Below are 72,089 nucleotides of genomic sequence, written 5' to 3'. Positions count from 1 at the left end.
TAAGTTTCATCAACATCACATCAAGACCGACCTCATTATTCTCTTAAATGTCAACAAAAGCCTGACATCAGTATGATATTGTAAAGGTTTATTAACAAAAATGCCGCAGACAAAAGCTCTTTAAATCAAAACTCTGTACTTCTGGTATATCATCCCTAGTAGAAATTAATATCGGGATTTAAAGCCTTCAAACAAACCTTCAAAGGGTAAAAACAATATTCACCGGTTTCGTCCCGATACCATGTGAATCTAGCGGCAGTAGAGAGCTCTCAGAAAGAAGTGCACCAGGGAAACATTTACGTTGAATGACACTGTTTGTCAATTACACAAGTATTTTGATTGACATCCTTTTTATGAAACTACTTCATTAGGAATTGAACGAAGATCACATTCTTTCTTTGAGCAACACATGCTCTTTTACATATATGTGAACGATATGACACTAGATATTCTAAATTAATCAGCATTGCTAGACCGACCATGTTTTTTATCTTAAGACCGCTGTGCAATCTCACTCTGTTATCGGTATGCCAAAAATCAGCAAAGTCTCCCTGAGGACACTCCACGTTATCTCAAAGCTATATTTGATTGGCAAGTCTTATCCATCCATTTTTTGAAAATAGGAAGTTGTGGAAATAGTTGTATTGTCAGTTATGTTATAGTCTTGCGTGCGCCATTCAACACATACATTTAACAACTACGCTTAGCAGTAAGCCAAACAATTCATCGGATATCTAAGGAACGCCATATATGGTTAACCAAAAGCGGTCAAAGACTTTTTTTTGACAAAAGAGTAAGTGCTATTTTCAATACGTTCTTTTTAATATTATATAAATTTATCAAAGACAGGTTGTACTTTAAAGTTATATTCTAACGCCCAATAAAATATTCTGAATTATCAAAGAAACAAAGCCTATAAATAAATCGGATATTGGTATTGCGAAAAGATTATATATTTTTATTGTTGACGAATATATTTCTGTAAGTATCTTATATTTTATTGAATGCAATAATAATCCATAAATCAAATTTTAGTGGGTCTGTTAGATCTTCGAATGATCTAAATAATTTGAGATGTATCATGATATTTTAATGTGAATGTAAATCTGAACTGGTCAATATTCCTGATACTGCTAAATTTGCATCCAATGTCTTTCGAATTCGCCGATAACTTGAAGCATATCATTACAGTAGTTTCGCTAATTGTATTTATACGCCAGGTCTTGCACAGTATCTTGGATCAACATTTTGATTACAATAATTATTTTGAACCAATATATATTTTTCAGTTTGTGCAGACACATATTTTACATAATATAAACACCGTGAACGATATTAGCATAAATAATACGATACTTAGGTATTGACACTATGTACCTCGATAACCTTATGTGGCTATGTTATAGCATTATCATGCCACCATACAAACTACACAATATAGACCTATGGCAGGCATATAAATGAGCACAGACAATAAAGCTTTAATAAAATATTGAATGTAATATCCATAATATGACCAGAGATAAGCTATATAACCTTTTTGTCGCGATTGCACACTACATATTGATATTAAATGTCTTTAAGACTGAAATCTTCACGGAGTAAAGGGCAACTTCCCTATAAAGTTCATGTAGTTCGATACCATAATTCAATAAAACGTATGAAAAAACATTATTACCGTTCTTGTCGTTACATTCTGCATCAAGACTAACTGTCCAGCGCCGTTTGAAACCTTTGTTTACATACATTTCAACTAACTGACATTTTAAACATACGAGTGATTTCATTGGTCCAATGCGGAGGTGTGTCTTTACAACTGGAGATTTCATTCATAAAGAATACATGATCACTGTCAACTGGGTCATGCGTGTTGTGTATCGTGTTATTTCTTAAAAGTTGACCCAGCATTTGTAAAAATATTGCAAGACATATACATTTCCAGAAAGGAAATTCATTTCTGCGTTGAATAAGACCAAGATCGTGAAAATCGCTGCAAAATTGATGAAGATATGGCTGTTCAAAGCGATGCACCCCGTTTTGGGCTGATTTTGAGTTGCATACCTTGTTATATATATATTTGATAGTGAAATATTTTTTTTCAGAAAAGTTAATTTTTCGTTATTATATGATTATTTATCATTCAAAATGATGTTTTCACTAATTAATAGCATAGCCACACGCTAACCACCTGTGGTTTTTATCACACGCGAGATTAATTTACACTTTATATAACCACCATCTGATGTAACATTCATAATAACAAAGCTTTATTAAGCATCCGCTTAACCGCATTTTGAAGTGTTTATAGACATATTTGTAACAGCACTGTTTCGATACTTTTTTCTGGTAACATAATGATTTTGATTTCAGAAAAGTGTATACAATTATACCAACATAATCTTATTCTACATCATTCTCCTGAATGCTTTATGTTGGCTTAATAAATTCAAATCAAATGTTATCATATCAGATGTGACACAACATTAACGTTTTAGCGGATTTAAATTATATTACATTGGTGGTGTAGTTTTCTTGTTCACGATACATATGTCCCAATGATGTGCATATGCCCAACAAATAAAAATAAAGTTCATATACTAAGTAAGTTATAACAAATTATGTAAAATCGAACTGGCTAAAAAGATGCACGCTTCTCTCTGTTTATCTCGACCTGCGCCGTATTAGATGCGCCGTATTTTCAGACAATTAATATTAAAGAATCGAATGAAACTAATCTTCTGTAATAAAATTAATATTGTTAATGATAATATATGCTATGTTGCGATGAAAATGACAAAGGTATATCACATTTATATGGAACTGTCGTAGATTTGTTTATTGCGCTTTTCGAATTTAGCCTCACATTATATGCTTAAAGGGGCCGTCAACCAGATTGACGAAAAAAGAAAAGTTCTAAAAATACCGTTTTTTACAATTATTAGTTTATATTGATTAAAATATCACGACTGGCATATTACATTACTTGAAAAAAGTTGTTAAGTTAAACATACAAAAAGATTTCTGTTTAACAATTTTACTTGCTATTACACATTAAACGATTGCTTTTAATATCCTTGTTGCCAATATCTCAGTAATGAACAATAATCATATTCAAGACAAATGTACCACCATCATCATAACAATACGGTGGCATAAAGGGGACATAGGAAATGTTTTATTTAAAGGTCTCTATGAGGTGCGTACGCGTAGGTATGACGTGCGCACGCGATAGGTATGACGTGCGCACGCGATAGGTATGACGTGCACACGCGATAGCTATGACGTGCGCACGCGATAGCTATGAGCCTATGACATGCGCACGCGATAGGTATGACGTGCGCACGCGATAGGTATTTTTGCCGTATTTAAATTTTGTACTAACTCATTTATCGGCTACTTCACTCGCTTGTTCGTTCACTCACTCACTAACTCACCTACTTTCTTACTCAATTACTCACTCACCTACTTACTTACTTTCTTACTTAATTTCTTCTTACTTACATACTTACTTACATACTTACTTACTTACTTACTTACTTACTTATTTTACTTACTTACTTACTTCCGTTCTTACTTACTTACTTTAAACATGGTAAAAATGCCCATTGAATTGTTATACCTGTATAAATGTATTATTATATTAAAACAATTGTACAAAATAGTTTTTAACTATAATTTATATGTTGTTTTTTTATCTGTGTGTCTTTTTTAAAACAAAATTTGCATAAATTATGGAATACAAAGACTTGGCCTTAAACTTAAAACAATTAGACACAAAACCGTAAAGTCCTGGAAGCAAAATAAATCATGCCGTTGACCGAAAGACACGTGTGTACATAACCCAACACCGGAAGATAGAAATGTACACACCATGTGATATGTAGTTATACCTGTTATCTTCTGCTAATAAAGATACAAAGGTAAGAATGCGTGCATTTTGGGGGGATGTAATACTGCATTATAGATAGATTTGTTTTTGATGTCCATAATTTAAAGTTTGTTTGGCGATTTTTACACTTACACCGTTTCTACCTTCGTTTATTTTTAGGGGTATAGTGTTCCTTTTAGTTTATATATTATTGGCGTCCTTAGATTTCAGGTAAGCATGGCCAAGGTTTTACTCATTATTGAAAATACACCTAGAAAAGTATCGCTGTGTGTTGTTTTTATATCCGTTTGTACAATAAATGTTCATTGCGTTAATAAAAATCGGCACCTCATTATTGTTTTGCTTAATTAAGTTAAACCACTATTACGTAAATGTCCACAGTATGAATCTGGAAATGTCCGAGTAACACCGCATGAGTAGAAAGTATAAAAACGCGGGTTTTCTCTCTGAAGAGTTCTGCTCCCGACTTCATCATGCACGCATCGCGTAATAATCATTTTAAGGTAATTAAATAATATTATTAACTTTACATTAGGGACTTAGGGCACATAGATCCTCTTCAAACGTTCTGAGAGGCTTGAAGAAGGATTTCTAACCCTAATATCTCGGGTCGCTAATAGTTAATGATATAAAAATCCCGTACTTATATACACATTTTATTAAACACCAGCAGGTTCCAAACCTACGGTATGAAGTCAATACAGACCCGGAGTCATTTCAACATGACCCAAGGACTTGACACGAGGTCTTATCAAAGTGACCCGGAAACGTGGTATTTAATAGATAGTTTGGGGATAAATAGTTTTAGGCCCTTATGATAATAGGAGTAGACCCGAAGTCATTAGTTTTTATATGTGTCGAACACTTGTAGTTGTATCATGTATGCATACAACACTCAGTACCATTGTTCATCAAGTTAAACCCTTTACTTCTGCTCCCGGTATAACATTGAGGTATTTATATAGTAGACAATCAAATTAAATCACTCTGAAGCGTTCATAAAAAAATGTCAAATACACGAATATAACATGCACTAATAGTCAGAATACCTTATATTACTTTAACTAAAGGTAACATCCATATTACATACTTGATTAAGTTACTAAAAACAACCCAATATTGTATGTGCGTTTGCATCTCAATGCGGCATTGCATTCATCTTTCTTACAGCTGGAACACATACAGATAAAAATTTCGTACATTGATTTGAAATTACAAAAGCACTTAGCGGTACAGTGAAACCTGTCTACACTGAACCCTGTGAAAACCGAACAGCCGTGTCGGACCAAATGTTTTAACTTTATATGTTTATTTTTGTTGATCTTAATAAGAAGAATCCTCCCTTAATCGTATACAAGTACACACAAAAAAAACGATAACCTCGGAAATTGTTACTGTTTGGTCGTGTTCTTTTTTTGCGTTTTATTGAGCTAGCCAATCAATTTTGATTATGATTGTCTTTATTTTTACAATTCAAACAACTGCTTACATGTTAAATGCTATGCACTGTCTCATTAACCAAGAGGCGGTTAAAATTGAGGTGTTATGATGCCAGTGGATTTGTGCGACGAATCTATATAATAAAATAGAGAATACCAGGTTAGTGTGATTGTGTACTTGGATTTATCCGACGAGTTGCATGAAAGGTTTACATGCGATGCTTGCCGAGCCGTTTAAGTTTTACTGAGACGAGTCGGATAAATTCAAGTATACAATGACACTGGCCTGGTATTTTTTTACCCTACAATAGTTTTTATATATGTTTGTTCTTGAAGCAATCAAATTGCTAAGAATAATATCAAAAACAGATTTATTTAACTGAATCTAAATTAGCGTAGTAAAATTTAAAAGAAGTGTGATATTTCCCGTTTAAGTCACTCGTAATAGTCCTTAACAAGACAAAATATCGCTATATTCCTCGATTCAAATGTAATCAGCTTTCCAAAAAAAGTTACACGCTCAAGTAGAGCACAGACGGTTGTGTTCAAACTTAAAATCTTGTTTCACCACTACAGAACCAACAAATGGCTGCAATTGAAAACTTACTAAATGTGTACCCTACGTAAAGAATGATTCCGCATTTATCCACGCCGATATTATTAATTTTACTATATGAACAACTCTTTATATACAAACAGTTTACTTACTGTCATAAAAAAAGTCAAACATATACTGGCTCTTGTTTTACTCACCAAAGGTGTGTTCTAACCATTTTAATGCCGTAAAGTTGTGTTTGCATCCATGACGAGTTAAATTTCTGCCCACAACATAAAATATACATATCTTCATCGCCATCCATCTTTTCTTTGTTAAGCCTTTGGTGTCAGCAGGCAAGTTTTTAGGATAGACATTCTTTGATCGACATAATGACTTATTAATTTAAGGCTCACTAGTTACTTACTTTACCTGGTCGAAATGTTAATTAACTGCGAGTCACTCCGGGTGGGCGATATATTCTGATATTCGTCCCGAATGTAAGAAAATGAACAATTTCCATATATTGCTTTGACTTAAATAACAGGCAGGCATCACGGGCTACTGCAAAGCCGGTGTTATGAGTATCGCAGCAGCGGCGCTCGTCGGGAAGCTGTCGGCGGCCGCCCCTTTCTACGACATCGCGAAGGCGGAGCTCTGCGTTGGCAATACAATAATAATTTCGAGTTCTTCATGTACCCCACGGGTTACGGGTGCAGCAATCCGAACAACAAGGAAAATAACAACAAAGAGTGCGCTGATCTCGCTCTGTCAGGGAAATTGGATTTTATGAATCTGCTCGACGCTAAAGGGTGAAATCGGCGTACTAGTACAGCTATAACTTTTAGTCGTATATATGTCCTTAGCCAAGCAAAGGAACGTCAGATTGTATTGCCTCGTTGTCAAATTAATGTATACCTATAAATAGAAGAATAGCATTCTATACATAAATGGTGACGTCACTTCGTTATTGTCACCTCTATGCTAGGACGCATCACATTCCCCTGATTTGGGGATTTGTACTGCCGCCAAAATAGTTCCGCGTAGGAATGAATATTTTTCTATAATGAGGAAAACAGTGTTATATATGTGTTTAAAATGGAATGTTGTTTAAAGAAATTTTATTTAGTATGTTTAAATGCGATTTTGAATCTCTATTAAGACTGATAGCATTTTTCAGAAGCACGATTACTTGACTTACTTTCGCTTTTACTTTTCACTTGTAAAAGAAGTGCTACCCAAAATTCCTTGCGCGTTAGTACACAGGTCAGTAAGACCGGTGTGTACACAATGAGAAGAATAGTGCAATTTATTAATCTGCTCGACGCAAAAGGGTGAAATCGGTGTACTAGTACAGCTATAACTTTAAGTGGTATATATGTCCTTAGTAAAGCCAAGTAACGTCAGATTGCAATGCCTTGTTGTCAAATAAATGTATGCCTTCAAATAGAAGAATAGTGTAAGAGGTTTGTTGAAGTTGCTTTAGCACGACAGGGCTTCCAAATATGTATTTGGTTTGGTAAAAATGTTACCGAAACATGGTTTGCAAAGATGGGTTTATTTTTAAGACACTGAGACCTGGTTTAGACAGAAAGACAATTTAAATTCATTTTACTGAAAATAATTGGGACTATAACTTAAAATTAGATGAAACTGTGCGCAGTTCAATAAATAACTTAGTTTTATATTATTAGTTTTTACGTGTGTGTAGTGCTGAAATTCGGGACTTGTTTGTGCGTTGTTTATAAGTAGTTTTATAACTTATTTTTGCTATTTGTCGATAATAAGAGATCAGCAAGAATAATGGTATAATGTACATTTAAAGGCTACCTACCTAAGAATTTCTATAACTGTCGTGAACCAGCAAAAGCATTGCATGCATAGCCCGTGACGTCTTCGCACTTAGTAAATTTGGCCGATTAGCTATATATGTTATTTACATGCTAACGTTTGTTTCTTTATTACATACTCTTTGTAAATGGCACTTGTCTAATACCCATATTTACAATATTTTCAATGCACTCGTTTGACCGTCGTTAAAAAATAGCAAGATTTTATGTTCAAAAAAGTTTCACTCTAAAATCGAGGTGTCTGGAAGAAGATGCTATTTTCCAATGCTCAACGTCAAAATTTGCGTTTCAATCAAAGTGATACGTTATAGTTTCTAACAACGGAGGGTTGCAAAGAATATAATATAGGTGGCATATCATGTTTTTTAAGTACGCATGAAAACTCAAATACCTGTAGTTTTTACATAACCGCATTTAAAGGGATCTTTTCACGCTTTGGTAAATTGACAAACTTGAAAAAAGTTGTTTCAGATTCGCAAATTTTCGTTTTAGTTATGATATTTGTGAGGAAACAGTAATACTGAACATTTACCATGGTCTAATAGAGCCATTATATGCATCTTTTGACGATTTTAAAACCTAAAAATTATAAAGCGTTGCAACGCGAAACGATTGAATAATTTGGAGAGTTCTGTTTTTGTCGTTAAATTTTGTGAAACTACGAAGATTGCTTATATAAGGTATAAAATACGTTCAGCATGTGTACTCGGCGGAATAGCTCAGTAGGCTAAAGCGTTTTTACTTCAGGACTCTGGCAGGACTCCAGGGGTCACTGGTTCGAAACATGGTCCGGGCAATGTTCTTTTCCTTTTTTTAATTTTATTCTTGGTTTTTTACTGGAGCTTTTACGATCCAATGTTTACATTTATCGATATAAAGCATTTAATGAATAAGTTAAAAAATGCCAAAATCTGTGAAAAGGCCCCTTTAACAGGTCCGATTTAAATTACACATCATTAATAAACGACCCAAGCTATAGACTGCTGTGCTTTATTAGTTTTTCCTTATGACATATTATTTCATAAGAACTTTTTCATAATTCCTTTTTAAGTAAGGGAATGTAACTTAATCTGCAAGCATGCTACCATTTGAATAATTGCGAGGAAGTTATTGCATGACTTATTTAACAGATGCTGAAAACTTAACGATATAGTCTCCATTAGTATGTATATTTGCAACAATTTGATTGACATAGATTCTTAATTGGTTACTTACGCTAAACACGTTGTTTACTTTACTTCCTATAAAACAAAAAGGCCATGTATGCTAATATGCTGCTCAATAAATCATAAGTCGTCTAAATAGATGGTTAATTAAGTCCAAGTAATCAATTTGTATAATGGTGTTAAAGATGCTACTAACACCTTAAATGGGTTGCTTATTGTATCATATTTCTTAAACATTATCATGGACTTAATATGCCAAATAGGCTCTTTAATAGACTAAATGTGCTAAAACGGATGCATTTACATTATATCATATAATATGATAAATACGCTGCCTCAGTCACAAATAATCCGGTCGCCGGCCGATGTGTCCGATCTCCAGGCATCGGGAAGACTAGACACGTCGGAGCCGTCCGCCGTCCGATGAGTGACACAGTTAAATACCTCAGTCACAAATAGAGATCGATCACCGTCCGATCAGCGGACGAGGTATTTTTCCGATCATCGAGCTGGCCCCGGCCGATCATCGCACGGTAACCGGGTCATTTTTGTAGCATCGGGCGAACGATAACGAAACTCCGTTAACCATTAAAAAAGTCTCGGTATGTTATTTTAAGCAGTGAGCAATTATAAAAAGTAAAAAACAAATCCAATGCATATTAATTTTTTATACAAGCAATCCTTGTTTAAGACATTCAAAGAGGAGTGATATCCAATAACCAACTTATACCTTAAGAAGGAAAGTAATTTGTGTGTATAAAGAAAACGCTAATTATATGCATATCCATGTTTAAGGTTTCATAGGGCATAACAAGTACACTAGATTCTGCAACAGGTTTTAAGATAAATATATAATTGCAAAATATAATCTACGAGTACACGGACTAATGAAATATATCTTACGGAACTGACTTGAAGGAACGGCGGCGTCATGACAAACGATTTAAAGTGATATTATGGACATTTTTCACTGTTGAATTGAGCTGAAAAGAATTAACAGGTCAAAAGAGTAGGTTAAAATGTGGTTACTGACCAATTATCTGCGACTCGTCTTGCTACCAGTTGTTTATAAAAATATATTTTATATTCGATATTCTTACGTGACTCACCCAGTCCTCTAAGCCGAAATGATCCGTGAAATTAAATGTGACTTAGTGTCGTATGAACGAATCTGCACTAAAACTAAATTTAGGTTCGCATCGTACATGCATGATCAGTTGTCAAACGAAAGTACGGTTGATATTCAAATGCATCATTTTTCTCTTTCCGAGATATTGTTTTAGTATGTGATGCTGCATTAACAAATATAAGTGTATATGAAGTGAAAACACCAAAAATAAACAACGGTTGCGATAGACACCTATAGACTGTTAGATGCCCATAATATCATTTTAAGCAGTATGACGAAGTCTAAGTGTATTTATCCTATTGATGTCAAATGTAATGGCATATTGTGTTCGACGTGATCAGAAGTTTTCTGGATTGAACGTCTTACATTATGGTAGACTAGCAAAACACTTTTCGTTACCGGTGGCGGTTTAAAGCGTTAGTTGTGATAACGACATACATAAGGCTGGGCATTTACATATAAAAATAAAGTCGGGAATAACTACTTTAACATGCATATTATTCATGATCCGTTCTACAGTTTGATAAGCACACATCGTTTTTAAATTGTACTATTTGCACAAACTTAGCGCTATTAATACATCAGCTCAAAAAGGAACACTGATAAGGCGTTAGAAAAAAAAATTTATTGGTTTCCACTTTACCGAACGACCCTTATTGGTTTTGCTGAATTTTACTTTTTTTACACCAAGGTACTACCATACGCGTACTTCCATTCTTAGCTACATTCGAGACAAACAAGAGTTTAGTATTCTATTATCACAATGTCATTAACTTCAAAATAAATTTGAACCATAAATATTTTATTTACTACCATCAATTAAAGTCGATACGCTTTAAACTACTCGGCCTTAAAGGCATAAAACACATGCACTAACGTGAATTTCATGATAACCGTCAGGTCCTTGAAGCAAGCTAAGCTTATCGAGTCGTTTACCGATAGACACTAATGTAAATAACCTGAAACCGAAAAGTAGAACTATACACACGCTGTGATAGCTTGTCGCTGTACCTGTGACCTGGTGATTAAAAAGATACCAAGGTAAAAATGCGTGCATTTTTATGATATAAGTATGTGTTAAAGATAAAATTGCCTTGGAGTTGCAAAATTTAAAGCTACAGCTGCATTTGTTGCTTTAATAGTAGTTTTTTCATGTTTCCATACAACACTTGGTGCTATTGTTCATCACGTGAATTTCTATATTTCCGCTACCGGTATAAACATTGTGGTATAAATAACTTTACAAAATTGCAACATGCAGATATATTTCGCGAACACGATTAGATCTTGCAATGGCATTTTGTATTAATATATTAAACGCTTGTGAACCAAATACCGAAAATATACAAATAGAATATTGCACTAATAGCCAGAAATCCTTACTCAGTATATTAAATTACTTTAACTGAAGGTAACATGCAGAATAGATAGTTTAAAGACGAAAACTCAATGATGGTAACATGCATATAGATAGTTTAAAGACGAAAAACTCAATCTTTTAATTGTTCGTGCACCAGAATGCGTGAGTTGTGGTCTTTTTTAGCTAACTCTTAAAGGTCATAATTTAGAACATTTAAAATACAAAAAAATGTATACAGTGAAACCTACCTAAACCGAAACCTGTGATTGGTAAATAGCTAGCGAACACGTGAATGATATACATGTACATCATATTCGTCGGTTGTATTTTATGCTGAACATTATACACAGTAACTTTTTCAATATTGCATAACAGTTTAATAAAATGTTATCAAGAAATTCAATTTGTAAAAGTGATATGTGTCAGTTGCTTCAAACTTTACATGTATTTCTATAAAACTGCTGTATGTATACATGATGTATTCTTTATTTTAACTAAACGATATCATGTCTGAACATTTACGTAAATTATGATATGCTTTATTGGTAACATATACTTTGTATTATGTACAAAACATACATATTAATATGCAAATAGTATATATTACATAATTTAATTTAACCTTCTGTTTATATATAATGAATTTTGCATTTTGCCACAACATTGATCTACCGAACACCTCTTAAAACCGCACAATCGACCGTTTCCCGACTCTTTTGGTTTAGACAGGTTTCAGTGTATTTATATTTTGAGTGGTTAAATTCTGTTTAAGAAAAATGCTTATACAATATGTGAACAGCCGTAGGTATATCTAAAATACTCAGGGACTTAACATAGAATTGTAACAAGTTGCCTTGAAACCCTATCAGTATCGTATTATTCAACATATACTAGTATAATTTCGAGAAAAGCTTGAATACGCTAACAGAAAACTAAAATATTACATCCGTGGACAGGAGCTATTTATTTTGCAAATTTATTTATGAAAGCATGAAGCATGACATTTCAAGCAGGATGAGCGATTGTTTTTTCTAGCGTTTAACCTATTGCCCTTGACTATCCATTGTCCTGACTTGTACAAACAATCGTTTCTCTTATAAAGGTCTTAACAGTCCCCTTTCAACTAAGAATCGGATATGGGGTAATAATGACAGTGGAAGTGTGCGCGAATCTGCATAAAGAAGGGCATTTTTTAACCAGGTTTTCCGAAGGAAAAAACTGGTTATAAGATTGGCGAATGCGGGCGGGCTGGCTGGCTGGCTGGCTGGCTGGCTGGCTGGCGGGCGGGCGGAACAAGCTTGTCCGGGCCATCACTATGTCGTTCATTGTCATATTTTAAAATCATTTGGCACATTTGTTCACCATCATTGGACGGTGTGTCACGCGAAATAATTACGTCGATATCTCCAAGGTCAAGGTCACACTTTGAGTTCAAAGGTCAAAATTGGCAATAAATGAGCTTGTCTGGGCCATAACTATGTCATTCATTGTGAGATTTTACAATTATTTGGCACATTTGTTCACCATCATGGGACGGTGTGTCGCACGAAAGAATCACGTCAATATCTCCAATGTCAAGGTCACCACAACTTAAAATAGATTTATTTTGAAACAAACTTACAAAGGGGGTTAATTTTCTTTGTTCATTTCAAAAGTTCAGTTTGAGTTGTCTCCCTTAATTAGATTTTTTTTCACAATGAAAACCTGGTTTTGTGACAATTTTGTCCTTTGTTACCTATTCAGTTTGTATTCCTTGAGCTTAGTTTCAACGTGCAAATATTTTCCTTACTCTCTGGCAGGGAATGACGTCAGTGACTTTCAAGACTAACAACGCGCTGGGAGACTGTCCGGGGATAATGCACGGGGACCCCGAGAAATCTAAAATGGGCCTCGTGGTGGTGCAGGTGAGTAATAAGGTTTAACGCATACAGGTTGTGTTAAAAAATACGGAATAATATTTCTGGACACAAGTGGTACCAGTCTTAAATGAAACGAAAGGGTGATGCATCGTGTCCCTTGAATTAACAGCATATATGTACCAACTGTCAATATGCGCAAACAAGTAAACACGTAATTGAAAAAAATCATCATCAATGAACAGTTTGTTTTTTATTGTCGCATTTATAGTTAACAAAAATAGAATGTATATGTTCAGTCTATCGTAATAGATTGACACATTAAGCCCTACATCAGTATCGCGCTTCTTTTCATATGAGAAATATTGGGAGAGTTATGTTTAACAAGAATATGATACGTGCTTCGGGAAAGCGTGACTTAATGCATGTGAAAAGTGTCGTCCCAGATTAGCCTGAGCAGTCCACACAGTATATGTGTAATTTCTGGGAGGACACTTTCCGCCTAGACGGGATTTTCGTAAAGAAGAGACTTCCTTTACGAGAAAAATTCCATAAAATCAGAAATTGTCGTCCCTGATAAGCCTCCGTATGCTACAAATGCTAATCTTTAACAACACTTTAAGCACAAACATATTAAGCTCCAGTTTTCCATAGCTCGGTTTCTCTAGTTCGATAATACATGTCTTGTTCATCAGGAATGGTGGGGAATGAACGAACAGATCATCGCGCGCGGCAACGAGCTCGCGAAAATGGGTAATTTCGTCACGATGGTTCCCGACCTGTACCGTGGTAAGGTGGCAACGGATCACGAGGAAGCCGGGCACCTAATGGGTGGTCTTGACTGGGCCGGGGCTGTAGAGGACATCCGGGGCGCCGCGCTGTTCCTTATGGGCAAAGGTTGCAGAAAGGTATCCCTGTTTTCTATGTTAACACAATTCGTACGGTGAAGTAATTTTAGCATTTATTTTTGTCTCGCATAAGCGCATATAACCCAGGATATATAATCCGTTGCCATTACATTATACATGAATTATCTAGAAGCTGCGGATGATAAAAGTAGTGGCTTGTTCTAATGTTGAGTGCAGTACTAAGCGACTAACTTTACCTGTCAAATGTTGTAGTCAAAATGTTTGATAACTGTGAGACACTTTGGGTGGGAAATGGCTTCTGATCGAAGTCCCTAGGGTAAGCAAGTGAAATATTATCATACATTACTATTACTTCAATAACAGGTAGGCGTCACAGGCTACTGCATGGGCGGTGCTTTGAGTATCGCAGCGGCGGCGCTAGTCGGGGAGCTGTCGGCGGCTGCCCCCTTCTACGGCACCCCGAAGGCGGAGCTCTGTGACGTCAAGACAATCAACATCCCGTTACAGGCGCACTTTGGGGAACTGGACAATATCGCCGGCTTTTCCGCCCCGGAAGATGCGCGCGCGTTTGAGGCGGCCATGGCTGGAAAGAACAATTTCGAGTTCTTCATGTACCCAACGGGTCACGGGTTCACCAATCCGAACAACAAGGAAAATTACAACAAAGAGTGCGCCGATCTCGCGCTGTCAAGAACAGTGGATTTTATGAAGAAGCATCTCGGTTCTGCTCGACTCTAAAGGGTGAAATCGGTGAACTAGTACAGCTATAACTTTTAGTCGTAGATATTTCCTTAACCAAGCAAAGGAACGTCAGACTTTATTTTCTTGTTGTCAAATAAATGTAAGCATGTACCTGCAAATAGAAGAACAGTGTAAGAGTTGAGTTGAAGCTCTTTAAGCACGACAGGGCTTCCAAAAACTACATTGTATTTCTTTGGTAAGACTGTTACTTAAACAGGGTTTGCAAGGATAGAATTATTTTTTAAACATTATTCTAGTTTTGACGTGTGTGTTGTGCTGAGAATCGGGACTTATTTTTGTGTTGCTTTTAAGTAGTTGTATAACTTATTTTTGTTGATAAGTAGATCAGGAAGAATCATGGTACAATGTACATTTACGGCTACCTAACTAAGGATTTCTATGAATGTCAAGAGCATTGCATGCAAAGACGGGACGTCAATATATTATGAAAAGCATGGTTTTGTGTGTACGAAATGCAGATAACCCGTTCTCGACTGTCTCTCTCATTTGTTTTTTATAATGCTAGAGATACATGTTATTCAAAATACGTTTACCTTGTGAGAACCAGCGGTTTGTTTTTGAAAGATGTTTTTTCTATAGCAGGATGTTTTACTGTTGGTGCTTTGATGGTCGGTCGGATACTAATAATAAACGTTATAAAAGTATTGTTGTTGTGTTGTTTTTACTAAATTTATTTGCCAATATTTATGAAAATTTCCACTTGCAAGGTTCTCTACCAAATATATGCTCATGGTTCCGCTCAACTGCACACAGGGCATTTTAATCTCTTAGCTTACCTTCTGATCAAACGATTTTATAAACATTTTCCTTAACCCATTTAAGCCTAGTGGACTCTCCCATCCTTCTAAATTGGATCAATTTATTTCCAAATTAAGGGATGACTAGTATATTTACACAAAAATGTATTTCTATATTTAGAATATTTCTTACACTAATTCCTTTAAGCAAACAGCGCAGACCCTGATGAGACGCCGCATCATGCGGCGTCACATCTGGGTCTACGCTGTTTGCCAAGGCCTTTTTTCTAGACGCTAGGCAAAAATGGGTTAAGTTGGTCCTTCAAAATAATTATTTAAAAACGCTTCGCTCCATTTTACAAAATGACAGATTGATCTGAAAAAAAGAATGTGTGGCACACACACAATACAAGACAGTATTTTCTATTTCAGTAATTGTATGCCACCCATCGGTCATTTTCAAAAATGTGTTTGTTTAGTATTTTAAAACATCATGTCGTCATCCCGTTGACATACTGGATATCAATTTTCCACACAAAGTTTTTTTTTAATGTTCACTCTATAATCAAGGTGTCTGGAAGCATATCGTATTTAACTACATTCAACATCAGAATTTGCGTTTGAAGTAATACGTTATCATTTCTAACAACGGATGGTTGCAAAAAATATAATGTAGGTGACATATTGTGTTTCTTAAAGTGATATTATGGGCATCTAACAGTTTATAGGTGTCTATCGCAACCGTTGTTTATTTTTGGTGTTTTCATTTCATATACACTTATATTTGTTAATGCAGCATCAACATACTAAAACAATTTACCGGAAAGAGAAAAATAATGCATTTGAATATCATTCGTACTTTCGTTTGACAACTGATGTACGATTTGAACCTAAATTTAGTCTAAGTGCAGATTCGTCCATACGACACAAAGACACAATTTTGTTTTACGGATCATTTCGGCTTACAGGACTGGGTGGGTCACGTAAAAATATCGAATATAAAATATTTTTTAATACACAAATGGTAGCAAGATGAGTTGCAGATAATTGATAAGTAACCACATTTAAACTAACTCTTTGGACCTGTTAATTCTTTTCAGCTCAAATCAACAGTGAACAATGCCCATCAATGCAATCACTTTAAGTACGCACGGAAACTAAAATACCGGTAATTTATACATAACCGCATTGTACACGTCCGGTTTAAATTGCAATTCATATTTAAACGACACAAGATAAAGAATGCTGTGCTTTATTAATTTTTCCATATGAAGAGTTATTTCGTAAGCACTTTTTCATAATTCGTTTCAAGTGAAGGTATGTCATGGCGACATGTATACATCCAGTCTAAATGGACATACACATCCCGCAGATCCAGGGGCATATAAAAAATCTAAGATCAGAACAAAGGCGAAGCAGATCGGTCTCAGTGATGTGCACCGTCCTGCGGCAGAAATTGTAGAGACGGTCATGAAAGAAATGGTGACAGAAGATGATGTGTGCCTGCCTCGAATGGACAATCTTACAAGAGCCGTCAACTTACACCGCCAGAAGATGGGCCACAAGAACCATGTGACTTGAATTTTGACCTTGACAGGGAATACATAGGTCAGAACTTTATACTCGATGACATCCGTTATGAAGACCAACGACATATAGTATTCGCAACAACGGAACAACTCAGTGTATTAAAACAATCAAGAAAGTGGTTTGTAGATGGGACGTTCAAACTGGTAAAACGTCCCTTCTACCAACTAGTGACTATTCATGCCTTCGTAAGAAAAGGCGAAGATACCAAACAGGTACCACTGGTATATATTCTTATGTCACGAAGAACCAAGCAAGACTACATTCAAGTCCTATCCAGCATTCACCGCCACCTGGATTCCCCTCTTGTTGAGTGGTTCATGGTCGATTTCGAAGCTGCAGCCTGGCAGGCGATCAGAGACGTGTTCCCCGGTTGTGTAATAAAAGGCTGTGTCTTTCACTGGGTACAGCGAATCTATAGGAAAGTAATGAACGAGGGGTTGACGACCGCATACACCAACAAAGGCGACAAGTATCTGTTCTTACGGAAGGTAATGGCACTCCCATACCTACCAGCTGAACACATAGCATCAGCCTTCTACCAACTGCACCAACAGGCAACTGAAGTCGGGGGTCCGGTGTTAAAAGTAATGGACTACGTGGAGAAAACGTGGATCCACGGATCAGTGTGGAAACCAGAAAATTGGAGTGCGTTCCGTGAAGTTATAAGAACTAACAATGACGTGGAGGGGTGGCATCGTCGCATAAACACTAGGGCTGGTAAAGCTGATCTAAGCTTCTACGTACGTGTAATATATAGAGATCAATAACATGTTTTAATATGAAGGTGTATTAATAATGAAATGTATTTTGTGACATTATTTATGAATTTAGACTAATATATTGCCAGAGATTATATTTTATGTGTGACATGTACTATGTACAATTTTGTGAATGATAAATGTGTTTGGCTTTTCATGTGCTACTTTTATGTATTAAGTATTTATATATGTATTTTCATTACAATATAACAGAAATACAATGAAAATTTATGATGCGATTTAGAAAATGTATTATGAGATTATGTGCTGGACTATGTTATTGTTATGTAAAATTAAATAAAAGTATAAAAGTATGAATGTTGTTGTTAATTGGTCTAATTATTTGAGGAATGTGTCACTTGTGAAGAAGGACCCACTTGGTTAGGGATGTTTACTCAAAAAACATGACATTTCACACCTGGCATAGGTGAGGAATTTCGAGCTGTTGAGCACCAGACAGTGTCATTAGTCTTCATTAGAGATACTGTAACCATTGCATAAGGTTGATTTCATTTTAACTTTATCATTTTATTTTTGCTATTGGAAATAAAACAATTTATGAATGTGAACAAAATTTCAATTATAATTTTAATTGAGATTTTTTTTTAAATTTTGTACATGGAATTTAGATTGCTACATTTTTATATTTAACATATAATTTAGCAATATTTTACTTAGTAAGAACTGGGTTACTAAGTTACTGAGTTTTATTTAACTTTTTTTTGGTTCTTAACATTACATTAACATTACATTATGAATTGCAATAACAAAATTGATATAACATATACTTCAGCAATATTTTCCTTAGTAAGAACTGAGTTACTAAGTTAATCAGTTGTATTGAACTTTTTTTCCAAACTGCTAATGGGCAACACAATAGTGTTTTCTATCACTTCGCCGACAATTTGGAATGTGATAGCAATGCTGTAGATCGATCTATTCACACCTATTAAGTAGTTACGTAGAGGCGTAATCAACTATAAATCATTTCGCCGAACCGGTTTAACACCTACTATTTATAATCAATTCGCCGAACTGAGGTTTCGCCGAAACCTCCAGTAACCATTGCATGCACACCGTGCAACTCATTCAACAGATGCTGGAAACTTAAAAAAAAACGATAAATTCTATATTATAATGTATGTTTGTAAAAAAAATGATAACATAGATCAGGGAGAAACGCGACATTTAGTTATCACATTTATCTATTTAGCGCTTTGATGTTTGTATGGGATGGGTTTTACCCAAGGCCGAATCCTCTTCAATAGGAGACCGATAGTTCAACCCGGCGGAAACAATGATGTAGTGTGTCAGAATTTCATCATTTTAGAACAGATTGTTATTTCATCGCTCAAAAAGGTTTCTTACATTTGTTGCACGTTTCTTAACGTTGATAAGCTCGAGATGCCGACCGTCGCAGTAAATACGTCAGAACTGTTCCATATTCTTGGGAAAAAATACAGTAAGTTACAAACTTTCAACATGTTCAACAACCCATCTGGACCGAACTTATTTTCCTGTGAAAGTTTAGAGTCTAAAAAAAGTCTAACCTCAGTACGGTATTGTAAAATGTATAAACATTATCTGTTAAAAAATCTCTTTGATAGACGAACTTAAGTAATACTGAAATAATTACAATAACTGATCTTCGATGGGTCATTGCCAGCTCAGGTGCTACTTTATTGTTACCCAGGTAGCATGTTCATCCGTTGTATCGACCCTCTTATTACTCATAACGGGTTAAGCGGGCTTAAAGTTAATAATTAATACATTGATTTTGTATTTGTTTTGTTGATTATCATGTAAGCTGTCAATTCGAGGTGAAAGACCGAACAAAAATATAAACGGTATCGGTTTACATTAACCAGACTTACCTCCCTCTGCTGCTCCATGTCATTCGAGCGCTTTCTCATTGTATCGCCACTCGTGATTGGTTGCTATTTATTATTGGAAAGGGCAAGAGTTCATGCTACAATTCAGTTCGCAAAGTGAAGTACAACTTCTGAACGTTACAGGGGCAACGAAAAAGTTAAAAGAAGTAACTCGGTTTAGGATATCAAGTAGTTTTTTTAAGTATATATAATCAATTTGTAACAGAAAGCGTATTTAAACATAAAATACGCAATTCAATACACAATTGTAACCAATAACAAATGAACAATTAAACCAACAATTAACTATTTAAGTCAATGTTTTCCAACGGTAAAGGTTAATTTCACAAATCGTCTTGACATTTTGGACAAAAGAATTGACTATTCCGCCTCACGACCCGAACTGAAGTGCAGAATGCAAGATGCACCCAACCATCGCACTTGTCGCACTGGGCCCAATTTACAATCTTCAGACAAGGTTGATTGCGTAGTGTAGGCGGTGTGATCTGGTTGCACATACAGCACGGAATGTCATCGTCCAATTCTTCATCTGAGTCAGACAGATCATGAAATTCATTTCGAATGGGATTTATCCCACTTGTTGATGGCATCTGAATTTCACGAGTTTGTATGGCATTCAAGGTGTCTTGGCTTTCATTATTTTTTTTCAATTTGTTGTCCCGATGTTTTTGATATTGTTTAAGTTCCGAATGAAACACGTCATTTGTTATTTCTTTTCCACCAGATGACGGCTTCTTCACCGTCCCATCCTTTTGTTCATCTTTCTTCATGCGACATGAACATTTACACATCGGACATGCTTTGTTGATAGAACAAAGGTCCTGCGATGTTTTGATGTGTTGTTCCATGAACAGCTTCACTGCTTCTTCTCCGCCTTTTAAAGCCTTCACTTTTCCGATTGGGTCCTTTTCGCGAAAGCTTTCACAAGGGAATAGTTTTTGTTTTGGCACAACATCATTTGCATAGGGGAAAATGCCCGACTTTCGGAAAGCCGACTGTATGTTTGCGGGTGTCATTGACTTTAGGTAGGCTTTACTAGCTAGTGCGCAAAGTTCATACCTAGTAATTTGCTGCCCCATGTTTTTTGTCAAAAACGATGCGCATTCCGCATTGTAGTACGTTTTGAAGGGTCCAAAAACGCCTACATCCAACGGCTGGAGAAGATGGGAGGTATGAGCAGGTAGCACAAACAGAACTACGTTATGGCTCTTGGCCCATTCAATGGTGTCTATCGAAACATGTGAAGCATGTCCGTCGTAAATCAACAATGCATGTTGATTGGGATTGGCGTTCATGTTGCCGACGTGTGGAAGAAAGTGGTTTTGGAGAAATTCCTTAAATATCGTTCCATTTATCCAGCCGGATTCGGACATTGTGCAGTATGCTCCCGCTGATGCGCCGCTCATTAATGCAGGATCGAATCGCTTCCCCTTGAATATGAAGAACGGCGGGAGTGCATTTCCAATGGCATTTGCGCATCCAATTATGGTCGTTGTGGTGGAACGTGGTGAAGTTATGGTCTGTGCTTTGACACCAACGGGAGCAATAATGTTTGGAGGTCTGTGTTCTGGGGTTATGCCGGTTTCGTCCATATTGAAGATTAAGTGTGGTTTGTCTAGGAGATTGTACGTTGTCAATGTGTTGAGTAGATTTTTAAAGTAGATGTCAACAGCTTGCGGCGTTGCTGACTTGGCCCGTGTACTCTCCAGCCTCTTAGCAGAAAGCGAAGCGATTTGGTGTTCCCATCTGTGAAGAAATCCGTAAAGCCAATTGTTGCTCATTGGTTTGTTGTTCTTTTTTCTTCCAAACGAGAAGACCAGGTCGCCTGCCAGTGTTTTTAGCCTCTCATTGGTGAGTCCGTACCCAAGCTGCGCTAGTGTTTCCACGTAATCAACAAGTACCCGCTCCTCATCGAGACTCAAAATAGGGGCCCCGCCAACTACTGCTTTATCGTGATTCACATGGCCAGACACCCTATCTCTAAGCGTTGTACGGGGAACACCAAACATTCTGGCTGTCGTTTTAACTTTAACGCCTTTCTCGTGGACTGCTTTATACGCGAGGTTCAATGACTCGATATCATATTGACGCCTCTTTATTTTATTCATTAAAAACCTATTGGGCTTTTCCTGAAAGGAAAATTTTATCTTTAAAATGTGTATTTTGTATTCACTCACTCACTCGCCTAGTCACTCACTCACTCACTCGCCCAGTCACTCACTCACTCGTCCAGTCACTCACTCACTCGCCCAGTTACTCACTCACTCGCCCAGTCACTCACTCACTCGCCCAGTCACTCACTCACTCGCCCAGTCATTCACTCAATCGCCCAGTCACTCACTCACTCGCCCAGTCACTCACTCACTCGCCTAGTCACTCACTCAATCGCCTAGTCACTCACTCACTCGCCCACTCACTCACTCGCCCAGTCACTCACTCACTCGCCCAGTCACTCACTCAATCGCCCAGTCACTCACTCACTCGCCCAGTCACTCACTCAATCGCCTAGTCACTCACTCACTCGCCCAATCACTCACTCGCCCAGTCACTCACTCACTCGCCCAGTCACTCACTCAATCGCCAAGTCACTCACTCACTGGCCCAGTCACTCACTCACTCGTCCAGTCACTCAATCACTCGCCCAGACACTCACTCAATCGCCCAGTCGCTCCCTAACTCACACAAGTTTAGTCACTAACCCTACTCATGCACACACTTTTCTCAAAAACAATTTAGATATTTTTGGATTTATGGTCACGTCATAATAAATGAGAGTAAAATTACAAAGGCAATTTGAGCGTTAATTTTTGGACGTGAATGTGGTGTATTTGAAGCGGTAGATTACAGCTACTGAACTATCGTATACATAAAGCATCTGCATGCGGTGAACAGGCAATGTCAAGGTTAGCCTAGGATGCAAAAAGATTCGCAGAAGTAGACGGTAAATATTGGGAATTAAAACATTTTAGAGTGATAATTGCGAAATATTTTTTGAAACTCCAGTGTTTTTAATACGATTAAATGTGTTATACCTGTTTTTTACGCATGATTTCAATGTTAAAAGGCAAAATACGTCTGCTTGCAATAAACGAACCGTATTCGGACAACTTCGGATAAGCGCGAGCCTTGATTCTTATCGATTTTCATTACGTGACGATACGATGAGGAGGGGCGATACGATGAGAGAAAGTGATACTCTTTAAGTTTACTTTAATGTAAGTCGAGTACTTAAATGTGCCCCAGGTACGGATAATATATACTAACACATACCCAGCCAGTTAAGACTGAACCCGAGTTGTATTCCTGCCCCAAATCCCATCAGGCCCTGAAGAATTTTTCCAGAGCCACTTGCCCTGCAGGGCGAGTAGGTTGACAATTCACTCGCCCTTCATTTCAATCTATTCGCCCTGCATTTAAAATAATATATATCTATATTTATAGTTATGATCAACCAGAACCTTTTTAACCTACGTAACATAGTGACATTAAACTGCAAACAAATTAACTACATTATCTGATGGATTATATTTGCTTTCCTTATGTTTTCTGCACCTGTTTCCTTTTCTCCGTACTTTCGCTTCTCGTTTTGATGACCTTTCTTTCAGTTCCCTGTCTCCACCACCTTTCAGATATTTCAAAATAGAACCCATTTCTATGCTGAGTTTTAATATTTCAGACAAAAAAATTAGCTATAGAGCACTGACACCTATGAAAAGAGCGCAGCCAATTTCGAGAATTATTTTTACTGTGCCTGTGACATCATTTTTCATTGTCAAAACGAAAGTGCAGTTTCTTTGTGTACTTAACTTTTTTTTGTTCATTCGAAAAAAAAATTGCAATTTGTATCGATGTGGCAGGAGTTCTGAACTGAACTGAATTTATATTTCTCAACTTGAGGAACAGCACTCGCCCGGTCGGTCGAGTATTTAACAAACTTTATTCGCCCGACCGTCAACTTCACTCGCATTGCGAGCGGTCGAGTTGATTCTTCAAGGCCTGCCCATGATGTAAAATGCCCTGCAGAATACAAAACAAAATTCTCTTTGAAAAATAACTAACTCAACTTGCTTATTTGAGCAGGAGGTACAGTAATATAGAGGCCATTTTACAGAATATTCACATAAATATGAACATTATCAATTTGAATAAAAAAACTACAACGACCAATTAAGCATTAGAATTCCAAGGTACGTTTCAGTATATTTTACGTACTCTGGGTTCATTTAAATAGTTCCCAAGTCGACAATGACCAATCTAGCATCACTGATCTCAAGTATTCAACGTAATAAATACATTTCCCAATTCCGATGATAATTATGTTAATTTACCCAATTTGACCGTTACCAGTCCCAAAGTGGCGAGGAAAAACACTTATTTGAGTGAAACAACTTTGAGCTGTACCTATGTACATTTAAAAGCTGAAAGCATTAATAAAGAACTTCCTAAAAGGGTTGTCAAAAAACTGTTATCATCTACACTTAATTTCCTTTCCTGTTTAAATATACAAATGATATTTTCATTGCAGCATTTGAAGAGTTTGACAATCTATGTTTCGATTTTGGCCTTGAAGCTGAAGTAGCGGTACGTGATATATATTTAGTTGCAAATAATAATAAAAGTTAAATTATATCCAGCACAAATCATACATTAGTCTGACACTGACTTTTATGCATGAATAATAATGTTCTGCTAGGTTGAATACCTGGTTATGTAGATGAATTTATATCCCACTAATTTACTGTTTACTGTCATGTATCTTGTGAATCACATGTGTTATAAGTTCATTAGTGTCTTGTGGTATGAGCCTCATTCTGGGGAAACTGGGCTTCATGCAAATCCTTAACCCTTTGCATGCTGGGAAATTTGTCGTCTGCTGAAATGTTGTCTGCAGAATTTCTAAAATTAGCATTTTCTTCTATTTTTTTCAAAGAATACTATCAGAATAGCAAACAGTTTGGATCCTGATGAGACGCCACGTTCTGTGGCGTCTCATCTGGGTCCAAACTGTTTGCAAAGTCCTTCAAAATTCGGTTCCCGCACTGAAAGGGTTAAAGTGGCCTACCAGATTACCTTTGCAGTCCACACAGGCTATTCAGGGCTACACTTTACTCTAGTATTGAATTGTTCAATTAAAGGAAGTCTTTCTATACAAAAAATCCAGTTTGGGCGGAAAGTGTTGTCCCTTATTAGACAATACTGACTGCATAGGCTAATCAGGGATGACACTTTACGCACATGCGTGAAGCCTAGATGTCTAAGAACATGGCTGATACTTAATTACTTCAGGAGGAGGAGGATGGTCAGGGTGAACCAGGACAGGAACAGTTCAAAATAGAAGTGCCTGCCAACAGGTAATCATTTCAGACGTGTACATTGTATTTCTGTGGAAAATCTGCCAAAGTATTTCATATTATTTCTTTTGTTGTATGAAATTCTTCCGCTACTAAATAGTGTCTTTAACCCTTTCCTGCTCATAAGCATATTGACATTTTTTAGCAGTAAACTTAGGCAAGCAAATCCACTGCCATCTTGGCACTTTTGTCATTTCTGTGTATTAAAAGACCTTTCTAATTTTACATTTTCAGATATGACCTGCTCTGCATTGAAGGCATTGGAAGAGCACTGCTGGTGTTCTTGGAAAAGTAGGTTCCGATGTCCAGTCAGTCAAAGCACTGTTTCTCTCCTGAGTGCAGACAAAATAAAACTGAACATGCTATTCATTGTGTCAAGAACTTTTCTTTTGTTTAGTTTTCCTTGTAAAACCAAAACTTAACAATGTTCTTGTTGCATAGTAAAGCAAAACAAATTATGACCACTTCATATTATGATTAGTTTACAGAAAGATTCGTGAATTTGCATGTGAAAAACATCTAATTTAACAATTTATTAATAATGCATGGCAAGTTGGTCCATCATAATACTGTAAAACCATTATTATTTGTGTGTCACTAATTTTCGACGATAATTGTAGTTTGAACAAATTTAAGAGTCCAACAAACAATATATTGTCTAGATTACTTTAGGACCAGCCAATTTGTGTTCTATGGTGAAGTTTTCTAGGATGTTTACCTTAATATACACTATATAAATGAAAAGTTTTATCAACAACAGTAAATTTTAGTTTCTCTTTTTTATGACGATAGTGGGGGACATATTGTTTTTGCCCTGTCTGTTGGTCTGTCTGTTGGTCTGTTTGCGCCAACTTTAACATTTTGCAATAACTTTTGTTATATTGAAGATGGCAACTTCATATTTGGCATGCATGTGTATCTCATGAAGCTGCACATTTTGAGTGGTGAAAGTACAAGGTCAAGGTCATCCTTCAAGGTCAGAGGTCAAATATATGTGGCCAAAATCACGATTTTTATGAATACTTTTGCAATATTGAAGATAGCAATTTGATATTTGGCATGCATGTGTATCTCGTGGAGCTGCACATTTTGAGTGGTGAAAGGTCATGGTCATCCTTCAAGGTCAGAGGTCAAATATATGTGGCCCAAATCTCTTATTTTATAAATACTTTTGCAATATTGAAGATAGCAACTTGATATTTGGCATGCATGTGCATCTCATGGAGCTGCACATTTTGAGTGGTGAAAGGTCAAGGTCATCCTTCAAGGTCAGAGGTCAAATATATGTGGCCCAAATCACTTATTTTATGAATACTTTTGCAATATTGAAGATAGCAACTTGATATTTGGCATGCATGTGTATCTCATGGAGCTGCACATTTTGAGTGGTGAAAGGTCAAGGTCATCCTTCACAAGGTCAAGGTCATCCTTCAAGGTCAAACATCATATAGGGGGACATTGTGTTTCACAAACACATCTTGTTTTAACTTTACCATAAATAAATGCAATTTGTATTTCAAATGTGATAATTATCTTTTTACACCCCAAATCAAGGCTTCAAAATAATACTGACACAGTCGCTTGACATAAACCATGTGTCTGCCCATTGAAAAGTGATGTACATTCAATGGTATTTGTTTCAGTAAAGCTCACAATAGATTTATGTGCATTTTAAACTCTTTTCATGTTCAAAGTTAGCATTTAAGTAATGATTTTGTGGTGTCCTGCTTAAAAATAAATTACAAATGATTGTTAATGGCTTATTGTTTTCAACTTGTGTTTTTTCTCAAATTTGACACTTTGTAGTTGAACCCTATCCATCATTAGTGAAATACCATGTTTTCATAACAGTTGTTTATTTCTTGAATGTCAGTTGAGAATGGGATACTTAATGTGTTACTGCACCCCTTTTGACCAAAACACATGAAAAATGAAGTTTCTAAGATTCACAACACATTTCTTGAAAATAACATTTTAAATTCTACTGGATAGCTTCTCCTCGATAGACGCTCCTTTTACAGAAAAAAGTTGTCATTTTTTAAATTTCGAGGTAATTTCATGACAACAAATATTTATGTTTTCAAAGTAATTAGTAATAAGTGGTTGTAATATGTTACGTTTTTGATTATTGCAGACTGAAAGCACCCAGATACAAGTCTGTTCCCCCAGCGTCAGGAAAACGACAGCAGTTGAAAATTCTGCCAGCTGTGAGTAAACATTTGTGCATTTCCAATGAACAAGAAAGGCTAAAAAGCATGCTAATAGCCCTCTTATGTTGCTTAATTTAAACTCTATAAATGTTTATTAAAATACATGATCATTGACAATAATAACACCTTCTTAGTGCTTTCCAAAAAACAGCATCCACAATTTTCAAGATTGTGTTATACAGATCTTAAGTATTTATTGGCTCCAAGCACAAAGTGGTACGTAATGCCTGAACTATTCAAATTTAAGTTGCTAGAAAGCTGTTATATGACTTAGAATTTAGCAGAAACTTAAACAGTTGCTAAAGGAAGATGATTTTACCAATTCATCTCTCAGTGACAATGTATCATAATCAAGTTTGTATAAGCAATGAAATAGAACTCTTGGGACTCTGGCTATCAAGTTTGTATAGGCAATGAAATAGAACTCTTCGGACTCTGGCTATCAAGTTTGTATAGACAATGAAATAGAACTCTTCGGACTCTGGCTATCAAGTTTGTATAGGCAATGAAATAGAACTCTTTGGACTCTGGCTATCAAGTTTGTATAGGCAATGAAATAGAACTCTTCGGACTCTGGCTATCAAGTTTGTATAGGCAATGAAATAGAACTCTTCGGACTCTGGCTATCAAGTTTGTATAGGCAATGAAATAGAACTCTTCGGACTCTGGCTATCAAGTTTGTATAGGCAATGAAATAGAACTCTTCGGACTCTGGCTATCAAGTTTGTATAGGCAATGAAATAGAACTCTTCGGACTCTGGCTATCAAGTTTGTATAGGCAATGAAATAGAACTTCGCACTCTGGCTATCAAGTTTGTATAGGCAATGAAATAGAACTCTTCGCACTCTGGCTATCAAGTTTGTATAGGCAATGAAATAGAACTCTTAGCACTCTGGCTATCAAGTTTGTATAGGCAATGAAATAGAACTCTTCGGACTCTGGCTATCAAGTTTGTATAGGCAATGAAATAGAACTCTTCGGACCCTGGCCTTCAAGTTTGTATAGGCAATGAAATAGAACTCTTTGGACTCGGGCTACCTTATTTTTTCAGACTGCTCAAGTGCGACCATTTGCAGTGGCGGCAGTTCTGAGGAATATCAAGTTCACGGAGGAAAGTTATAAAAGTTTCATAGATCTGCAGGACAAGTTACACCAGAATATATGTCGGTATGAATTTCAGCTAGACGTGCTATTACATCTAGTGAAGAAACACTAGGATATGTTAACGAAGCATTCAGACAATATTTTGTGTTGAGGTCATTTAATCAAGTCCATATTGATTACATGTTCATTTCTCACAATAATTTAGTTTTAAACATGACACTCAGTCTCAAGAAAGTTTGCTACAATTTTTGTTTTTTTCTCTGTTTTTAGTATTACAACCCTAATAGTTGCTAACATCTTTATGCCTCATTTGTTATTAAACTCGTAAAATAAGAATTATTTCATCAAATTGCGTTTATATTTTAACGCCCTTTTAAACAACAGGGTATTTAACGGGAACAGTCATATGGAATGGTCCGTCGGATAGGTTGGTTCCTTAAAGAACAATGATTGCTCATAAACTCAAACATTTTAAATCTTATTATCATGAAACTTGGTGATCATGTTTGTTGGCATAATATATCAGGCATGTTTGATAACCAGCAATAAAATTTAAACCCTGTTTGAATGATGGCCCTTGAATTACAGGAAAACAGGTCAAATCATCTGTTCTCTAACTCACACAGCTTAATTCTCAATAACGTTCTACTTTCTGATAATGTGACTTGGCATAAAAAATGACTTAGTTTATAATCAGCCAGGTTGCCTTAAGCACTTTTGAATTACAGCCCTTAATTGCCTCAAGCACTTTTGAGTAACAGCCCTTGATTGCCCCAAGATTTTTTTAGTTACAGCCCTTGAATTATTAAAGGTCTAATAAACCTTGTTTGCTGTACAAGTCAGTTTATTATGATTAATTAATGACTGGTGCAGGGTTTTACGGGACACAATATTCTGTGTCAATTTGTCAAATACGCATAAAATGCCAGTCAGGAACAGTCATATTTTTTATTTGCGTCCCATGGGGCGCACAATCATTTTGACATATTTGTTCTCGTATTATCAACAAGAAATTCTGAAAGACAACTGCAGTACATAATTTTCTAGAAGAATGTACTAGTTTTCTCGATTTTTTATCAACCAATCGTGTTACCCCGCACCTGCTGTTACTAGTAGTTGCAATAATTCAACTCTCAGCTTAGGCTGAGAGTTGCAATGCGCTCTCTCTTGTCCATGGGTGCAAAATGTTATCAACAATTCAAAGGTTAATGAACACTGAAACTGCAAGAGCTTATAAAAATTTACCTAGCTAAACCACAAACTCATCCAAATGGTACCGTTAAAGCAAGAAATAATTGATTTGTATTGACTAAGGTTTTGTTTTGTACGCTGTATCCGCCGTATTGGAAAATTGACAAAATATTGGTCAGGTTGCATTACACCAATATTTTGTACGTCGCATTATGTGTTGGAGCCAAAAAGTCGATAACGATGTGGTATTCAATACAGAATACACTGTTTCAAATTTTAACATAACAATGTCAGTGAGAAAAGTGTGTTGAAACATCGTCGTGTTTTTATCGCATGCATGCAAAAGATAACATCTGTTGGTTTCCATTCAGGTAAATGGTTATGAAGTTTATTCATTATTTTCCTCAATTTGTCTCGAACGACGTCTGTAACTCTGTTTAGTGAAGCGCACGGATTCCGTACGCTGAACTGCAACCATGTGTATGAACGAGTGCATATGGACTCCCAGAGCCGCCATAGCAAAAATTATCAAAGGTTCTGGGAGTCCGTTTATATGGACTACTGTTACTAGGTGCAAAGTCCCTAATTGACGTTATATTGCGTAAATGTGAGCTATTTATGTCCGTTTGAAAGAAAAGCTTACTGAGGTTATGATAGCTTATTATCTGGCAAGCAAGATTAAACTATAAAAATAAATACAATCTTTAATTTTATAGGTGTGTGTTAAATCTCGGCTATTGTTTACATAAATACTTAATATACTTTTGACTAATTGACTTTGACACAGCCAGCATATTTAAGCATAGTACACTCGCTGCTACAGTATCATGTTTCCATTGTAGTATGCTTAAAACAACAAATTCACAGCAAAAAAAATCAAACAATACTTGCCATGAATAAAGGAACATACACATGTGAATGACAGGAGTGATAAACTACGAATATATCACTAAGTTATATTGGGACCCCCATTTTTATGGACAGGACCCCTGAAAATTATAAACTTGAGTCCTAGGGACCCCTGAAATTTGACATGAATGTAAAACCCTGCTGGTTTTTACAGGAGACGCACACTGGTTGCTATAGGAACCCATGACCTAGATACAGTCCAGAGCCCGTTCGTTTATGATGCCAAGCCCCCAGCCGATATCAAGTTCAAGGCCCTTAACCAGACCAGAGAATACACTGCATCAGAACTCATGGAGCTGTACTCAGTAAGCAGATAAAAAAATTAAAGTGTTCAACAATCGTCTTGCAGAGTTGTTGCTTACTGTTCTCAACATTCATCCCAGCAATTAACTGAATGGCCAGAATCTTGTAAAACCCTGAATATTGTTTTAACTGCAAACAATAAATAAAGTCAGCAATGCCCCTGACTCAACATTTTTAAAGCCAATTGATCTTAAAATGTCTAAATTATGGTTTATATGGTTTTATTGTTTGGTTCCATAACAACTTAAGTTATTTTTAGCTCATCTATTTTTTGAAAAAAAATTATGAGCTATTGTCATCACCTTGGCGTCGGCGTCGGCGTTGGCGTTGGCGTTGGCGTTGGCGTCGGCGTCCGGTTAAGTTTTGCGTTTAGGTCCACTTTTCTCAGAAAGTATCAATGCTATTGCATTCAAACTTGGTACACTTACTTACTATCATGAGGGGACTGGGCAGGCAAAGTTAGATAACTCTGGCGTGCATTTTGACAGAATTATGTGCCCTTTTTATACTTAAAAAATTGAAAATTTTGGTTAAGTTTTGCGTTTAGTTCCACTTTTCTCAGTAAGTATCAATGCTATTGCATTCAAACTTGGTACACTTACTTACTATCATGAGGGGACTGGGCAGGCAAAGTTAGATAACTCTGGCATGCATTTTGACAGAATTATGTGCCCTTTTTATACTTAGAAAATTGACAATTTTGGTTAAGTTTTGTGTTTAGGTCCATTTTATTCCTTAAGCATCAAAGCTATTGCTTTCATACTTGCAACACTTACTAACTATCATAAGGGGACCGTGCAGGCAAAGTTATGTAACTCTGACTGGCATTTGGACGGAATTATGGGCCCTTTATACTTAGAAAATTGAAAATTTGGTTAAGATTTATGTTTTGGTCCATTTTACCCCTAAAGTATCATAGATATTGCTTTCATACTTGGAACACTCACAAACTATCATAAGGGTACAGTAAAAGGACAAGTTGCATAACTCTGGTTGTCATTGTTACGGAATTATGGCCCTTTTTTGACTTAGTAATTTTAATATAATGGTTAAATTTTGTGTTTCGATCCACTTTACTTCTTAAGTATCAAGGCTATTGCTTTCAAACTTCAAATACTTACATGCTATCATGAGGTTACTGTACCTGGCAACTTGAATTTTACTTTGACCTTTGAATGACCTTGACTCTCAAGGTCAAATTATTAAATTTTGCTAAAATTGCCATAACTTCTTTATTTATGATTAGATTCAGGGTTGTCATTATTAACCGATTGCCGATCGAATTCATCGGTTAAAATCGCCAGAAAATCGGTTGTTTTTCCCGAATCTTTAAAATTGTGATCGGAAGTTTTGACCACGCAAACCGACAATAATTGACGAGGAATACTGTAGTATAGTAGAGCGATGCCCGGTCATTCAGTCAGTCCATTAACTTCGCCTGAGAGCTACTGTTCTCAATGAATTTCTCAGCGAGTGGCCAATATTGATTTTTCCAGCTGTCAATCAAATTCTTCTTGGTAAGCACGTCAACCAATCAGCGCTCAGGCAGCCGAATACACGCCAGAATAAACGCCAACCCCACGTGAAACTGTATCAAATAGCTGTACATTTCACATATTATTACTGACCTTAGCTCAACGAATGTAGCACTGTAGAGCGTAATTAACTAGTTTTTTTAGTGAGAGAAACGGTTTCCACAAATTAAAAAATGCTCTTCGATTTTCTACAAAAATAAAAGATATTAGCGACCTCTGCCCTACGAAGTTGTTATTCAGCATCTAAATATTAAAGTCCACGCTTTCTCCAAGGAAGAAAGACGTGATGTAATACATGAAGTCTAATTTTGGCATGATTTTCATCTGTACATGAAACACACGAGAAATGTGTCTCTGTTGCTAGAATTTTCTTAATTTTCCGTGAATAATGAAATCTGAAAATAATTTCAGATAACACATTTAAGTATACACATTTGAAAATACTTCAAATAAATAATGAATTTTATATACAAAGGGTCATAACACATAATGTAATAAGTAGGTAAATAACGTGTTTTGAAATTGCCAAACTATGCATACATATAGGTCTAGATGCATGAATGACCTGACAAGTTATATCACGATCCTGAATGAAAAGTACTCAGTAAAATTTAAAGAAAGACGCATTTTTATTCTCGGAAATTCACTTTCACTTTCTCAAACTTTTCTGAAAGGAGGTACATGTAACAGTTTAGATTGAGTCGTTGACTTGTCATAATTACTAAATATAAAGGGTTCTCAATGCTCTCAAATCGCGTCACGTGATTCAAGCATGTTCAATGGGAATTCCCCAATCCCACAATTCAATTTATATATGCACTTGCGTTAAAAGGCGGAAGACATTCATCATCTATATTGGCCATAATTTGGTTTTGATAAAAAGAAATCGTAATAATACTGGATTATCGGGTAATGGATAGAATTGGAACATGCAATAATCTATCAATATAACATGTTTTTACATTGTACATTATACTAAAAATGTGAAAATCTTAAAATTGTCTATTCTTTCTAACCCTCATTTTAACATTTTATGCTCTGAGAATAGCAGTATTTTGTCCCTAAAATGTCTAGAATTCGTTTGCAGTCGGGGGGCTTCGTCCCCTGACCCCCCTACCAGGGCCTTGCCCTGGACCTTGACCCCCGGCCGAATCGGTTACTATTCCAAAATAATCCTTTGTTTACAATCATAATGACAACACTGTAGATTTGATTGATACTTTGATGAAACTAATCTTACCTGACATACCACAATAGACTCCACCCAAACCATCCCCCGTGCCCTCCCCCCCCCCCTCCCCCCTCCCCCCCCCCCTATTTTTTTTTTTTTTTTTTTTTTTTTTAAGATCATCTCACAAATGACCACCACACCCTCACACTATACCCCACCCCCCCCCCACCCCCCCCCCCCCCCCCATTTTTTTTTTTTTTTTTTTTTTTTTTTTTTTTTTAAGATCATCTCACAAATTACCACCACACCCTCACACTATACCCCCCCCCCCTCCCATTTTTTTTTTTAAAACTGTTATGTTTGAAATACCGTCCAACCATCGCACCCAAACCCCCCCCCCCCCCCCCCCCCCCCCCCGAATTTTTTTTTTTTTTTTTTTTTTTTTTTCGCTTTTTTGGAAGATAATGTAATTAATGTCCACAACCCCACACTATACACCCCTCTTCACTCCACTCCTCCCTCCTTTGTGATTGAAAATGAGAGTCCCTTCACCTTTAAAAAGAAAATAGATGAGCGGTCTGCACCCGCAAGGCTCTTGTTACTTGTTGCATTTTTCCTGTAAATTACAGCGAACAAAATATGTGGATTGTTATTTCAAAATCCTGAAGTAAAGAAGAACAGAATATGTCAGTTGTAAGTTGAATGTTTTGAGAAAAAAAAACAAAAAGGTATTTACATGAAAGAATTATGTCCTGAAAATGATTCACCCCACCTGCAAATGTGAAATTTTCCCTTGAATTCTTCACTAAATATGTTTATATCGCTGTCTTCAGGTTGACAGCCACTTGAAGCCCTATCTACCAATCATCCAGGACAAGCCAGTGTACCCAGTCATCTATGATGCCAACGGTGTCGTACTGTCCATGCCTCCAATCATCAATGGTAAGTTTCCCCAAGGTACTGTACTCAGTCATCTATGATGCCAACGGTGTCGTACTGTCCATGCCTCCATTCATCAATGGTAAGTTTCCCCGAGGTACTGTACTCAGTCATCTATGATGCCAATGGTGTCGTCCTGTCCATGCCTCCAATCATCAATGGTAAGTTTTCCCTATGTACTCCAGATTCCACCCACAGCAAAAGACTACACCAAATTTCAACAAATGTCTTGCAGTAAAATCAAATGGCTGGATATTGCAGTCCTCACTTAACGCAGCCGCATGGGTGGCAAGACCTCAAAATTTAAAAATACACACACTCACTGAATGAGCTGTTTGAAGCGTTTAATATATAACAACTTGTTGATCTGAAAATCAAGCAGTTGTTTTGGATACGGACCTTAAGACTTGTATGAAACTAAGACAACAACTCTGTCTTATCCACGAACTCTAAATGGGTCAAGTTCTGAATTTCTGTGTTTGTATTTTTGAAGGCCAGTGGTTTGATTTCTCCTTCTTTTGGCTGGTAACCATGTCACTCATACTTACCATTTGGAAGTCCTCTTATTAGTCTTTAATAACAACTACTTGGATTATTTAAATACCATATTCAGATGGCACAAATTTACAAATGATCCACACTGGTAAAACTGGGCATAATGCTTGTGTGTAAAGTGTCGTCCCTGAATTAGCCTGTGCAGTCCTCATAGGATAATCAGGTACAACACTTTCCGCTTATATAGTATAGTGTTTGATGGAAGTCTCTTATTAGCAAATATCCTGTTAAGGCGCAAATTTTTGTCCAGGATTAACCTTTGTAGACTGATGGCACTTTATGCACATCCATTAAACCCTGTTTTCCTAGGTGGTGGCTGAAATATGTTTGTGTGTTCCAGGTGAACATTCTAAGATCACCCTGAATACCCGTAATGTGTTCATTGAGTGCACTGCTACAGACCTTACCAAGGCGAGGATAGTCCTGGACACCGTAGTCACAATGTTTGGCCAATACTGTGAACAGCCATTTGTGTACGTCCTACAACAGTGTTTACATTACATTGCTTTACTTTGAATTATAACGGTTATCAGCTGTTATGGTGTGTAAGGAAGATTTTTTACCAAGTAGTGATAGTCAGCTGTTATGGTGTGTAAGGAAGATTTATTCAAGTAGTAGAAATCAGATGGTTTGACATCTAAAAATGCGTAAACTAGTAAAATGCAAATAACCTGAATTAGAGGCATAGCCATGTTTTGTGTTTGTTTTTGGTAGCTATGTTGAAAAAAAAAATGCATCGATTTGTTCATATTAAATGCGGCTTAAACCTGGCAGAGCCTTAAACCCCAACATTCTCAGCATGTTGTGTGTGCGTGTTTCAGGATAGAACAGGCAGAGGTGATACAGCCAGACGGCACCACTCTGGTCTACCCTGTGAGTAAACATTCACGGTCTATAATTAACCGTGCAGTTTTTTTGCGATTTATCTTGACAATAAATTAATTGTTTAAATTGCCATATTCTAGCTCTTTCAAATGTTAGGTATTAAAAAAAAATCTACACCATTCTTCATTTAAATGTCAGCAATTTGTTATTGACGTTGGAAACATTGCAGAGCTGTATATTATCTACACTTGGCAATACTTTGTATTGGGTCTCGTCTATTACTTATTGTAAAATCAACATATAGGCAGATGAAATAAATCCATGCATTTATTATATAGAACCATGCATTTATTTAATAGATTCATGCATTTATTAGATAGATCAATGCATTTATTAAAAGATCCGTGCATTTATTAAAAAGATCCATGCATTCAAGAAATTATTAAATAAATCCATGCATTTATTAAATAGATCCATACATTTATTAAATAGATCCATGCATTTATTAAATAGATCCATACATTTATTTAATAGATCCATGCATTTATTAAATAGATCCATGCATTTATTTAATAGATTCATATATTTATTAAATTGACCCATGCATTTATTAAACAGATCCATACATTTATTAAATAGATCCATACATTTATTAAATAGATCCATGCGTTTATTAAATAGATCCATGTGTTAATTAAACAGATGATGCATTTATTAGTTAAATCTAATAAATTACTGATGAGTTTTCTGGTATCTATTTTCCCACAAACATGTGTTCCTCAACTCTAACAATTGTCTCCCTTGCATTCACCACAAGACTGGAGGAGTATTCCCCCTTACATAAGCAATCAGATAAGAGTATTTTCACTTATACTATGAATATCAAATTAAACTGTACAAAGTTTACATTATTTAATAGATCCGTACATTAATTTAATAGATCCATTTATGTACTAAATTGATCCAAGCATTTATCAATAGATCATTTATTAAATGGATTCATGCATTTATTATGCTTATATTGGCTGCATCAAATAAAAATATTTTGGGTATGCAGTTATCTAAAGCTTAAGATGTTCCTTTATTAAATGTGAGACATTGTGATTCAACATTGCTTTTATTTCACTGGGTATTTTGCAAAATATGTCTTAATTTACTTAAAGGTTTGTGTTGCTTTTAGAATACACATGCTATTTTATCAACATAATATCATGTTTCTATTTTTGCTGGTGTTGGATTTATAAAATTATCAACAAACTTTTTTAATGACTTACTTACACTTTTTTTACCCCATTCTTCAGGAGCTGCCTTACAGATTTGAAACAATAGATGTCTCGGATGTGAACAAGAAGATTGGAATCAAGTGGGTCTAGAGACAACATTTTAGTAAATCTTTAATATTTATGTCAAATGCAAATGCAAATTTTTAGCAGTCATTGATGATAGTCAATGTAGTAGGATATTGGTTCATGCATATGTAAATGTCAGGGATTTCAAATACCGGTAAAGCAGAATTGTGATGTTCAATGCAAGCATTTTGTCATTTTTGACTCCTTATGATTTGCATCATTTTATAAAAATGTCATCATGCAACTAATGTAAAATGTATTTTATATTACACAAAATGGTTGTTAGTGAACCAATATTTACTAAATTTCATAAAACACAGCATTTGTTGAGCATTGAACAAATACTGGAAAACAAAAATATCCAGACTTAAGTATTAAATTTGTTGACCCTTGAACTTTCATTTGACCCCTGACAGTTTCAAGCCCTGTGTGGTTTGACTCCTGGTATTCAAATCTTGTGAAATGAGCATGCTATTACCAAAATAACTATACATAATCAATATTTAAATAACAGCTTTTTCAATGATTTATTACCCTACAGATCATCAATTGTTTGGCTTCAACTTTAAAAATGCATATAACAAATTCAAATATTCATGCAACGACAGTGTAAAATATGTATACATGTTTTAGAAATGGCCTCAAACAGTATACAGTCTTGAGACCTTCATTAAAAATTCCCTTATATATTTTATTAAGTTTGTAAGAAAATAAATGACATAAGCTTATATCTGGATAAACTGGGCTTAATGCATGTGTGTATGGTATTCCATATTTAAAGGAAGTCTGATCTAAACCAAAATCCAGTTAAAGATTGCACCGGCTAATCTGAGATGACACTTTACCCACATGCATCAAGCTCAGTTATTAACCCTTTCAGTGCGGGAACCAAATTTTGAAGGCCTTTGCAAACAGTTTGGATCCAGATGAGACGCCACTGAACGTCGCGTCTCATCAGGATCCAAACTGTTTGCTATTCTGATAGTATTCTTTGAAAAAAATCGAAGAAAATGCTAATTTTAGAAATTCAGCAGACGACATTTTAGCAGAAGACAAATTTCCCAGCATGCAAAGGGTTAAACAATGTTTTCAGTATCACAGGTGCAGCGATGGCGAAGTTGTTGAGCCGTATGGGGATGGAGTCAGAAGCCATCAACGGAGGCAAGAACGTCAAGGTTGAGGTCCCACCCACAAGGGCTGATATCCTTGCTGTGGAAAGAGTGGGGGCAGGGGGAAATGGTTCCCTTTAGACTGTAGCCTCTCGTCTGAGCTGCAACAATCAAAAATGGGTCCCATGCCATTTACTGCCAAAGGAGCATGCACATTTGTTCTTTCTGGTCAGGAGCTTTACTGTCTGTTAATGAAACCATAACTGTATATAGGATAGCTCAGCTACTGACCAGACTGCTGGATTGAGCAGAGTGGTCTGCAGCAATACTGGCTGCATATGGCATAAGACCCATTTTTGCATAATGCTGCCACCTAATTGTGTCCCAATTTTAATTAATTTTTGTTATTACACTTGTTTTACAACACCTTAACATTATATTAAATACAAGACATATAACTTTTTCCTCTATAACATTGAGATGATTATAGTTCAAATATGTTACAATTTTGCGGTTTTAAGAGCCATATACAAATACAAGCATTTACACATCTATGTAAATTGACAACTTCACTTAAAAATAAATTGGCATTTATTTTAAGATCTTATGGCCAAAGGCCAGAAAGGCTTATGGGATGGTGTGGTTTTCGTCCGTCCGTGTGTGCGTGCGTGTGTTAGACTTTTTCTTGTTTACGCGATAAAGTCCACAGTTGTCATCCGATTCCTTTAGAACTTGTTCAGTGCCTTAATATTAATGAGGACTCGAACCCTAATGAAAATGGGTTACATCAGACTAAAAAGTCCAGAATTAGCTCCCCTTGAAGTTGAGAAAATTGTTAAATAAGGCTTGTTTACGCAAGAAAGTCCACAGTTTTCATCCAATTATTGTCCAACTTGCACAGTGTCTTTATCTGAATGATGAGTCAAACCCTATAGAAAATGAGCAATATCGGAGTTATAAGTCCAAAATTATCTCCCATTGAATTTGAGAAAAAAAATGAAAATTCAGTTTTTTTATGTGATAAAGTCCATAACTTTCATCCAATTCTTGCAGACTTGCACAGTCCCTTGACATATTGCTTTCATATTTTGCAAACTTCTTTTCCAACTTGTTTATTTTTCTAAAAGAAAGTATATAGAATTTTGTTACACACAAACAGAATGAAAAAATGACCAGTGCTTAGTTAAAGAGAATGACTTTTGTGTCCAAATATCAGTTGTGTTTGTTTCTTAACTGGCCTACATGTGCTCCACTTCTGTGACATTTGGGAGGACGTGGCTATAGCCTACGGCTTCAATAACCTGGACTGGACCATACCCAATACCAACACCATCGCCAATCAGGTGGGAAACACAGTTATACTTTTAAATAAGTTTTGCTTCTGCATGAAGTACGAGTAAATGTGTCTTTTCATTGGTCATTATAAATGTAAAGTAATTGAACACTTATTTTGTGAAACTATAAACAGATTCTTATTATAATTTATTTAATTTTCATGTTTCATATTTATGCTTGTTATCCCCCGCCATAGGCAGAGGGATATTGTTTTGGCGTTGTCCCTTCATCCGTCTTTCCGTCCGTCCGGAGCCATATCTTGGAAGTGCTTTGGCGGATGTCATTGAAACTTGGTATGAGTATATATATGGATAATAGGATGATGCACGCCAAATGGCATTGTACACCATCTGATGATATCAGAGTTACGGCTCTTTGTATCTTGAAAAAATACTTTGTTTGTGTGTCCAGAGCCATATCTTGGAAGTGCTTTGGCGGATTTTATTGAAACTTGGTACGACTGTCTAGAAGCATATTGGCGGGGGATATCAATTCAACAAATTGGCTTGTTGCATATGTATTTATTTCAGCTTCTCAATCGCTCACAAAATATTTTTTATTTATTTTATGCTTTCCCGTGGTTTATAGAGAAATATCAGTGAATTAAAACTGAGATTTTCACTGTTTCAAACAGTGAAAATTAACAGTGAATATTATCTATAATTTTCACTGTTTACTGTGAAATGAAGTCATTTTTTTTTTACAAAATGACGTCATTATCCCGGCGAAATTCTTTAGTTTAACAATTTATATAAACTTTGGAAAAAAAGCATAATATAAAATGAAAATTTGTTGGATTCGGTGCAATATAGATTTAATTGGTGATAGGTGGAATATCGATTTTAATACATTTGTGAACATAGAAAATATATATTTTCTATGATATACTCGTGAATCAAAATTGATAATCCACCGCATTCAACAAATATCTTCTATATATTCATGTGTTATTTTAAGAATTTTAATATCAACTCCATATTACGATTTTTTGTAATCAATATTTTCAACCAAATCTCTAATCTTAAAAAGCATTAAAGTACATCTTAATCATGTATGAATGTCTGTTGTTAGTTCCCGCTAAACAAGTTGACCGATCTGATGCGTGCAGAAATCTGTGCAGCAGGATTCACTGAGGTCCTCACTTTCGCGTTGGTAAGTTTTATAAAGTAGTTTTTACAAATTATTACAGAGCTTTCCCTTGCTCAAGTTTTTAAGCCGTATTTACCTCCCTTTGGCAAAACTATGTTAATTTTAGGTACTTGGAGTGTTTTCAGAAAGTTGTTGCCAAAGCACATTTTGTGAATCTGTGATTAGTCTATATCATAATGAAAGTAATAATGTATTATCCCCTGCCAAAGGCGGAGGGCTATAGCATTGGCGTTTTCCATCTGTTTGTCACAAAACTTATCAGGGCTATATCAGAGTAACTGTAAAAGATATCAACATGAATATTCATGTGTGTATAGATATAAATGAGGAGAAGTGCCATTCACAAGAACGATAACACTTTCTCAAATAAGAGTTATTGCTCTTTGATTTTGTATAATGTAACTTTTCATACTATTTCAAATAAAATATTTTCATACTATCTCAGAAACCATACTTTATTTCAACATGAAATTTCATGGATGTGTAGAAATCAATGGAAATCAAAGTACTGGCAGTACTGGTGTGACCATGCTTTTGAAGAGGATGGATATAAAACATCAATTTAAGTTTATCTATATCACCACAATTGTGTATGTTGATACGAACATTTGGGTACAATAAAAAATTTGGGTACGAACATTTTGGGTACGAAAAAAATTTGGTACGAAAAAAATTGGCGTACGAAACATTTTTGGTACAAAAAAAAGTTTAGGGGTACGGGGAAGTAGTACCCGTGGGTACTTGACCCATTGAGCGAAACTGGGAGGCGGGTCACATTCTTGTTCATTAAGTATGGCAATACATTCATGATGATTCTCGAAAGTAGGTATGAGCACATAGCCGGACCATGTGAGCTCAATCGTATGAGCACTTGACTATCCGAGTTTGCCCACGAACATATGGATAAGTTAATTAATAGCGAAATGACCTTATACATGTATATGCTGAAATCTAAAAATCGAACGAAATATCAAACATGGTATGTACACTTAGGTGGTTGTGTAATTTCTGTTAGAATATCGTATTCAATATGTAAATTTTTAATGATTGTGCCCGCACTTGAGTTTGTTGCCTTGTTTGAGTCTATACGCGCCTAGGCTGCACCCAGTGTGTGTATTTGTGTTTTTCAAAGGAAATGAGTTACCTCGGCGCTGAGGCTGCATAATGTTGGGACCCTGAGTGTGTCCAGCACTCCTACCTAATAAGATTAGATTGACGACAGTTGGGACGAATTTTGAATGATAGCTGCAATTTCCAGCTATTTGTTTTGTACTGAAATACTTATTAATTTTTTATATGGTCAAATGCTGCGGGGGGATGAGATTTTCCGGAAAAAAACAACTGTCAGGAATGGTGACCACAAAACATACAAAATATAACATTGCGCCGGGAGCGGGAATCGAACCGGTGTCTTTAAGGTGAAAAAGCGAACGTCCTTACCACTGCGCTAGCGGGACGGACAATTACGCAAAACAATGTTGTTTTATCTATATATATCATAGCAGTGCAGCGTTTACAATTTGCAGGTTCGAAATCGTTCGCATTCTTGAGTTTTGTGATCACGTAAAAAGTTAATTTTACATGTTTTTATTCGCAATTTATTTACTAAATCGAGAACAAATATCAAACAAAATAGAGAAAATATATAGTTGTTTCATTGGTCCATAAAAATAAAATGGATGTAAAATTACTAATTTGAAATTAACATTCTGATACACTTAATGAATCTGTTTCCCCAGGATATGCTGTTCTATTAATATTTACCTTTATCAACACGAACGACAACTCTGCTAGGAGAATGTTATCAATGAAAATCAACGAGCAATCTCCTACGCAGTGGCGAATGCTAAGGGAAGTAACTGAAAAATCGAGTTATCTCAATCGGACTGGATCAGTCTTTTACATAGGTTGCCATTGTGGAGATTTTTTTTACTGGTTATCAAACCTTGGACGCTGCTGTTCCAGCATCGTCAAAAAGGGTCATGCTCAAGATCCATAACCATCTTTTATAAGAGTTATTGTCCATTTTGTTTTTGTATGACATATCTTTATGGGGCTATACCTCAGATACGCTACAAAGTTTCAATATGAAACTTCATGGGTGGATATCTGCAATGAGGAGACTTGAAATGCGTAAAAACAATTACCCTACACTTAATAATTTTTTGTTATATTACATATCACTGAATTTCCACCCATCCATAAAAAAAAAATTGGCGAGGCATATCATTTCAATGAATTTGCTTGTTTTTAGTGTAATTAAATTTGATAATAATTTAATTTGTTAGAATTACATAGTTTCTTGTACTAAAGACGAACTATAAATTGACAAACAGTTCATAAGTTGTTTTGGAGTACAGCGGATTGCAGTGTAAAACTGAACACTACACAAGTATTATCAGTATTTCTTGATTAAACGAAGACTCAAACAAATATTCCTGATGCAACAATAAATATAACAAAATCCATAAATATATATTTTAGACTGAGTGTACCATAAAAATTCCTATCCTTTGTTAGATGCAATTGTCTGATGAGACTGAGAAATTGCTGGAAACCAGCTAGTAAGGATCCGCTATGTACACTGTCCAAAGCCAGTGCACAGGGGTATTTTTGTATTATTAACCAGATTGGAGTGGGGTCAGTCAAATAATGAAGCTCTTTACTGATTGGGAGGGGGAGTAAAATAAAAAACTATGGGGGGGGAAACAGTCAAATGAAGAAGTACTGAACTAATTCCATATTAGGTTTTTCAGTGATAGCAATGGTTTAAATTTTGACTTAAAAGAGTCTGCTGCAGGTTTCCAAGTTCTAGAGTACAATTGATTACAATATCCCAGGTGAATGAATTTTTTTATTCTAGACAACTGTATGTTGTTCAACATGTTTTTTTAACCTCATTGATTGTATTGTTTCACAGTGTTCACGGGATGACATTGCAGACAGGCTCAGGAAGGACATTTCCACCACCAACGCTGTGCATATTGCCAACCCTAAGACCCTCTCCTTCCAGGTGAGTTGTTTGTAACCGTGAATAAATGCATTGTAACCCCTTGAACTTTCAAACCAAGGCAAATTAGGGAATTCAAAGAAAAAATCCCCGTAAGGATAATCAGAAAATATGAAAAATGTGCGGGCATCACAGAAAGTTCAGGAAAATTGAAGAAAAATGTTAAAATTGTTTAGCTGTTTGAAAATTTTAGCAAACTTGTAATATTTTTCCTTTCATGCTAACTTCAAACTTGAACAGCGTAATCCAGAATCCGTTTGAAATGTTCTTAATCAGTTGGCTCACAAAATGAATATGAAACACAAAGACTTTCATATGTAATATCTGGGAGGACAATCTAATTATTGCTAAAAATGACCTTTTTATAATAACTTAATTGTTGTAGATAATAACTATTTTACCATTATTCGAAAAAGCTCTTATATGAATTCTAGCACATTAAAAATCCAAATGCTGGTAATGCATAGACTGTTTGCAAGCAAAGGCAAGAAACTCAGAAATGAAAAGAACAATTGTACATACCTATAAATAAAGTCTTTGGAAAGCTGCAATTTCTCACCATGTCTTATGTCAAGAATACCTTGTGTCCCCAGGTTGCTAGGACGACCCTGTTGCCAGGGATACTGAAGACTCTGTACCACAACAAGAACATGCCCCTGCCACTGAAACTATTCGAGATTTCAGATGTCGTCATGAAGGATGATAAGAAAGGTTAACAGTTTGAGTTGCTGTGACTAAAAAACTAGAATTGCTTGCTTCATTTGTTCAAGTTCATAATATATGATGAAACTTGGTCAAAAGGCTCTGTGTAAAAGTATTCCACAATGTCACCTTGAACCTTGGAGAGCGCTTCAGGGCCATCATGTTGCTTTTATAATATAACTTAAAAGAGAGGTTCAAAGTAAAATTTAGCCATAAACAGTTAATCTGTGACGTAAGTGGAGTTTTAAGACAAAAGTGGAATGAGGTGGCATTCATGCTTTATTGACACATGTCGGTGTGTTCATGTAGTCATAGTTCTTTGGGTTTATGCAAATTAGGCCTTTTTTCAAGCAGTTATAACTATGATAAAACGCAGACAATTGAATGACATTTTCATGAAAACTATTTCGTCTTTTCACCTTTACTGAAACAATCATGCAATGGCTTTTAAATAAACAGAGACCACAAATTTAAATTACTATAAATGTACAGATGAGGATAATAGTAGTTTAAGTAATTCTTTCAATGGCCATGGCATCATTCACGTCATGTAACAAGGGACGCCCTGGTCAGCAACCTAGATTTGTTGTGGACTGAACTTCAATTTGTTGTTAGATCTTTGAAATCTGGAGCATGGTCTTGGACATATGAGCTTCTTTCTGGGAAAACAGGGCTTAATGCATGTGCATAACGTTTTGTTCCAGATTAGCCTGTGCAATCAGCACAGGCTAATCAGGAACAACCCTTTCCATCTAGACTGTATTTTAATTTAGAAGAGACTTCCTTTAAACAAAAGCTTCCATTAAAGCAGAAAGTATCATCTTTGATAAGACTGTTCAAACTGCACAGACTAATTTGAGATAATACTTAAGGCGTATGCATCAAGGGCGGCTTTCCCAGGGCGCAGCTCACATTTATTATCTACTAATTGTAGTATTTGTACACTGTGATTGCTAGATGTGGGTGCGAGAAACGAGCGACACCTGGTTGCTGTGAACTACAACAAATCGTCTGGTTTTGAGGTCATTCATGGCCTGTTGGACCGTATCATGCAGCTCCTGCTGGTACCTCCAGCCCAGGATGGCACTGGATACTGCATACAGGCCACAGACGGTATGGGCTCAGTGAGAATATCATATGTTTGAAGCAAAGCTTGTTTATCATGACGAATGATCACCCTTCGCGATTTTTAAATTAAGCCATCTAAGGTCAGGCTCACTGGAACAAGTTGCGAAAAGTTGAGGGTGAAAAATGGGTCATTAATGTTTCACAAACATCTTTTGTTCCATATGTTATTGTTGTTGTGTATTTGTTTACTTCAAAATGTGCGGAACTTGAATTTTTGCAAAGGAAATTCCAAAAAACAATATCCAAGACAACACTTAAATTCCTGTAATTGTTCTATTAGAGTCACGCTACCATATTGCCCTTTTATTGTTACACTACCGAACTCACAAGATAAAAGCTGTGAATATTGTATGTCTTTCAGACTCTACATACTTCCCTGGTCGCTGTGCAGATATTCTGGTTCGTGGAGAAAGTGTAGGAAAACTAGGAGTCCTTCACCCCGACGTGATCACGGGATTTGACCTGAACTTGCCGTGTGCGGCACTAGAAATCAATCTAGAGGCTCTGCAATAAGACCTTGTACTGAAAATGTCTTTGTTCTTTTATATATTTATTGATGAAATGACAGTTCTAAGACAAAAGGATGTGTTGTACCCATTATTTTGTATTTAATTTAAAGACAATGCAGTTGCAAAACGTTGGTGCATCGGAACCTTTTTTTCAAAAAACGAGGTCTCAACCATAATTGCAGCAGTATGCTGTATCATTAACGTTAAAAGTTTCTAATGGCTCGTTATGTTTGCATTATATTACTTTAAAATGCAAATATTAGTATTTATCATGTTGACATTATTTGTGAGTATAAGTGGTTGTTTTATGCACTAAATGTCAACAACAAATCACCTTAGTATTGTAATGTTATAAGATAATAAAGGCATCAACATAGCATGTCTGTATAAGTTATGTTGCAGAATGTAAGATACCATTGAAAAAAAATGCTCAAATGGTCAATTTTTTTTACCTGTAGTTATCAATTACATGTACACATGTATTGCCTTTCCTTTACCAGCACCATACTATGGTTAACACACACAACGGTTCATCTTTCTACTTAGTCTCCAATGACAAGATTTGTGCACGTCATCAATACATGGTCGCTTAGCGACCGTCTAAGGTGGTTAGTCTAAAATTCAGGACATACGCCTTAGTTACTAGGAGCCCAATACCCGCTTACTACGCGTATCCGCGCGAGAAAGAGTTGTATAATTTATGCAAGAGGTTTGAGTTCTCCAATTATATTCATTCACAAATGGAAACATGATATTAATACCGTGTTAAATGCAATAGTTTCGAACAGTGCTTTTATAGAAAAGAATCAATAAACAATGATTGTATAGTACATGTCGCGGAGAAGATTGTTTATGAATGATTAAAATAGTCCACTTTCTGCAGCGTCTTCATGACGTATTTTTTTTGCTCAGTCCATTCATAATATGAGGCTATTAATAGATGCGCCTGTCGATAAACAAAGGAAAGTCCACGGGCGATAACAACGCAATAGGTTACGCTCTCACATACACCTCAATGACGTAGTACAGGTCATTCGTAAATTGAGGCTATTAATAGGAGGTTTTGGCGTGACGTCACAAGAGGGGTTTTCCGTTACTAAAAATAGATTGGCCGTCAAACCTCTCGATCGCGGCCATTTACATTGTATTAGAGTAAAGGTCGTCGGAAGACTTAATACTGACAATTTCACAAAATAAGACTATAAATTCCCGTTTTCTTTCTTAAAGTAGGACTTAAATAAAAAATAATTTAAAAATAACAAAACATATAATAATTTGATTATAATTATAAGTGGTGTGGATGCGATAGTGTTATTTTTCATCAGCGATAGAAATGTATTGTAATAGGTGCATTGTTATAAAACAAAGCCCTAAAAAAAGCGCTATACATTACAATCTTTCAATGTAGTTTTAATTTTCTTTTACACTGAATGAATTTTCGTTTGGTTTTACATTGAATGAAATAATTAATAAAATTTAGCATTCAAATGGAAAAAAAACACCTGCATATTTTGAAAATTGAACTGTCGATCTTTACATGTTAATCCACGATTTACTAGTGATAATGAGCGATACAAATCTAGCATTTAATGATACCATAAATTATACATTATAATTATTTTACGCAAGTATTTTACATCCCTACTATGATCAAACGTTATTGCTTGTTTTCATGATGATGTTTCGAACACTGCAGTAACGCATGATCTTTACAAATTATAGCAGAGTTTACATTTGCAGGCACCCGTTAAATACGTTAATTGTGTAGCAGTAAATTAGTACAATATTTTAAATTTATAGTTATTAAACACTTTATTGTTATGCTTAAACTGGCTTATATATATACACTGTACAGTTCCTGTTGATCCATTTATGAAAAATGTATATTTTTTAAATATGTTCAAATATTAATATATGTTAAGTATTTTGTATTTGGCTTAAATGACTGCTCAATATGCCAAGAGATAACCTGGAGGTATCATAAATTGTGTTTAATGACCAGACACATGTGGTTTATTCAGGGTATAGGTTCCCAGATTTATGACACCCTGTTTTGTTAGTAATTGTCTGGACAGTATCCGATCATAACGAGATAATCGGTTTGTGATGAACAGGGGCAATTAAACACTGGGTTAAAAATGCTGAAACAAAGAGTGTCAGAATTGGTGTGATCAATTAAATAAAAACAAATTTATCAAGAGGATTTAGTTAATCTGTAACAAGGTAAGTTTTTACAGACAAATAGATTCAAATCAGTTTCTAAATGTTGATTACATGAAATAAATCTATTGTTGTTTATTTTCGTCCTTATTTGTGTTCGTTCATTGAATTTAATTGATTCTGAAAGAATTTCAATTTCTGAGTATTTTGTTGTTCTTAAAAATGGTCGCGAATATGTGTCAAGTAGAGATTATTATGATAACCTTATCACGATGCGGTTCATCAAATGCAAACAATAGCGACATGGCCGCAGTGTTGACGGCCAAAACTCGAGCATGCGCAAACGTGACGTCATTATCGGAATCCCCAAAACCTCCTATAGATTCGGAAAAAGTTTACGCTTATTTATATTCTCAATTTATAAAACGTTGAACATAAGTTAATAACTTCAGCGATACGATAGACAAAAACAAAAAAAAGTTTCATAATCGCTAAACCCGAATATATCAAACAATTTAAAATAATAATACGAATGACCTGTTTCGTAACCTCGTTCATGCTACTACAGCGGGTATTTCTGGAAAACGTTTTTTGGTTCTCTACAGATAGCGGCGATCTTTTGTATTTACGGGTGCTAGCAACGCAATAGTATAAGGTTAGTAGAAGGATAGGCTTGTTTATATTCACAGTTCTCAATACATAGACAGTTGGTTATATGAGTTCATCAATTACTACAGGCATACTATAGGCAACCTCGAGAATGCTTAATAATCGCTAAAACCGAAAACAACTAAATCTATTAAATATATTTATAACAATAAATATCTTTTAAAAATGTAGTCGGCGTATACGCTGACTTTGAAATAAAATAAAGCAATTTACTTTTCTAAATAAATAAATACAATTAAACAAAAGTTAAACTATTGTGTTGTTGTTTTTTTCACTTGTAAGTTGCATATTCACCGCATGAAATGTGTGTTAGTATTGTCAAACCACACATTAGTGTGAGTAGATAAAAAATATACTACGGGAGAGCACTTCATGTGTCCTCGTATGCCTTGTTATGAGTATCTTTCTTCAATATCGAAATATATCGTATGTTGATATTTGATTTAAACGCAGTTTTCTTTCGACACATTTAAATCACACGTCAATAGCGCCGTCATGCGAAAATGGGTCTTATGCGTTTCGGCAAGCGTTTGTTAAACCCAACATGTGCTTTTGCGCAGTCAGGCCATAGGCGATGCTGTTCGCTATAAATTCGCTCAATATCTTATGTTTCTCCTTACCAGAAGGAGAGATAACTGAGTGGGCTATTTATATGATGGGCGCATATGGAATAAGACCCATTTTGACATGACGAGGATCATTACAAATCTCATTGCGAATTGAAAATGCCACATTTAAGAACAATGCTTTTTGATACAAAATTGAATTCAAAATAGCAAACTTGTTAATAATAGCAGCCTATCCACACATTAAGGAATGATTTCCAGACGTGCTGACCAAGTACGGCAAACATTGTGGTATGATAATTTTCTCTTATCGTGACACTATACTATTTCACTAATGATTGTTTTCTGATCTTGGAGGCGAAAGTGAAATTCTGCGAGATGGATTGTAACGCGTAATTGTAACAGCCACAATTTGTGTCGTTTGAGCATACAGAGAGTAGTCCGGAATTCCTCACACTGAACAGTGCTTCATCCTTTGAATTGAGCACATACGCAGTGATGTAACAAAAATTCAGAGGCTGTGTCTCGAATCAGCTTATTAAATATTCAAAAATATTCATGCGTGTCTGTTGGCGTTGTGTAAAAGTCACTAAGATGAAAACTGAGTAAAACAGCTACGCCTAAAAGCGCATTAGTGCTCTATGCCTATGTTTATGCCAGCGTTGTTGACACCGTGTGAACTGCTCGGGTAAAAAGTAAAGCATAAACAGCAATGTTTATATACTTTTATTCCTCCATATACAAGATACGAAGTATATTTTGAATTTCAATATGGTGTCAAAAATCAAAATTTGTGTACACAGAACTTTCATTATGAATTTATATTCTTGGTGAGATAGTTATTTGGTATTAGAAAAAATATTCCTTTAATATGATGGTGACTGCAAATTTTCTTTATATTAAGTTCTCATTAACATTTTCATCATACTTTGTATGCTTTCAGAACGTCCAAAAAGCATGTAGTTTTTATTTTGTCTAAGTTATTTCTATGAAATAATAAGGATGATAAAAAGTGCGCACAAAACTCGACCCGAGCGCTATGACACACACTTTGTAAAGTTGAATGGCGTGTGTTCATTTCAAACTTGCGATTGATTTTGAAAAATGAATTGCGTGTTAAATAATGCAATAGCGAACATCTTCAGTGCCTACAGCGCTTTGATTGTAATAACTATTAGCTCATGTCATAGCTAGTTCAAAATGGGATTGTTTACACCGATTGAAGCTGGAATTGACTACAATTAATCTGGTATTGTCTATAGTCAAATTTGTATTGCCTACATAGAGAATTTCACGCTTGAACTCGGTTAGTAGAGAGCGATATCGGACTCGTAAAGATAATGACTGTCGTGTTGCTTGAAGATAAAATACTTCGCACAGCGTAGACATTATTTCATTATCACTCTCGACTGCATTTGCCCAGAATGACCATACAGTTATAGATGGGTTTTAAAATTTGACAATTTTTCCTATAACGCCATAGGTTTTGTCCCGATTTTGGTTTTTAAAAAAAGGATCTAAATGAGCCTTCAAAATAGAACAGAGACATCATATCTTAGTCACTTGAAACTACACTTGCATATACTTGTTATAAATATGACACGCGACCTCGGATGATACTAATTAAGACCCAATTCGGACACGAGATGATTGAATGTTGGCAAATATTCAGTGTTGGCCTCTTAGTTGGCAAATATTCAGTGCAAGTCCGCATGAAGGTAATAGATACTTTATTTTGTGCCGTATGAAATAATATTAAATCGGAGTATTTCAAAAGTGGATGTTGTACATTTGATGACTATTTCTCGTATAACAACAGTAAATAACTTGTTCATGCATATGCAACTGGAAGACGAGATTGTGAAGTTTATATCGCGGTCTCGACCTACGCTACATCGTATATTATGGTCACATTTCGGTTTTTATGACGAATCACCATAAGAGAGTTATGTCAAATGCTGTAGCCGTATAAAACCGCTGCAGGGCATACATCCCGTTCATTCTAAATATAGGCAATACAACGCATTGAATGCGGGCATTGTCATCCGCAATTATAGCAATACATGAATACTGTATGAAAGCAACGAGTATTTGAAATGTAAAACGGGCTATGATGAATTATCGGTTACTGTCATAAATATTTAAGCACCCTTTGTTGAATTGTACCATAATTGTGTTGCTTCTTCCTACATTTAAATACAACAACTGTCGGCTTTAACATTTTACGATAGATCTCAAATGAAAAAAAGAAACATTTAAACATCGCAAGGTTATGGCTCCACGATAACTTGTTTATGTCGAGCAATATTGTCATTAAAATCATTCGGCATTTGATTTATTATGTTTGATTAAGTCAAATGCACTACGAATGTATTTCGTATTGCGAAGGTAAAATACCACGGTCTCTACCTATGCTTCATCGCAAACTCGCATCATGGTTCATTTAGATCGCGTCGTAATCTCTTGCCTTCAATCGTGTTTTCTCGCAGTTGTAATTCAAATGTCGACTATTCTAAATCATGATGCGAGCTTAGCGATTTTACGATGCGACGTCGCGAAACCAAGATGCGAGCTTACGAGATTTGTTGTGAGATTCAGAAAAAATGATGAGTTATTGCGATAAAAAATATCGTGATCTCGCATCGTTATTTCGCGTGGTCGACCTTAAAGTAATTAAGGGTGAGATAGCGATGCGGAGAAATTGCATTTCGATGCAAGATCGCAATGTTTATACATGGATCTCGCATCCTTGTTTCGCTATATTGCCTTGTAAACGTGCGTTCTTGTAACATTATGCCGCTCCTTCGTATCTACTTCTAGATCATGTTAAATAGTCGAAGATATCGATAACGAGAGCCAACGAATGTTACTATAAAACACTGTTGATTAGGGTTGCCGCAAACATTGTGATATGCACCCTGTCACCTCAGTGCCGCCGTCAATGCGTACCTTAGGTTTTCTTATATAAGCGATAATAATCAGTTAATAGTATTGGGCAACTTTTGAGCGTTTGATTGGCAAATGTTTTCACTTACAACCATGAAAGATGGATTCCGGGATTCTTTTGATGCACATTTGCACACAATTCCCTTTATCGGAAACTGTTACAGTAATTATGCTCTCTCCTTGAAGCGAGTCTGAACAGTTTAGGGTTACAAAACATTTGTACAAATATCCACACGATAATATTTTCTAATTGGTTCGGTTTGATTTGAACATGCGATTTAAAAAGCAATACTTTAATTTTGAAGAGCGGGTTGTGTTAAACTGCAGTTCAAACAGCGCTTTGGTCAAAATAACGGCAACAAGTGTGCGTATTATTTACGAGCATTGTCCAGCGACCGGAAAGACACGGGTTCGATCACCTCTGTGGGAGCGTTTGTAGATCTTCCCCATAGACACCAAAAGCTTAGGAAACGGACTCGGAAGCGTTTTAAGTTAGCCATATGCTTCTACGCAATCGAGATATAATAAATAGGTTTAAATTACACCGATTTTCTTCTTCGCTTTCGGGAATAAAACCACGTACCGAGATATATTTGTTTATTCATGAAATATCAATTGTATGAAACTTGCTCTCTAGATCGTTGATAGACTTAATCAAATGCATTTAAAAATACCCTTCTGAAGATCCTGTTTTTCTTTTAAAACAGCAAGACAGTTTACGATACAGAATCTGTATCTTTACCGAAATGTGTTGATATCATTATTTGCAACACGTTTTTTAATAATTTTGAAACTGTTTACCAATCCACAAAAATGAATGAATCTCTAGTGGCAATATTGTTATATATTTATTTTTTTAAATATATGTTTGGAGCGAAAAACAACACAGCATTTTTTTGCTTTGCTTGTTTAAATTGTTAAGTCTCGCGTTCGGATTATCTCCGTAAATATTTCCGGAGACGCGGACACCTTCGACTCCGGAATGTATTGACGGCAAGGTATTTTTGGTAGTCCAAGGTTGAATGGATGAAATTCGAACACACATAGTTATATTGGCATACAATATAGTATATATGGATATTTTATATTATACTGAGTTCAGCCGCATTAGTTTTAATTTAACATGGAATGGTTGTGGTCAGACCGGTCTGAAATAACATTTGGTAAATGGTGTCAGATTTATGCCTAGCGTCTAGAAAAAAGGCCTTGGCAAACAGCGTAGACCCAGCATGATGCGGCGTCTCATCAGGGTCTGCGGTGTTTGCTTAAAGGAATTTCTGTAAGCAATATTCTAAATATAGAAATAAATATACTAAACATTCCTAATTTTGAAAATGAATTGATCCAATTTAGAAGGATGGAGGAGTTCACTCGGCATAAATGGGTTAATAACTTACGAACTTAACCTAGTGATACTCAAAATCATACTCTTAAAGTTTTAAAAATTCTGCAAAACTTTTATCTGTGCCTATCAACTGTAATTCTGTTTATAACATAATCGTTTTTCTTCATAAAACCAAATGCAGAGAATTGGTAGAAACAAATCGATCTGTTTGTAAAGCTCTTACCGTCGATCCCACGCGCACCCTTACAGGTGAATGAACATCCGTGCACGAATACTTAACCCATTTATGCCTAGTGGACTCTCTCATTCTTCTAAATTGGATCAATTTATTTCCAAAATAAGGGATGTTTAGTATATTTATTTCTATTTTTGTAATATTTCTTACAGAAATTCCTTTAAGCTAACAGTGCAAACCCAGATGAGACGCCACATCATGCGGCGTCTCATCTGGGTCTACGCTGTTTGCTTAGGCATTCTTTCTAGACGCTAGGCATAAATGGGTTAAGGAAATGAATAAAAACACGGCGAGCAATTGTAACCTTATCCCGCGGTACAATTGATTTAAAAAGGCAACCAATACAAACGGTCTCTGACAGAGATATTAAAACGCCTTTAGTTGCAGTGTGCCATAAATTTGCGGGTTGTTAATGAATTGAATTACAAAAGCCTTTTGAATGAAATGTTTACGATAGCTCTCTTATGAACACTATTGAAATAAGATTAATGTATACATCATAATAAAATATTTATGTCGGGCAATAATTCTGTAGAAGCATTTGTCATCTGCTGTATTGTGTAGTGTACAGCAAGGTTGTTCACATAAATATTCAGAATCTGAAATAAATTAATATTTAGAAAAGATAAATGAGCCGACATATTTTTGTTTATTCAGTTGGAACTGTTATATAAACTTTTTGAGTTTCCGGAAGTCTTAAAGTGGCATTATGGGGGTATTTTAATTAATTATAGACGTCGTATTTCTTTTGTAAAAAAAATGACAAAGGTGATGAGAAATTATTTAATAAACCTCAATAGACGTCAATATCCCAATTATGGAGTCGAACCTGAAAATTAGTTAAGAATGTTACAGAGCGTATTAATTAAATATGCATCATTAATGAGTAAGTTCCTAAGGATCTACTATTCCGCTTCTCGAACACATTCACGTGATTTACAAAGTGAGTTAGTTGCGGAAAATCGCCCATTGTTTGTTATTTGATGAACGACGCGTTTTCAATTTTTTCTCATACCTACGTTTTTTCCAATGTCTTTATTCCAGCGAAGACGATAACAACCAAAGCAAGCGTTTTCAATTTAATAACATAGCGTCAATAATACCACGTAAATAATCAATTCTAACCCTATTCAACATATTGTTGTCTTTGATAATGCTACGGCATTTAAAAACTCAATGGCGGGAACTTATTTTCTTATTAAATCAATATTTCCCATGGCGAGTTTTAATTTTCGCCTGATTAAATCTCCAAACTACACCATTGTAATACCATTGTAAATTCTTAATCTATAATCGCTCTGTCGCACTAGTACTTATGGTTTACTTATCTACCTACCAATTGTTTTATGAGGACTATTTTATTAGAATAATCGTTACAATAATCGATTAGTTTTAAGGTATTTATACTTAATCGATTACTAATCGGGGTGCTCTCGATTTTCACTTGGGAATGGAGTAATTAACATTGTGATATTTGTTTGACAATGCCTGTGTTTTAAATGAATATCAACTTAGTCTTAAGATAACAGCAAATTTTGCATTGGACAATGGGGAGCTTACATGTGTGGAATTTCTGAATGGTCAATACTGGAATACTGAAAGTTAACGGTAATTATTTTATACTTGATATATTTAACGTATGGAATCAAGTATTGTTTAGACAAAAACATAAGGTGGATTGCAGTATGATATTTGCGATCAGCTTTTTGTTCGAAAATATGGGTTACTTAAAGAAGTGATGGTGATTAAGACGCAATACTTTCAATGTGTGATTTTACGTCACTAAAACAGTCAAATTAGTTAATGGTATTGATATTTTTACTAGTTTAAGAGATACAAGCATAAAACTTTAAATATCTGGAAATAGATGTCACAACAACAAAGTGCAACTGTAATATAGAGCCAAACTATTATATTGCCTTTGTTGAGTAAGATATAATAAAAAGCTTTAAACGTAAATACAATTTAATACGCATATATGGTTTTAAGTATCGAAAAAAATGCATGTTTAAACTGTTCTCATTTACAGTTTAAGTATTCAAGTCATATAAAGGATATTCTTTAAGGTTCGGATTCGATCCGGTTGCGTTGTTTTCCTATGCGCTCTGAAATGAATAGGTCTGAAAAGTTCATTATGAGTAACTAATGATGCTTATTTTGCCCTTTCTGTTTGATCGTATTATACCAACTCTGATATATGAAAATATTGATTATGCAGGGAGTTGATCAATGGTACTTTTGACAACCGCTTTGGTGAAACTTTTCATCCATTGATGTTAAAAGCTGTATTCGAACGAATTTTACTGATTTCTACAGCATTATTAGCCAATAAATCGGATTAAACTGCATAAATCCTAAGTACATAATGTGTGTTGTAGTTTTCTATTTAAAGTGTTTAATATTTTTGCTCTATTGGACTGACTTCTACAGCTGTGGGCTTCAAACGGATTGATTTAAAAGAAATTCATAAATCCTTTCATTCTTTGGACAATTGTAGACTAATACTAAAAAGTTAAAAGATGCGCAAGTTTATCTAAGTAGCTGTTTTGGATTATGTTGACATTGAAAATTTGCAATGTATGGCGCGCATCATGCGAACATGGGTAGCTCAAGAAACATTCGCACGAGCTACCTGTAAGTGTAAGTTAATGTTGTAAAGACACACTCACATACATTATTTATTGTGTTTTATTACAGTAATAGTCCAAAAAGAATTAGCTTCTGATTTGTAGTTGTTGCTGTTGTTCGTGAACAGTCAAACAGGCAAAGCTTAGCTTTCATGTCTTATAAATACGTGTATGCAATTCGTGTTCTAAACGTGCAAACATCTTACGCCGTAATTCTTTGTTGTGATAGTTTCACTTATTATGCATGATAGTAAATACATTAGAAAAAATATCACTATGAGCAATTCAAAAAGCTGCTTCAAACATGCAAATATACATGTTAATACAGCATAAATAAAATTGATTCACTTCTTAAATAAATGTTCTGATTGTTTTTTTTCTCGTTGGCCCACACCGAGCTTGGCTTTACTGAATTAATTTTGATAGTCTTTAAGGTTTGTTCGTTCGCTTTCAATGCTATCAAAATGTGTTTGTATTAAGGAATATATTTGTAAATTTACTTAGTGATTATGGGTTTAAAGCTCGTTGACACTCTTTGATAGCCCAACAAGGGCGACAATGTTTAGCTTTGATGTCCGATCAACCATAATGCGCGACAATGAATTAATGGTCTTATGTGAAATAGAATGTAAGAAAGGAACAGCTATACTTTCACTTCATGATTTTATTTGTACGAAGGTATAACGGATTTTGGCAATATAAGTAATTTATGTGTGATCGCGGACTAGATAAAGTTCATTACTCGGCGAGCAATTGCTACATGCTCCTGGCATTTCGGGAATAAACTGTAGATGAAAGTGAACTGCTTCATAACATGCCGACTGTTAAAAACAATTATTCGTTTATATAATTCGAACGTAAATATATACGGATCCATTGTACCATATACTTTTGATGCAAATTGTGCGATTCTTTAAAAACTGTGTCGATGCTTTTAGGTTCGCTTGTTTCCTGCATGAATAGAAGACATCGAAAAACAATTGCATGGGCTAATTGTAAGCACGCTATGCATGTCTGAAGCTTAAACACTGTTACTGAACATAAATAAGTGCACGTTTCATTGTAATTTTTTTTAGGTTTGCTTTAATAATGTGTATATTATATTGATCTTACATATATGGAAAAAGGCAAAGTGTCTTAAATAGGATTTGAGGTATGCATACATGTTCTCGATTCAATGAAAAATCTTGTTTCGTGAGCACTAAAGAGGAGATAAAAATAATTGTTTAGGTTATCAGATCTTCTCTAAATTTTACTGCACTGAAACATTTATAAAAAGTTGTCATATGTTCTATATGTTTATTGAGTTTACTGCTTTAATATGTTTTTATCCACTGTTTAAGTCAATGCTTGCCAATGTCATCATTTATTTTAGAAGATGAGTCATCTGTCCTTCTGGACCAGGAACGATCTACCGGATATCCGGCTGTCCGGGGAAAGACGTGCGCATGCGCAGGTAATATTTTCGTTTGCTTTTACTACACTTAGTTTACGTTTCATTATACATGTTATATACATATTTCCTTAAATCTCTGAATAAATAATAATATAAACAAAAGAGCTAACTACATACAATTACTTTAAAAATGGAGAATCTTAGCATTAATGTAAATCGAATGTACGTGCATGTATAAATTAAAAAGACGCCATAATGATGCAAAGACACACCTATATGTGCTATGTAAACCAAGTGCGCGCGTTTTGTTACAGTTTTTAATTTAAAAAAAACATGGATGCTACAGTGTATTATTTGAGAAATAAAATTCTGTTGAGTGCACCGTTAAATCTTAAATAGTTAAATAAGCACATAAATGTTTTCTAATATTTATTTTCACGGATAAAGTGTCAATAAAATGCAATTGATTAACGTTCTTATGTCTCTTATTATGCATTTCGACACTTGCGATTTAAACCAGGTTTATTTCAACCAAGCAAACATAGTTTGTTAAAACTTTCATTGTTTATCAGAATTGACGTTATTTAATGCAAACACGGAGGCGTAAATGTAAACACGCCGATGTTAACACATTTCTATACTCATTGAACACTTTATTGATAATCCTTTTTCTATACTTTTGCCGAGATGTTTTGTCGAACTTGCAAGCTTCGGACCGCTGAGTTGTTAAGGAGTTGCAGTGTTTTGTAACATTTTAGTCGCGCTTTGTGAAAACCGGACTTAAAAAAATTCATGTGCGTAAAGTAACGCCCCATTTATCCGTTGCATTCCGCTGTTAACGATTTTTTTTTAGGTTAAGGTGGAAAGTGTCGTCCCATATAAGCCTGTGTGGACTGCATAGGCTTATCTGGACGACACTCTACACAAATGCACGAAGTCAAATTTTACCAAAGTAAGGCTCTTTTTTACTATGCTATAGTACCCAGCGCTATATCAACCAATACCAATATGAGTGGATTTCTCATGTTGACATCAATAAACCGTGGTGACCGTCGTATTAAACGTTTCGCACACTTCAGATATCCACTGAATCGACATCGTGGTCTGTTTGAAATGCTTGTGCACATTGTCTCATCATCATTATCATCAATCATGTGTTGTTATGTGTATACTGTGATACTTAAATAATGCTGACACTTGCTTGCCTTACCTCATGATTATTGAAAAATTATATCATATCATGCCATGCATCTTTTTCTATTTATATTTTAAAATACAACCAAAAATCGTAAATTCGCGTGAAATGATTACGTGTTCATATATAGTGAGGATTCTGCCCCTTATAAAAAAAGCTCAGACTCCAGTTATTACTTCTAATTGTAAGGACTTTCCAAGGCTCGGTGTAAATCTTTTGTAAGTCTCGTTACATAAAGGTTTCTGTATTCCGCATTTATCCTGTATCCTCTATTTATTCGATTTCGCCATCTTCGTCGTTGTGAACTTAGTCATCAGTATGATCAGTTTCGCTCTAACGCCATATGCATCGTTCTTATCGAAAACTTATCATACAGTAAGCATTTTCAGGATTTTAATCCCACAATCATCGTACCATCTGTGTACAATTGTACTGTACCTGACTGTAGATCAATTACAATTAAATAATCGACTACGCGATTATATTTCGCATTGATAATTGGAAGTTAATAGCATTTTATTACATCGGAGATGATTGGTATTAAATAATTACGTTGATCCGATATGTTTTAGTTATTATGTGAATGAAATGTATTTCTGAAATGTTTCATAGCCATGAGGTAACACACGTACGCACTCTATAATAGCTATGCAGTTACTTTGTTAATTAAGATTTTATATTTTAATATTAATGTTTGTAAATGTATTACTGTGTTCGATCTGCCGTGATTAATTGTTGTTAAAGAACGTGTCGTCTATCATATCAAGTTGCCGGCTTTGTGTGAGATATACATGATTGCAGAGGGAAAGTATGATAAAAAATATCAATCATTGTAAATGTGTTTGCCATAAAATAATTGTTCCCAGTTCCTTATTGTATAGTTTCGTTTGAATTATGGAACAGACAAATCAATCCTTATACTACATGCACCAAACTAACATTTAAGATAGTGTTCGAACGTGAATCTTACCACTGAGTAACCAACTAAATGAATTCTTTAGAAAATATTATGTTCACGTGCATTAAGGGATTATTATGAAATTAATACATTGACTTCATAAGAAAGATTAATTTAAATATGAACATTGTCTCACTTTTTAATTAACCATCAAATGTTTTGGAGCAAAGCCTGCTATGACTTCTAACCTCGAACGGTAAGTAAGCAGTGAAGTGCAGCGACAGATGGCATTCATATGTGACCATCGTAAGCTGCAAATTACCATGCTACCGCAGATAAATTGGTTGTGAATATTTAATAAGCTCGGTATGTTTCTGTCAACAAGTTATAAACTTGACATGTTTAAGGTACATATACTCCACAGGTAACCAGTTGCACATGAGCACATTATTATAAATATGTTTATATATTTTCATCGATCTAGTTTTGTTGGTAAAGTCACGCGTACCACATACCCTCCCACCTTCTGAATAATGGTATAACAAAAATCAATCATTAATAACCATTCACTAAAATAACTGTAATTCTTTAATGGCATAAAATTAGACGTAAATCATGTCTTTTCGAAGCTATCGACATGTTTGACTTTCTCCGAATTTCCGTCAGTGGTTTCCTGCTTAATGGTAATTAATCCATCAATAAATTATCAACATGATGTCGCCAACGACACAAGTTACCTTAAAACTGTTAATGCTGATCCAATTAGCGGTTTTCTGGAATACTTGATTTACCTTCTGCCTCTTTTAATCGACCGTAGGGCTGTAGATCACTGAATTGCCTTAATATAGCGACGGGTGCTATAACGTAAATTGTTTGCTATTATTTCAAGGGAATATTATGTGACAAGTGACGTGATTTGAAAGTGATGGTGTTTCAGAAATCCCGGATTTAATTATTAATAGTGTTTAGTTGAAAGAGCACAGTAGTATTAAAGACAATTTCAAAACAGAAAGTTAGCGGCATTTAATATATAAATATATTTGTAATATATACGCTGTATGAACAAGTCTTCAACTGAATTGCAAAAGTGAAGTGCATAGTAAAATGTAAATTCTTTATGTCTGGTGACATAGCCCTGGTGCAAACCAGTTTGATAAGGTTGTGTTAAAAGTCCATTCGGAATAACAAATTATTACAATTGTTGTATATGGTTCGTTCTCACCGTGGACATGGTTATTTATTATGGAGACGCATTGGTATTATGCAAGTTCCGTTAAACTACAAAATTAATAATGGCGTCATCCACAACAGCATAAAGGCTGAACTATTATACCAGTATTTCATGGTCCTGTGCAGAAAATAGATTTTTTACCTTTATTCATGACTTCATGTGGACTTTGATTTCCGACTGTTGTTGATGACCGTCGCATCAATTGTGAGATATTAGATCCGCAATTGTAAACAAAATATCCGTGATTGTCGGGGTCTGTTTGATTAATTCAATCAATCATTTTTTTTCGCTTGCAAATCATGCTTGTCTGTGACGGTTTATAATAAAGACAGTGATAAGGTAACGTTCATGCGTTTGGCTTCTATATCTGTGTGAGATACAGACCAAACAAAATAAGTCAATGTGCATGTTTCATGTGACATCTGAACGATGTATTCGCCATTGATTATGTAGAAACGAAAATCGGAAACTTAAAAAAAAATCTACTGTTACTATGGAAACCGTTGCAATATCTTCGCTGCCTAATAAACCGTTCAAATCGTGGAGAGCGTTGGTGTATTATCTCGAGAACAAGCGAGACAATGAAAATAGTATTTGTACCAAAGAACATCCGCATATATTAACGGGAGATAATATGTATGGCTCAAAGCTACTTGCGAAAGAAGGTTTAGCTGGTTATAAGGTAACATAGTATTTATGTTGAATGCTTAAGTGTTATTAAGACATGATACCTATTTTTATCATGTTTGATAAACGAAGCACAGTAATGTTAATAGTCCTCCGTATTGAACTTATAATTTTGAAAAGGCGTCCGCCACTAAGGAACACACTTTTATCCATCCTTTTTATACGGAATGATGTGTTTTCTTATCTTCTTTTCATTCAGGTCGCCAATAGCGGAAAATTAATATCTTTTCGTCCAACTTTTTTATTGAAAGCACTTCTCTTATTTGAATTCGAGTATGAATAGAATCAGTTTTTTACGTACGATAACTTTACTTTTTAGCGCTGATATATTTTGAAATATACGCTGTAACTTTGGTATATATTGTCCCTACCCCAATACCAAAACATTTTCACCAATAAAGAATCACGTGACTTAATTTTGTCCACAAGGGTCAAGGTCGTATCGAAACAAAGAGTAAGGCTCATTTGTAAAATTACAGTACATTTAACCCATTAATGCCTAGTGGACTCTCCATCCTTTTAAATTGGATCAATTTATTTCCAAAATTAGGGATGTCTGGTATATTTATTTCTATATTTAGAATATTTCTTACAGAAATTCTTTAAAGCAAACAGCGCAGACCCTGATAAGACGCCGCATCATGCGGCCTCTCATCTGGGTCTACGCTGTTTGCCAAGTCCTTTTTTCCAGACGCTAGGCATAAATGGGTTAAATTAGTGAAATCAAACATATTGTTTCTTTATTACAAACTTACAAATACGTTAGAGTAAATAGTTGCATCTCTCATGGTGTTTTTTGTTTCTGTTAGTAAAAAAGCCCACTTAATTGAATAAATTATTATTAACAATATTGTATTTAATATAACTACAGCAATATTTTATACAGAGTATATGCCTCTTTATCCCTCACCTGGCTCTCTGGATGCCATTTTATTTCTGCTTACCGTTGTATTTCACTTGATGTTGTTTATTGCTGGAGATTCCTTTTTTATTAGTTTGTCTAATGGAGAGGTGGTCACGAAGACTGGGTCGTAGGGTGATTATATCACTTTAATTGTAACGACGCCTGACTTCAACTGTAAAATATAGCTGCCTCTATTTATTCTCATTGTCAGACTTACATTTATGTCACAATAAATTCCTTTCAAGTGAATTTCAATTAAATCCATATCAATTTCGGTTTAATAACCGAGCTAAAGATGGCTAGAAGAAATATATTCAATCATTCTGGTATGCGTTTAATTGGTTTTCGAGGCAGATCTTAAATTTAAATTTATTTTACGTAATCTAATGTGTAATTTTGAGTTCACGGTGTACCGATGTAAAGAATTTCAGTTGCACGTTTTTCACTCGTAGATATCCGATTTTTACATCGTAATTATTCACAAGGGACATGGTACCACGATGTATTTGGATTCAATGCGAGTGGTTACGTTATTGTTCTGGATATCATCACTAAGTGATGATTTCGATACTTACAGTTTGGGTTGTTTTAATGAAAATATTAGAAAAAATCTAAATAAAATTACCGCATCTTCTATTGGTATGTTGCAAATGTATACTTTATATTTTAATCTTTATTTCTAAGAAAATATAATATTTTCTAAGAGAATAAAACCTTACAACGTTAGGTTTGCATTCAAAACGTAGTTTGAGCAATAAGTCAACATGCATTGGAATAAAAAAAAAACTTTTAATATGATTATGCATTGTTTCCTTATATATACATGTTATGCTACATCCTGAGCATACAAGTTTATTAATCAATACGTCATAAAACGGTTTATGGCATAGCGTTGTCCATATAGGTGTCCTGTATACATAGTGTTCACATTTTTCAATCAGGATTTATATATCCTAGTTAAATATCAAAGATGGAATTCTTAACTTAACGCTTAAGATGTTGTATGGCACTTGAAAGCGTGTTATGGGTTGATTTAGTAAAGAAATAAAGTCGCACAAAAAGAAATGTTGTGACACTTCAATAAGGAATCTCGGTGTTAAAACAAAAGCCTCTATATGTTGTTTGACATTAAATGCAAATATTTTTATGAAAGACACGTTTTGCATTACTTAAAAGCCGTTAGCTTCTGGAACTAAAATTAAAAGATGCAATTTAAATAAAAATGAGTCGAATTTATTGTATGAAATATTCTTCCTATGTATAGTTTGTTTACTCATTTGCAGTCGCATGCTGTAACTTCAATAAATCCATGCACTGGCAGAACGCTGATTTTCTCAAGACCGAGAGCATTGTACATATGTATCTTTTGTGTAATTCCAAATTGGAAACTCGAGATGTTTTATGGCCCTTGAAATCTTGTTAAGAGCCACTTAGTGAAGTGGGTAAAATCATAATGGTTATTGGAGGGGATTCCGCGGCATTCGAATTCGCAATGCATTCTGCTGCGTTTGTCGAGATTCTCGTTCTCGTTCTCGTGTACATACAATCGAGTGCTTTTAGATTTTGTAAATAAACGTATTTGATTTGACAAATTATAATAATCTTAGTTTGCCGGGTTTAAGTTTTATCCCGCGGCTTTTGCTTCACCTAGCCTTCCTTTGTTAACAGCAATGCTATGTTAAGCAGTTTTTATTTTACTTCATTTTTTCACATTTACCACACACTGTCCGACCAAAAAAAATCGCTTTATTTTACTTTATCTACATATCGGACATTTAACTGGGAGTTAAGGAATAACATCTAAGGTAATATTTTTTATTTTTTATATTTAGGTACAAAGAGGTTTAAGCGTATATATATATTGCATTTGCAATATTATAAGTTTCTATTAGCTCTTGCAGATTTGTACGCTCGCGCAAATCATTGTGTCTACATATTAACTTAAGCAACTGTAATGATTTCATGGCATGAAAAGCGTGTTTCATCATGCATTTTGAAACTATCGACTTATAAGATTTTCTCCGTATTCCCGTCAGTTGTTTCCGACTTAAAGGTAAGTAATCCATCAATAAATTACCAACATAAAGCCGCAATCGACGGAAGTTACCTAACACCTGTTAATGATGGTCCGATTAACGGTTTTCTGGAAAATTTGATTTACCTTATGGCTCTTTATCGATCGCAAGGCCGTTGATCACTGAATTGTCTCAATAAAGTGATGTGTGCTAAAATCGAAATTGTTTTCTATTATTTCAAGGGAACACTCTGTGACAATTGGCGAAATGTAGAAGTGATGGTGTTTTCCGAAATCCCGGATTGTAGTAATGAACGTTTGAATTGCACAATTATATTGAAGACAATTATTAACATGTAGCCTGCAGCTTATTTAAAGTTGGATTAAGGATATATATACATATAATTGCAAAAAAACTTTCATTATGTCTGCCGTATGTCAGTTTGATGAAGGCTTTCTTGGTAGTCAAATAAAAAGCTGTGTATATGATTCGTTTGCACCGTGGTTATTTACAATGAGTATACACTTTCATCTTGCAATTTCCATAATTTACAAATGCAACCACAATATTATGTTACATAATGCATGAGCTTTGTGTTATTATGATGGGGAATGTATATAGTATCAAGTTCATTACGGCTGAATTATTACACCAATATTTCATTGTCATGTATAGGAAATGGATTTCCACTGTTATAAATGATGTCATTAAGCTACTGTTGTAGACAGTTGGTGGTGACCGTCGCCCAAACGCTGAGGTATAAGATCCGTAATTATAAATAAAATATCGGTGATGGTCGGGGTCCGCTTGATTAATTCAATCAATAATTTGGTTCGCTTGAAAATCACGTGTGTCTGTTACGATTAATAATAAAGACAGTTAGCCATAAGGTCAAACTAACGTTTGTGCGTATGGCTTCTAAATCACACGAGCTACTAGCTGTATTAGATATAGATACAAGCTAAATAAGTCAATATTTATGTTAAATACTAGTATGGCATATATATGTCATATTCACCAATGATTATGTAGAAAACGGAAATCAGGAACATTACAAATCTCTGGAAAATCTACTGTTACTATGGAAACCGTTTCAATATCGTCGCTGCCTAATAAACCGTTCATATCGTGGAGAGCGTTGGTAAATTATATCGAAAACAAGCGAGTTGATGAAAAAATTATGTGCACTAAAGAAAATGCACATACGTTATCGGAAGATAATAAGCATGTCTCAAAGCCACTGGCGAAGGAAGAGTTGGCGGGTTATGAGGTAGAACGTATTTATTTTGCATGTTCAAGTATAATTTAGACATTATACATATTCTTAATATGTCTGATAAAAAAACGATGAACAGTAAAGCTAATCGCCCTCGCATGGAACTTGCAAGTTTTGATAAAGCACTTATAAGGAACAAACTTTCATCCCTCATTGTTATACTAAATATTGCGTCTTCTTATCAGCAATTAAGTCAGGTCGCCAATAAAGGAAAATTAACTTTTTTTCGTCTGATACATGTATTTTATTAGGGAACTCTTCTTTGAGTCTAACAAGAATATCAGTATGATCTGCTTTTATTGCTATTTCACGTGCAATTACTTTATGGCGCTGCCGTTTTTTCTGAAATACACTTTACATTTGTTATCGATTTTCCAAAATGAACTAACATCTTAAATAAAGAAATACGTGACTTCATGTACACAAAAGTCAGGGTCGTGAGTTAAACGTCAGTACATGACTTAAATAAAATATAAAGTGCCTTAATTAAAAAAAATATCAAAAAGTATCAAATTCATAATAAAACATTCATTCATAATGAAAAATACACTTTTGTAACCAATATAAATGAATATATACAATTATGGGTATATACAACAAACAGTTATAACTTAGAAAGAAACATATTAGAGCCCCTAAATAATAACTACATATCTTGGAATATTTACAATAACTTATTTCCACAAAAAAAAAACACTGCAAATCTGTCAACGTTCAAACCCTTTCTTTAAGAATACACTTTATCAATTCCATTCGTTAATATATTTTCGCGCAAACATAACTATTAACTTGCTTTTCAACATAAGTATAACTTGATCTAGATTATAGAGATAATTAATGCATACAAAGTTATACAATTTAAAGCGGTGTCCATCATTTTTAAAAGAATGTATGATTCACTTAGACTTCTCCCTGATTCAGCATGGTCGACTACAAAAGTTTGGATGTGCTCTTTGAAATCCAGCCCTATCACAACTACAATACCACCGCTATCTTGCATCGTCAATCTTGTGTCGCTTTCTTTTTATCTATTTAATATCTATTAAAGAAGCAGTTTACCACAATCAACTCAAACTTTATACAAAACTTCAATAGCTGTGATAAATCTATACTTTCTAATGTAACACATAAACATGCATTGAATTACAAATAAATAAAAGTAAATAGTAAAATTCATAAAAATTATTCGTTTTTAATGTTGGTATTGAAGGTGGTGATTCTTTTTTAATACATTTTTAAAATTAATTAAGAGCGGTCACGTGGGGTATGTCGTGGGGTGACCATATAACTTTAATTGAAACGATGTCTGGCGTCAGACGTAAAATAAAGCTGCCTCTATTTATGCCCATTGTCAGACTTACATTTTCTGTCACAATAAATTCCTTTCAAGTGAATTTCAATTTAATCCATATCAATTTCGGTTTAATAGCTGAGCATAAAGATGGCTAGTGGAAACATATTCAATCATTCCGGGTTGCGTGTAATTGGTTTTCGGTGCAGCTATTAAATTTTCATTTATTTTACGTAATCTCGTTTGTAATTTTGAGTGCACAGAAGTACAGCTGTTAAGAATTTCACTGGTAGTTATTGTCATATCGTTATTATTCACACGGGTCATACGCACGATGCATTTTGGAGTTATTGTGGATGGTTACATTATTGGATGGGCTATAGTTACTGAAAGATACAGTCGAGACATATATTTTGTGGTTGTTTGAAATGAAAATAAGAGAAAAACCTTAACAAAATAATCAGATCTTCTATTTGGTACGTAACAAATGTATACTCATTCGTTATAATCTTTATTTATGATAAAATCATAATACAGTGAATATAATGTATTCTAGTTACATGTTAAACGTATTTAAGGTAATTTTCCAAGGAGATAAACAAGTACAACGTTATGTTTCATTCAAGCGTAGTTTTAGCAATGAGTCAACTGTTTAACAGGCATTGAAATTAAAAAAAAAAAACTTTCAATATGATTATGTATATTTTTACTTTAGATATACATGTTGCGGTACAACCTAAGCATAAAAGTTTGTTGATCGATATGTCATAAAGTAAAGAATATTGTCGAAGCGTTGTAAATATAGGAGTCAAGAACGCATACATTTATAGCCTGGCTAAATATCAAAGATGGTATTCTTACCTAAACACTGATGACGGTTTATGGCCCTTGAAAGCGTGTTAAGGGAAGACACAGGGTAAAGAAGTCTAAGTCGCACAACAAGTTGTGAATCCCGGTTTGAAACCAAAAGCGTATTCATGTATGTCTTTGTTTGCAATTGAATGAAAATATTTTTTTATGAATTAAGTTAATTTGAAATTTTCTTTCTGTGCACCGTGTGTTCACTCATCTGCATGCGCGTGCTGTTAGGGCAATAAATCGAAGGACTGACAAAACGTTGATTTTCTAAAGTTCGAGAGTATCATAAATATTTATATTTTGTGTAATTTCACATTGGAAACTCGAGATGTTTATGGCTCTTGAAATCTTGTTAAGAGTCACTTACTGAAGTGGGTAAAATCATCATTGTTACATGTATTTCATGGGAATTTCGCGGCATTCAAAATCGCAAAGCATTCTTCTGCGTTTGTCAAGACTTTCGTTGTTCGAATGTATATTAAATGAATGCTACTTGATTTTGTAAAGTCTTTGAACACAGACTGTCCGAAAGAAAATCCGTTGTTGTTTTTGCTTAAATTAAATATCGGACATTTAATTGTGAGTAAGGAATTATACCTAAGGTAATATTTGTATTAATTATATTAATTATATCAAAAGCATTACGTGAATAATAAGAAGTCGCTGTGGAATATGATTCGGTACTGGTTCTAGTAAGAAAACGTACTCGAGACTTTTCGATAAGCCATATGCCTTCAATGCAATTAAGTTGAACCATAGTTTTAAATTGTAAGTTCGATCAAAGTGTTATCACGCGAACAGTACTGGCTGAACTTATGGAAATGATGCAGGAATACAAGTTTCCATTTATAAAATTATTTTATTTGCAACAAAAATAACACAATTACTTTGTTCTCAGTATAATGAAAAGACATTCCTAGAAATACGCGGGCGTCTAGGAAAAAACAACAGAAAAAACATATTTCAACAAATTGCAGCCCAGACAAGTTGACAAAATAAACTGGCTTGTACATTACCCGCCATCTGAGGATAATTTATCACTCTCGCTGTCACCTATGTTGACTCTATATCTTGCTCCGCCATGATAAGATATTTATGTCCATTTTATTAATCAGGCGATCTTCAAACAAATCTGTGAATAAATATGCAAATACCCCTTAAGAAACTCCGTTCTGTCTTTTCACTCGTAGATTGCTTTGAGTGAAAAGTAAATACGAATTTTTCGGATTACATTTACATAAATTTAGCGAGGACAAGTGTGCACGAATTATCGAGATAAATTTTTACCGAATTGTATAATCGTTGTCGGCCCGGATATTCGCTTGCAAACATTAAAGGCTGAACGTTTGAATACATGGACTTTACATACTGAAACGTGCATTAACGAATAAAGGATAAACAATAACAAGGTTTGGATGTTGAATACACTATATTATCCATTTAACGTTACCTGTTATTATTAATATAATTTCTGTGCGCATGTATTTTATGCTATGAATCATGTAAAGCCAAGTCAGTATACTATAATCATATTTTATGTTTTGGTGTTAAGAACAATACGCATTTATGTTCAGATACCAAAGTACGATGTCAAATTGTCTTATCGTGGCTTCCATATTATAGACATATACAAAATAGTCCACCTTTTTGGATGGTGGCTGCAGTGCCGGTTAAGCAACGTGTAGGCCATAGGCAGTGAAACTTTTAGGGTCTCCATGCCCGCCCCAGAACCAAAGTCGGCCTTGAGTCTACTAGATTTCCAGTCTGAGTCCCCTTATGAACATCTCAAAAACGAAATCACCAGCAAAACAATGCGATTGTGCATATGATAAATGATGTTCACTTGGTAAGACAATAGCAAGCTTTTAATCGGCACACAAGATTGATTAAAAAATAATTAGCTTTTCAAGTCATTAGAATAAGCTAAGTTACTAATTTGTTTATTTCCTCAAGGTATCATGGGGCCCCTTAAGTCGCGGGGCTCATAGGCGGTTCCCTACTCTGGTAATCGGGGACTGGTTGGGTGTACATTTTAGATTTGTCCAATTTTTCATATTATAACGGAGAGTACGAAATACGCAATTAGAATTGAATACGGTGTTGTGTCTTCCGTGGATATTGTTTTGTTTCGATGTAGCGTTGTTATTTATATCATGAATTCATAATGGGTACTGTCAAAGTTTGTCTCCGTATGAGCATAACAGTTTTACTCTTTTTAGCAGTTTCATATTTTTAATTTAAAAGTATCTTTTTAAATCTGTTTTCTGTGGTATAAGGTTGCGTTTATTTTAAGGTTATGGATTTGAAGAGATGTTGGTGGCATCCGCAGGGTCCTTTTTAAGCATCAAGTCTTTAACAAGCATTCTATCAAAGTACTAGACATTGTGTCCGAATAATGTCTTTACGCTTAAACAGTGATACATTCTTATGTTTCAGTTCCATCGATAGGTAACGATGGGGTTTATTCAAATAGCTTTTGAACATGTCCGAAAAATGGAAACATTTACATTCATTAAAACGCATTTCAACTAACATATTCAAACTCTTCATCCGCCTTATGCTATCGGAATCTATGTTGTATAATTTATTTTGGTTTATGCTCATTCACAACGGACAAAATGTTGTGTGGAAGGCAAATGTAAAGTCTGAAGATATTGTTTGACAGCTGCACTCTCATTGTGTATACGGGAGTTTACAGCATGACGCACGTTGCTCAGAGGAAATAAAGCTTGTTTGACCAGATCTATCGAAATGCACAACACTTTCATTAAAATTCATTTTTTTCAGCATTCAATTTTTGTTTGTTTAGAGATTTTTTAAAGCCAGTTTTCATATTTAAATCACAGCTATCATTTTCCAAATCTTAAACAAAGAAGGGTTTTATCTTAAACTGTTCCGTAGAATAGTAACATATTTTTGAAACTACTTTGAGACCGTCACCATTGCCAACCTATGTCTGGTACATGTACTGGAATATTTTACTCTTGAGTGACAGGCTTGTATCATGATTTGGTAACTAGCCGCAGGTTTAATGCAGATTCCGTCAATTTTTCTTCGGCGAGTTCAGTTTCATGCGCTAAACCAGATACGCTGATTGGTGTATTGTTTCTTAATCGAAACACAATTGTCAGTTAAAGATTGCACATGCCCGGTTTATTTGTTAAATAAACATTAATTAAAAGGTATACTGATTCGATACATATCCGTTTTAAACACGTGCTTGACAGTTCTGATCCGTTTTCGCTTTCCTGGATCATCTTGTCATTCACGTATTCAGAGATTATAAGGTGTCTGTGCGATGATAAACGAGACGGGCATGAGTTTAATTTTGCGAACACAAATTTTCGCTTTCGGATTAAAAAAAAAACGAACAATCAAAACGAGCAAATTATAAATGCTGAAAATATGACAAACATCAATCATTCGATTTCGAACATATTATTCATTGACAGGAAAGAAAACAAGCAAAACATACTTCAATTTCGAATTAATTAGGAATTATGCTGTCTTATGAAGCGTCTCTGATGTGTTTGCTTTTAGCGGTGAACTTCGACCTTTAAGACTTTTAAAGCG

At 35.1% G+C, this 72,089-nt stretch overlaps 2 protein-coding genes across 3 annotated transcripts; both read left to right on the top strand.

Moving 5' to 3' along the window:
- Positions 1 to 10,905: 10,905 nt before the first annotated feature.
- LOC127882116 (protein usf-like) lies at positions 10,906 to 15,499 on the top strand. 2 transcript variants are annotated; one of them, XM_052430567.1, is made up of 4 exons: positions 10,906 to 11,049; positions 13,168 to 13,272; positions 13,920 to 14,132; positions 14,457 to 15,499. In XM_052430567.1, the coding sequence occupies exons 2-4, from the start codon at positions 13,171 to 13,173 to the stop codon at positions 14,829 to 14,831; spliced, it is 690 nt and encodes a 229-aa protein (XP_052286527.1). In that variant the 5' UTR covers positions 10,906 to 11,049; positions 13,168 to 13,170; the 3' UTR covers positions 14,832 to 15,499. The 2 variants fall into 2 exon arrangements, with proteins under 2 accessions (XP_052286527.1, XP_052286528.1); XM_052430568.1 differs by lacking the exon at positions 10,906 to 11,049 and adding an exon at positions 11,614 to 11,637.
- Positions 15,500 to 19,194: 3,695 nt separating this feature from the next.
- LOC127882364 (phenylalanine--tRNA ligase beta subunit-like) lies at positions 19,195 to 46,594 on the top strand. Its single transcript, XM_052430955.1, has 18 exons — positions 19,195 to 19,402; positions 24,358 to 24,413; positions 25,119 to 25,183; positions 25,418 to 25,474; positions 27,318 to 27,390; positions 28,446 to 28,561; positions 30,753 to 30,903; positions 34,441 to 34,549; positions 35,442 to 35,574; positions 35,923 to 35,974; positions 37,228 to 37,289; positions 38,369 to 38,477; positions 39,629 to 39,727; positions 40,791 to 40,871; positions 43,789 to 43,881; positions 44,472 to 44,589; positions 45,538 to 45,693; positions 46,070 to 46,594. The coding sequence occupies exons 1-18, from the start codon at positions 19,345 to 19,347 to the stop codon at positions 46,219 to 46,221; spliced, it is 1,740 nt and encodes a 579-aa protein (XP_052286915.1). The 5' UTR covers positions 19,195 to 19,344; the 3' UTR covers positions 46,222 to 46,594.
- Positions 46,595 to 72,089: the final 25,495 nt, after the last annotated feature.

This window comes from Dreissena polymorpha, chromosome 5 (assembly GCF_020536995.1).
Source record: "Dreissena polymorpha isolate Duluth1 chromosome 5, UMN_Dpol_1.0, whole genome shotgun sequence".
Taxonomy (NCBI): domain Eukaryota; kingdom Metazoa; phylum Mollusca; class Bivalvia; order Myida; family Dreissenidae; genus Dreissena; species Dreissena polymorpha.
Note: the sequence above shows the minus strand (reverse complement) of the source record. Positions and strands in the feature narration are given on the sequence as shown.

Bases quoted from the DNA above. Each gene is read 5' to 3' on its own strand.
- LOC127882116 (XM_052430567.1), top strand. From the start codon at position 13,171: ATGACGTCAGTGACTTTCAAGACTAACAACGCGCTGGGAGACTGTCCG. The intron at 13,273-13,919 runs GTGAGTAATAAG...CTTGTTCATCAG, and splicing joins TGGGCCTCGTGGTGGTGCAG to GAATGGTGGGGAATGAACGA. The intron at 14,133-14,456 runs GTATCCCTGTTT...CTTCAATAACAG, and splicing joins TGGGCAAAGGTTGCAGAAAG to GTAGGCGTCACAGGCTACTG.
- LOC127882364 (XM_052430955.1), top strand. From the start codon at position 19,345: ATGCCGACCGTCGCAGTAAATACGTCAGAACTGTTCCATATTCTTGGG. The intron at 25,475-27,317 runs GTAGGTTCCGAT...TGATTATTGCAG, and splicing joins CTGCTGGTGTTCTTGGAAAA to ACTGAAAGCACCCAGATACA. The intron at 38,478-39,628 runs ATCCTTGCTGTG...ACTGGCCTACAT, and splicing joins TCCCACCCACAAGGGCTGAT to GTGCTCCACTTCTGTGACAT.